We start from the raw sequence: 72,089 nt of genomic DNA on the forward strand, positions 1-72,089 counted from the left end.
CAATTAATGGTTTTTAGATACATTTTGTTTTCCTTTTTGTAAAACACAATTCTTAACACGAAATTAAATAAAATAAGCAAACAAAATTACAAAGACAAAAATAAAGTTCTTCTTTATCAGATTAAAAGCAAGTCATTAGCCAAGTACTTCAAAGTAATGCACACGGTAAGAAGTAGTCATTGAAAAGTAAGTAAGTGGTTACAATCCTTTACCAAGCATTTGTTGGGAAGTTAATCAATATTGTAAAACTATTACAAATTATCACTTTTCTACGCCATATTTTCCTCACTTTATCACTGTATGAAAATCATGAAGAATCTATATTTACCGCATTTAAAGATTTAACTTCCCTAATGACAGGTATTTTCAGAAATATACCATTTAACTTATAAATCCTTTCCCTTAAATATATATATATACATACATACTTACATACATATATAGGGGTAAAACCACAATAATTAATGAATAAATTTGAAATAAGAAAAACGTCATAACTTAATCCTAAATGTGTATAAAAACACATAAACTTTTGTCAGAAAGTGACACATCATTCGTGATAGCACAAACAAAAGGGTTTCCCTAGGGTAGCTGAGATGAGTAATTCGAAACAAACAATTAAAGAAATAAACAACGATAACTAATAAGACTGTCTTGTCGGTCATGACCGACCATGTGATAGCCTACATCAGTGTGCATGTTGAAAGTGTGAAATGTTTTAAATAATTAAAGGTATTTAAGAAGTTAGTAAGTTAGGTAGTTAAATAGATATATAGATAGATAGATAGATAGATAGATAGATAGATAGATAGATAGATAGATAGATAGATAGATAGATAGATAGATAGATAGATAGATAGATAGATAGATAGATAGATAGATAGATAGATAGATAGATAGATAGATAGATAGATAGATAGATAGATAGATAGATAGATAGATAGATAGATAGATAGATAGATAGATAGATAGATAGATAGATAGATAGATAGATAGAGAGTTAGTTAGTTAGTTAGTTAGTTCGTTAGTTAGTTAGTTACTTAGTTAGTTAGTTAGTTAGTTAGTTAGTTAGTTAGTTAGTTAGTTAGTTAGTAAGTTAGTTAGTTAATTAGTTAGTTAGTTAGTTAGTTAGTTAGTTAGTTAGTTAGTTAGTTAGTTAGTTAGTTAGTTAGTCAATCAGTCAGTCAGTTAGTTAGTTAGTTAGATAGTTAGTTAGTTAGTTAGTTAGTTAGTTAGTTAGTTAGTTAGTTAGTTAGTTAGTTAGTTAGTTAGTTAGTTAGTTAGTTAGTTACTTAGTTAGTTAGTTAGTTAGTTAGTTAGTAAGTTAGTTAGTTAGTTAGTTAGTTAGTTAGTTAGTTAGTTAGTTAGTTAGTTAGTTAGTTAGTTAGTTAGTATGTTACTTAGTTAGTTAGTTAAATCAAACATTATAACATTTCAATAGGGATCTTTCTTAACAACACATATATACCTACAAACATACTCAAACGTATATCATTGCCAACATTTCCACATTAACTTTTCCCATTTCTGATTGCTTGGTGGTACTATGTAATATGTGAGGAGCCAAATAGATAATGCGAGAAATCCAAAAAGTATGTCACGCATGTAACTCCACAAAATTTCTTTATACCAAAAAAAAGAGTTCTTTCTTTTGCTCACTCACTTATTAATCCATTTTTTTTTTGTTCATCCTCAACCATTTCTGTGTTGCTGTGTAACACATCTGCTGTAAATCGAAATTTATTCGTGCGTACACAACCAGGCTTATATTTATTACACCGTCTTTGTTTCTCTAAATTTCTTTTTCTAAGCAAAACCCCTTAAGATACTTACGTATGTGGAAGAAGGAGTGTTGATGGGTGTTTAAAAGAGTTTATCTCTAGGTTTCGTAGAAGGTGGATTGAAGTATGATGAGGTCCTTTTTTTATTAACTTCATAACATATTTTTAACCTTAATTTCTTTCATTTAGTGGTACACTGAAAGTAAAATATAAGTATGTCGAAATGTAGAAGTTCGAAAAATTCATCATTGGGAACATATTCGATATAGACTTTTTGGGAAAATCACTTTAAAAGATAATTCTTGAAATTCAAATTTAAAACTATTCTTGGATCGACAGGTCTATAATTAATGTTTTCAACACTTGTTAAGTGATATGTGTCCCAGTGTAATTTTCCTTTTTTGCGCCTTGCATAGGTAAGATTTTAGCATTTAATAAGACTTTGTCATGTTTAGTTTCCAAAGAAATTTTTATGCGAATATACATTTACATACCTAGATTTACACACATCTCTTATGATAGGTTTTATAAACATACGCATCTATACAGATATATATAGTAATATTAGGGTAGTTTTTAAAATAATTACCTTTACCTTTAATTTCTTGTTAAGTTTCAGCTCAATTATAGTTCCGATATACATATTTAGCAAAAATTTAACCATAAAATCTACCTTAATATCCTCTCACATCTGCAAATGCCTGAAGTATATACACATATACAAATTTCTACACACATACATATGTATATACAAAATTATTATATAATGCTAAAATATTTTGCAGGCACCCGTATATAGAAAATACTTCCATACTCACATTTTATTAAACTCGAGTACATGCTTAACATTTTTTGTTTATTGTCTACATATTTTTGAAACTTTTTTCGTTTTTATTTATTTATTTATTTATTTTTTTTCTAACTTTAATATTTTATTTTGACTTTTATTCAACATTTATTTATATTCATTGTATTTTGTGCAAATTTGTTATGGAGATTAACTTTATACCTTTTTTTACAGCGAATAATATTGTATTATGGAAAATAAATTATTTTCTAAAAAATTAAAAAAAAAAATATTTTTTAATAAAAATTATGCAAGTAATACTAGACATGCGTGTATTAAATACTTATGAATCAGAATTACTTTTTTAATACTTAATAACTTTCTATAAAAAAAAAAAAAAAAAAAAACAATTTAAACCCATTTGGCCTAGAAGTCATATTGTATTAATTTTTTGTTGCAGTGGCGAATAGAAGAATGACAAAATAGAATTATTCGTTATTATATGTTTTGTATGATCACGTAAAAGGTATCGTATCTATATTACTTCTGAAAATTAAGATAACTTTATTATGTCACTTGCTGTGGCAGGAAATCTAAAATAGTAAACTTTGTTCATTAAAAACTATAAAGTATATTTGACAACTTACCAACTAAAAAATAACCAGGGCAAGGATTTTCATGCACTAAAAAAATTTAAAATACGCACTTATAATATGCACTATAAAATGGGAAAATATGCACTAAAAATGTATTATAATACTACTTTAACAGAACCACGATCTCGAAAATGACAAAGAAACAACTTGAAATAGTATATATTTAAGTTCTGAAAGTGAAAAGCTTAATAGCAATTCTAATCAAATTTGGTTAATAAATGTGTTTTTGTATAAATTATATTTCTTCCGAATTTTATCGATTGGTAATGTTTTTAAGTGAATAACGGAAGTGAGAGAGATGTAAGAACAAAATTTCATCAAGTTATCTTTTTATATAGACACACAATAATTCTTAACCTGTAAATACCAAATTTGATGTAAATATATGAAATAGAGAGAAAATAAAACAATTTTTGCTTTAGAAAATTAAAAAATATGCAAAATATGCTATAAAAATTTGGAAATATGCAAAATATGCAGTTTATGCATTTATAACAAAATATGCAACAACAAATCGATGCCATTTTGTAGCAAGTTCTTTGATTCCAAAAGAAAACTAGTTAAAAGTTCTTTTGAGTTGCTGACTACAAACATGCATTTGCATAGAAATCCTTGCCCTGATAATAACTAAGTAACTAACTAACTATCTAACTAACTAACTAACTAACTAACTAACTAACTAACTAACTAACTAACTAACTAACTAACTAACTAACTAACTAACTAACTTATTAACTAACTAACTTATTACCTAACTACCTATCTAACTAACTGTTATTTCAACACAATAATATCATTGGATCCACTTCCAACAACTTCTTACAAATTACAAGAAAAGTAAGTATGAAAGTCGGGCATAGCCGACCACATAAAATACTGAACCATGAAGTATATTAAAAATTTAAATAATTAAAAAAAAATAATAATTTATTTTAACTTTTTTAACTTAATTCCTTAATTTTGACCTTCAGGTAATGTTTTGAAGGGGAGTTTTTTTGAGGGCTAGGGTCAAATGCGGTCCGATCATTACAAGAATCGGTAGTGTCACTTAAAGTTCTATAAGACTAAGTTTTAACGATTTTTGTTGACGTAATTAAACATTTAACTTAGTTATGAGCCCAAAGGCCCTATTGGGGTGGTACGGTTGTACGGTGGTTAGACATTTGTCCTGGGACCAAAAGAAGAGTACGTGCTAAGTTTCATAACATTATCATGAAAATTTTGACCTGTAGCGTGGTTTACATGAACACATAGACAGACGGATGGATGGATGAAAGGACAGACGGACATAGCTAAATCGATTCATAAAGTTTAGACAAACATTTATAATGGTGAAGGTAATAATTAGTGTAGGGTATAATTAGTCGTGTTAATCGTATAAAAAACGTATACAGCTTTATAATCAATAGAACTTGTGATCTTATTAATACTTATGAACACATTATTACTAAGACATTATTAAACTACTTCTGTGTTATCCAGACGATAAGCAGTAGTCATTAAAAAGTATGTTATTAAGTAAGTAATTACAATTAAAAGTTATTAGCTAGTTTTCTTGGGTAATTCTTGATGCCATCTGATCATATTCGTCGAATGCTCGTGATTAGTCAAAAATTATATTTCATTAAAGCCAATAAATATCGTCGGACGCAAATTGAAACAAAGAAAAATTTGGTCCCCTGGAGATTGTTATATTCACTTTTGGAGATAGCTGCTTTAATTCACTATTATTAAATGTTAAATTTTGTTAAAAATTCGATATTTTATGCGGAAAATTTTATTAAAATGAATTTGGATCAAACTTTAATGAAATATCATTTTCATATAAACAATTTGCAAAATAATAATTTAAGAATGTTTAGGTTTTTGTTCCTACAACCTATACATACTTGTAATTCCTTCCTAGTTCAGTGAAATTCGCCTCGTACGTTTTCTTATGATCATATTTCTAATTTGGCGGTAAAATAATGATTAAACTGTATACGAATTACAACAATTTGTATTTTACGTTTATTATTTCTATGATATGAAACTAAATATATCACTTTGAAATTACTTTCATTGCAACCCAATAAAACAATAAGTCACGATCTTTGATTTAAAAAAAAAATAAAACATCAAAACTAACTCTTTGTATTTTACCACCCACCGGTCATAAGTAGATATAACGAAAACCAGAAAATAATTGTAAGACTGGTTTAACCACAGGTCATAATGGTTACGAACTTCAAAAATTACAAAAACAAAAATTTTAATGTTATTTCATTTCAGCCTTAAGTCATAGAGAAAAACTGGAAAAACTAATAAACTTCAAAAAATGCAGTTGTTTTAGCTCTATAACGATCTTCTTCGTACAGAGTTTTCCCAGCAACTATTAAGACATTCAGCAAAAAGCACGTATGCACCCAAACACAATGCTAAGTGTAAGTGAGTAAGTAAGAGAGTAAGTGCATGAAAGCAAAAGTGATAGTGGTGGATTAGTAGTAAAGTCTTGGCCGGACAAGTCCACAGTCATTAACATCATCAATATTAAACATTCATCGTTCGTTTGTGTTATAAGTAAATAATGTGTTGTGTGTGTGAATTTTAAAGATCAACAGAGAGCGACTTAAAGTCGCTCTCATTCTCTCTCACTCTGGTTGGTAAACCCTAATTAAACCGGTTTTAATATTATGTCTGTAAGAGGTTTAGAGTTCCTATAATCATGTATTGGTATTTAGGTAAACAATTTTTTTTGGCCAATACAAATATATATGTATGTTTGTAATTGATGTTGTTGTTGTTGTGGTTAATCGTTGATGATGCAAATGAAAGCGAAATTATTTTGTTTTTTTTATGGCTTATTCGTGTATTGTTGTGTGTTGGTTAAGAGAAAAAAATGTGTTAAAGAGCGTTTCATAAGAAGAGTATGTGTTGATTGAGTGACTGAGTGAGTGGGATAGTTTTCCTCGTAATGATTTTTAACTTGACCATAACTAAAGCAAATGAATTTTAACAAAATGTTGTGTAAGGTTATTGCTGCTGTTGATCAAGATGATGACGATGATGATGTTGATGGTTTTGGAATTCCAAGCAATTTAATTGTGGGGAATATTGAAGAGACTTGATTAACATATATGTATGTATTTACTGTTATGTGAATAATAAAAATAGTTTAATGTAGTCCTAACATATTACTTTGTGCGATGACTGCAGAACTTGATGTAAATAATTTGGTTAATGATTTATGATGTTTAAAGTTGGAGATTTATGAGGATTTCAATCAATTATATGACAATTTCTTTAGAATTTAAACGATGAATCTGCCGGGGAATGACCGCCTATAAATTTCTGTTTGTCTGTCCCATTAAAACGAAGCAAAATAAATTAACCAAATTCACTGAACATATTTTTGGTCAAAGCTCCAATATAAGGTCCACATAAGAAAGTCACTTAATCCCAATATTATAAGAAAATATATTCGCGCGATGCTGACCATATAATACCTTACACCTGTTACAAAAAAAATGTGATTTAGTTTTCATAACAAAGCATTAAAGTTGAATTGTACCTTGACTCATCTTAATCATTTTCAATAGGGTTCGTCCCTAGGGCAATAAAATATAATGTACCAAATTTCATTGAATTATCTTCAAAATTGCGACCTGTAGTTTGATTACAAGGATTACATGGACGGACGGACGGACAGACAGACGAAGGATAAACGGACAAACAGACAGACGAACAGACAGACAGACGGACAGACAGACAGACAGACAAACGGACATAACTAAGCCGACTCAGAAAAAGATTCTTAGCCGATTGGTATATTTTAAGGTGGTTATCGTACCAATATTATAGTGCGTTATAAACATCAGCACAAACCCAATATACCGTCCCCACTGAAGAGGTGTAGGGTATAATAAAATTTGTATCTTAAGACCACGCGCTATACAATAGCTATGAAGTGGTGCAGTCAGTATAACATTTAAATAACAAATCAAAGTCCGTGGTTCGTATTCTCAATGGCTCTTTTTATACCCTACACCACTTTAGTGGGGAGGGTATATTGGGTTTGTGCTGATGTTTGTAACGCACAATAATATTGGTTCTATACCCACCTTAAAGTATACCAATCGGCTCAGAATCATTTTCTAAGACGATTTAGCTATGTCCATCCGTCCGTCTGTCCATCCGTCTGTCTGTCCGTAAACCTTGTAATCAAACTACAGGCCGCAATTTTGAAGATAATTAAATGAAATTATATTCTATTGCCCCAAGGACGAACCCTATTGAAAATGGTTAGGGCTTGTAAACATTGTAATCTAACTACAGGTTGCAATTTTGGAGATAATTTAATGAAATTTGGCACATGATCTTCTATTGTACCGTAGACGAAGTTTATTGAAAATGGTTAACATCGATTCATTATTTCACCTAGCCCCCATACAACTGAATCCCCCAATAGAGCTTATAAACTTTTTAATCAAACTACAGGACGATTTTATTAAACAATAAATGTATATCTGAGGCAAAGTGCAATTCAACTTAAATGCTTTATTTTGAAAACTAAATTACATTTTATTCGTATACAGGTGTCTTTTTAGTTTGTACGTTGATTTTGCAACCCAGAATTTCATGTTGAAAGATATAATTTTAAGAGAGAAAGATATATAAAGATGTTATGTTAAGAAATAATGCCAAATATGTCGTTATGATAATGTTGTCTCTCTCTATTATGAGCTATTGAAAACTGGCCAGACCATCACATGAGAACTGTAAAGAATGCAACTATTTTGATTGCCATCTCTCTGGGTAACGTTAAACCTTAGAATAGAGTAACCGAACTTTACTTTATATGTTTTAGATCTCAACAGCTTAGTAGATAAAGAAACTTATGTTGTCAGAAAGACGGGTAATTGAACTAAAAAGTAATAAACTTTTGGCACGAGACCAAAAAAACCTAATAAAATCTCTTTAAATATAACGGACTACATAGTAAGGATATATTTTTAAATGGAAAGGATTCCTTATATAAGAACAACAATTTTTCGATGACTATGTGCATAAATATGTTTCATCACAGTATGGAGATATTTTCTCCATACTGTGATGAAGTACATTATTAAAAGGAATTTAAGCCGAGCCGAATTTAAAAATCCCATTCGTCACCTTTATGAATCACAGCATTTAAGACCTTGATCCCTTTAGTCTAGACAATGATGACTCAAATAGGTTGACAGTGGTTCAATCAATAGATGATCATACATACTATTTAAAATACTGTTTGCAACTACTAATGATTAATGGACCCTTAACTATAATCAAGCATTAAGTGATTAAATAATCCCCAGACTACAAGTAACTAACTACTTAACATTTACAAGTAAAAGCATTGAAAATTTGCATTTTATTATAAGAAAAAAATGTGTGTCTTTTCTAAAACAACAACAAACAGGTTGTTTACATTTCAAGTGTGTGAATAACGAAATACATACATATATAGGGAGATCTGTGTTGAGCTCTTTTGCAATCGAAATTTTTTAACACTCTCTAGGGAGTGGAAGCAAGATCATGGATAGACAAACAACAACATGCAAACGTACATACCTACATACTTGGGCAGATAAGTCACTGTCAGGGCATTAAAAAAAAAACACTTTCGGTTTTATTTGCATTATTTTCATGACTCGCACTCTTTTTTTTTGTAAGTGTGTGAGTGTGCACTTACTCTCTCCTGGCCAAAAAGCTGTGAAAAAACAACCAACATCATGGTTTAAAACAACTACAACAAACAGCAACTATGTTAACCGAATTTTATGTATTACATGTGCGATCTTCCGTTAGCCAGACGAAAAATAACTGAAATATACAATTTTTTGGCTTTTTGTGGTTATAATAGTAACCGTTAACATCTTACAACCAGCATTTAATATTCACAAGTGGCAAGCAACGGGTCGTATACGAACGCCGGTTGTTTTTTTTTTGGAAAAAATTGTCGCGTCGGTTTTTTTTCCTTTAAAAAAAAACCATTTATTTATTATCTAAGAAAACGAAACTAAAGCTTGTTCAACAAGCTTTTTGCTTATTTTTTGATTGAAACGAAAAGTAACGACAAGTTAAATTAAATAAAAATAACTTTAACTAAATTATTAAAAAAAGTGAAAAAAAAACAAATTAAACTAAGAATTTTTTTGATTTAGTTTTAAAACGAAAAATCCTCGCAATTGTTTTTGTTTGAGTGTATGTATGTGTTCTACAAGTTAATAAGAAAATAAAACGACAAATAAAATTTTCAAACATTCTTATATCCGTTTCCGTTTGTTTGTTGAAATCCCGTTTTTATTCTGCTGTTTTATGTTTGAAACTTAAAACCGGAAGTTGATACGCTAAAGCATCAAGCAAAAACAAACGAATATCGTGCACAGTAGAATCCTTGTCGTTGTCATCAGCAACAGCATCATAGTCGTCGTCATTAATATTGTCATCAACATAAATCCAACCAACCAACCAACCCGACAATCAACAACTTTAAGGATTAACAGTGTTTTGTGACTTTTTTTCTCTTTGCAACCCGTAACAAATGGTAGGCATCCTCATCATTTTATATTAAACAAAAAAATAATAATAAAAACTGGAATAATTGTATTCCTTGTTGATGTTGTTTTTATTTTTGTGCTCTGTGTTTCTAAAATATTTGTTTGACAAAGAGGTTTATATAAATCTGACAGTGTTGTACCAGGCAAATAAAATGGGATTAAAGTATTGTGTCAAACTAACTATTCAAAACATAAAGGAGTTGAAAGAGAAACTAAAAGAAAAACTTAAACTAAAAATTTTAATAGAAAATTCCCAGGACTTAACAAATCGCATCCTTATGAGTGTTTTTTTTTTCTTTTTTGACTAGAATTAAAGAATACCCAGCAAAAAAACATTACTTAATTATTTGCATATCAAAAAAACAAAAAACAATGAAAAAATTTGTGAAAGAAAAAATGTTTTTGTTGGAAATTAATGTGAGCAAGATAAAGAAAATATCGTCCTTTTTTCTAAATGTATGCCTTAAGGAATAAAAAATAATTAAGTAATTTAGTAAAAGTTTAGTTAATGTGAAGGTTGTTTTTTGAGTTTTTAATGAGTTGAATTATTATTATTTTAAATAAAACTTTAATCAGTTCCCAAGGACTGCTTGATACAAAAAGTTATCTTTTCAGTACCAAATTATGACCAAACCAATGATTCAAGAACATTTATATTTGTAAAAGTTAGACTTTAGTTACTATGACACATACTTGGTAGACACAAGTGAAAAATTTTGTTACAAAATCTTTAAAATTTAAAACAATATATATTTTATCAAAAGATTCATTAATAGGCCACTTTAAAAAGTTTTATCGATTCGAAAATTGTGCTGAAATAATTCTTTTAAATATCACTTTTTGGCCACATTATCATATCCATCATAGAAAAATAAGGAAGTAAGGCATATGGTTTTTGTTATTCCATTTGTAACATATCGAAATATTCGCCTAAGACCGATAGAAATATATATATTCTTTTTTTTAGTAGATTCTTAGGCGATCTAGACATGTCCGTCCTTCCGTCCGTCTTTCCGTCCGTCCGTCCGTCCATTCGCCTATCTGTTGAAATCACGATAGTGACATATATTTTTGTTATTCCGTTTTGTCTTTCCAACCATTTTCTAAGGGGGACTTTGTTTGGGGGCTATTGGATCAAATAAATCTCGATCTTTTCGACAGTTGGCAGTATAATTTAGGCTACAAAACTAAATTTTGTCAACTTTTGGAGAGATACAATAATGTTTAACATATTTGTAAATTCAAACCTCTATTCGGCGCGTACGGCTATGCATGTACCGATTTGAATCATTTTTTTAGGCCTTGACATTTGATCAAATGAGGAGCATGTGCAAGTGTCATAAAAATATCTGTGTGCAATCTGTAGTGTGAACACAAGGTTTACATGGACACGCAGACGGACGGACGGACGGACACAGCATAGCAGAAAGTAGTTTTGAGTGGATTGGTATACTTTAAGGTTGGATACAATAAATATTTATGGATGTTACAAACATCAGCAAAACATACAATATCTTCTCCACTATAGTGTTACAAGCGAAATTGCAAATAACTCCTTATTTGTAAGTGATCGTAGAAGTACTTGCCTTCAATGATATCATCGTGTATAAATAATGAATTTAAAAGCTACTTAAGAAGTAGGGGAAAATTGATTATTTACCAATGCAAGATTTACTTGGGAATTTTGTTAAACAATTTTTAAAATTTATTGAACAATGGCTCAATTAAATGTTTCTTCGAATTATGCTAATTTCCCCTTAATTTTCACATTAAACAAAAAAATCTCTTAACAAAAAGAAAAAAAAACAAATCATTACCTCACAAACAACAGCAAAATAATAGAATTTTTTAATCCTGTTTATTTATTTAAATCATCTCTTTTTGTCTGCTTTTGTTTTGGTATTTAAAAATTGTGTTTTTTTTTTGTTGTGAGAAAAAAACCCCAACTCTACATTAATTAGATTCTTCTTTTTTTTAAGCATAAATATTCTATTGTTTGTCATTTTTTGTTGACGTTAATGTTTATTTTCTTTAGTCTTTTCGCTGTTTTTGTCTCTTTAAATCCTTTATTGTTTCAGTTAAATTTGTATTAAAAAAAAAAAATTATTTGTATTTTTATTAAGGATAACGTATTCTTTAAGGACTTTGACAAGTTTATTCTAAAACTAGTTTTTTATAAGAATTATTTTTAAAAATGAAATAGTATGCTTTCTAATAGTACCCTAAACTATTACAAATCAGATGTTTTGCTTACTAATTGGTATCTTTAAAAGTACTTTTATAACAATGCCATTCGAAATAGTTTTTTTTTTAGCAATAAAGATTTTATAAACAATTACAAACTATTTTTATTTCGAGACTTTCTTTGAAAAACATACATTAAATTTTGTAATAAAATCTTTTTATCGCTCTTTAAATCTACATTTCAAAATTATGATTTTAATTTTAGATAATCAATAGCACGTTCATATTTTATAGTTTTTTTTTAAATGTTTACGTTTTTTTTACCACTATTTCGAAAATTTCACTAAATCAAATAAAATTTAATTAGAAAAAATATTAAAAGCTAAACAATGTTAACATTTGATTTGAAAATTTAACGTAAATACTCGTTAAAATGTAAAATGTTTAGGGGTCAGTTTTTCAATGTCAGGTTTAAGATACAATTTGATGCGTGAGGTAAAACAAACGTAAGCTATATACAACTATATATTCACAGATATATCTTTACAACTATCTCTTTGATTTGGACATTTTAATACCCTACACCACTACAGTGAGGAAGGTATTATGCGTTTGTGCTGATGTTTGTAATACCTACCTAATCCTACACCAATTGGCACGAAATCACTTTCTGAGACGATTGAGCCATGTCCGTCTGTCTGTGTGTGTTTCAATGTAAACCTTGTGCTCACTCTATCGGATCCAGGTTTAAGATAAAATCTGGCTATTGATAATAGTTGAAATCGGTTCATTATCTCGTTTAGCCCTTATATAAGCGTTTCCCCCGAATAAGGTTTTTGAGCTCAAAATTACGTTAAATGTTCTATTATGTTAACAAAAATTGACAAAACATAGTTTTAAAGAACTTTTTATGACACTACCGATTTTTGTAATGATGTGGCCTAATTTGACCCTAGCCCCCATACAAACTCCCCTTCGGAAATTGACTTAAAGGTCAAAATTCACACAATTTTATTTTAAAATAATTCGCGATAGATTTTTCCAATAAACTCTTTATACAAAATTTGTGATCTGTTTTCTTTAAAAAATTTTTAAATAATTTTCTTATCAAATTTCTACTTTCTTAACAAAATTAGGAACAATTCGCGAAAATTTACCAAATATTTATTTTTATAAAGCAATTCTTGATAAATTTTTTCTTTAAAATAAATTTTAAATTAATATTTCATTTAAAAAAAAAACTTAACAGTAATTCGCGAATAATTCTAAGAAAAATATCAATAATTCGGGACAAATAGTTTCTTTTCCGAGATTTTTTTCTTGTTTATAGAAAAAGATGCTTGTTGTTAAAAAAAAAATTGGAAAAAAAAATCGCGAAAATTTATCAATTTATCAAATATTTCTCATTATAGAATCTCTGCGAACAATTTTTGATAAAATTTATCTTTAAAAGTAATTTCATTTAAAAAAAAATTCATAAAAAATTTGCTATAATATATATGTTTATGCAAAGTTTACGATTCATTCGCGATAAATCTTTAATTTACAGAAATTACGAAAAAAATATTGTAGTTCTATTTATAATTAATTTACAATTGATTTCCTTTTCAATGAAAATTTGCTATACATTTTTGATTCGCGATAAATTTTGTTTCAATAGAAAACTTGCGATCAATTCAAGATTTATCCAAAAAAATCTTCTATTTATGGAACATTTAAAATAAATTCTTCATTGAATTAATTCCCTTTTGACATAATTATATAAATTTATATTTAAAATTTTTGAAGAAGTACGTTTTTATTAAACATTTCTCATGATATCAACATATTTTCTGCAACACGCAACATGTTGCAAAACCTCCTTCAACTAATCAACAGAAATAAACGCAACATTATCTAGATGCAGCTACTAGTAAACAAATGATATGTTCATTAAGACCTGGTTCACACTGGGAAACTTTTTTTTGAGAAAATTTTGATTTTTGTGTGTGAGAGAAAGAGAAAGAAATATCAGTCATCTCCTTCTCTCACACACAAAATCAAAAGTTTCTCAATAAAAGTTTCCCAGTGTGAACCAGGTTCCCAGGTCTAAGAGTGTAAAAAAAAATCTTCAAAAGTTTTTAACATATTAGCAACATGTTTATCATAACCATTAACATATTTTAAATTACCATCAACATGTTGCTGTTATTAGCAACATGTTACATAAACATCAAAAAGCCAACTAAGCGCCTGAATAAAAAAAAGCTTCAACTATAATTTTTATAAAAAACTTTTTCAAGAAATTATTAACTAAATTAAAAAGCAATATTAAAAATTTAGTTAAAATCCCTAAAGCAATTTTAACTCATTTTAAAACTTAACTCTACCTACTACAAGGACATACTTTTTTATCCCTACTTTAATCCTTTGTTCTTAATTTATTGTTATTATTGTTTCTAATATCTCTAATAGCATTAATTAAAACAAAAATGTTTGCATACAAGAGCAAAAAAAAAATATTGTCATAAAATTTCTTTGCTTTTCTTCTAGCTTGTTTTCATAAGTTTGTTAAAAAAACTCATTCTTTTTTCAGAAAACACAAGAAAAATTTCTTAGCGTAACTTTTTTTATTTAATTTTTTTCTTCTTCTTGTTATAAGAAGAAATTATTTTTCATTTACTGCAATTAGTGCAAAAATATGTGCTGCAAAACTTTACTGTTGCAAAAGTTCAAGCACTAACAACAATAATAAAAATAAGAGAAAAAAAGAACATTGTAGCAAAAACTATAACTAAAGGTTAGTAAAGAGTTTGAGGATAAAATGAAAGGAAGTTAAGAAGGGGGAAAAGAAACCTTCTGATATGAAACAATATTTGCCGTTCTTTTTTATTGTTTTTGTTTTTTTTTCTTACTGCCTTAAGAAATAGTGCGTTTATGCCGCTATTAAAAGTCTAGTGTATATGTGTATGTGTTAAAAAAGTATCTATTTTACTAACTCATTGTAGTAGTTTACTTAACTACTTAGCACAGTATTTGCCAAGGATTACAAGGATAATGAATGTAGACGCATAATGTCTGTTTGTTATAATAAAATTATACATAAACACACACATACATATATATTCGAATGGCGTAGTCTAGATGTTGCAACAAGAAAAAGATGACCTTAATACGTATTTATAAAATAAATATCATACACAGTTATCCGCTTTTCAATAAAATTTTTTATATTGTAAAGGTTTTAGTATAAAAGTTGTTGATATTTTTAAAAGTGTCACCATTGTTTAAAAGAAAATACAGATGGAAAGAGTTTACTCTTCAAATGCTATTAGATTTAGTTTTTCCTTAATACCCTTATTAATATTATTTCAGTTCAGTTCTAGTTCAGTTCTAGTTCAGTTCTAGTTCAGTTCTAGTTCAGTTCTAGTTCAGTTCTAGTTCAGTTCTAGTTCAGTTCTAGTTCAGTTCTAGTTCAGTTCTAGTTCAGTTCTAGTTCAGTTCTAGTTCAGTTCTAGTTCAGTTCTAGTTCAGTTCTAGTTCAGTTCTAGTTCAGTTCTAGTTCAGTTCTAGTTCAGTTCTAGTTCAGTTCTATTTCAGTTTTTGTTCAGTTCAAGTTTAATTCTAGTTCTTTCTTAATTTTCTATTAATTTTTTAGCAGAGAAGTCCTAAAGCGACCTTCTCTGCCATCGTACCCTTAAAATATCAGTTTCTGCAATCAATACTCATTAACACCAAGGATTTTTCCACTCCTACTAAGTCTTTAACAACCTAAAGCATATAAAATTTTATAACAAACTGTTAAGGACTTTGAGGTTCATTAATAAAACATCAACTAATTGAAAAGGGTTTTTACTTTAATTTCTACTCGTTTTGCATTTTATTTATATTCTAAGAAGAAAACGAAAACAAAAATTAATTTGAAAGTTGATATGATATTCTCAAAAAAATGTGGCAAATAATAACACGTAGACAATTAAATAAAAGGCAAATAAAATTTTATAACAATTTAGGCAAAATTGAAAAATAGGCATTAAAAAAGTGTTAAAATAATTTATGTTTAAAAGCCAGCTAGAAAACGGCAAAAATGAAAGAATCTTAGGTGTGGAAAAAAATTCTCATAAATTGAAGTAGGTTAAAAAAGTTCATGGTAATAATAACTTTTCTAACAATCTGAACTGATAGTGATTATTGTTTTTAAAATGAAACATACGTGTTTGTCATATATGATCCCTAATGTCTCTAATTTATCCAAATTTCTTACATCAAAATATTTCATTCATTTCAATCAAACATTTTAATCCTTTTAAACCGATTGAAAACAAAAATTACTTGATTTTTGCAAAGAAATCTTAGAAAACAATCAATAAATTTTAATTTTATAGTTTTTTCCAACATCCCTAAACCAATATCCATTTATTTTATTTTAAAGTAATAAATTTTAATTTTGTGTGTGTGTTTCCAAGAAACTGTAGAATCCACAAATGACAAGAGGAAAAGAAATAAAAACAACGACAGCAAATTGTAGAAAACACAGTCTAATAAAAGAGCTATAAATTCAATTACAAATTTTACAACTTTTTTGAAGACATTTTTTTTTTTTTAGTCTTTAACACCATTTCATGACTCTGTGAAATTTATAACACATGCCAAGAAAAAAAGTGGTTTAACTAGCCGGCAGGCTAACTAACTGTCTTAAAAGCAATATTACGTGTATTGCACAATGGGCTGAATTAAATTTTTTAATAAAAAAACACTTCTAAAAAATATTAAAGGTATTTTGCGGAAACGCCCTCAAGAACTGAACCAGAACTGAAATAGAACTGAACTAGAACTGAACTAGAACTGAACTAGAACTGAACTAGAACTGAACTAGAACTGAACTAGAACTGAACTAGAACTGAACTAGAACTGAACTAGAACTGAACTAGAACTGAACTAGAACTGAACTAGAACTGAACTAGAACTGAACTAGAACTGAACTAGAACTGAACTAGAACTGAACTAGAACTGCACTAGAACTGAACTAGAACTAAACTAGAACTGATTTAAAACTGAATTAGAACTGTAGTTCTCTGAGATTTACAAGGGTCGTGGTAGTTTGTTTCAAGATAAACTTAGAGAGCTAGAGTTTATTTAAAAGGTTTAAAATAAATTAAAATAATTTACTTAGAGTTTTTGAGTCTTTCAGATCGATCGTTCACAATTTAAAGATTCTTAGTTCACAGTTGAGATATTCTTCGTTTACAATTTATTCCGTCGTCTTGAAATTTTTACGTTATTTTTAGACATGTATATCTCTAAACCATTGTGCATTTACATAGTGTAAATGGAAACGCAGTGAGTTTTTTGTTGGTCATTTCAGTTAACAAGATTTTGACATTGAATTGTAGACAAAATTGTATAAAATAAAAAATGTAATAGAAGTAAACAAGACTGACTATAAAATAAATAAAAAATGAATTTTTCATGAGTGCCACCACAAAGCCGCATAGAAACCAAGAGAAGACCAAAATGTAAATGTTGCTGGTTCATAATATCATAAGTGTGGCAAGTAAGAGCAGACAGACAGCAGCATTTAAACATGCAGCATAAGAAAACACTTATATTTAAAATGACTTAAAATAAGTTGATCTGGTTTTTATTAACACCTTTATAATTTTCTATATCAATGATATGACTGGACTTGATTGCAGTTTTTTTACTTTATACAACTTTATTGGCTTTTAACTAATAAACCTGGCCTAAAAGCATTAAAGCGTGTGTCTTACTCACAAGCTACTGTTTAATTTGTAATATAGGCGTTTGTTTTATTATAACACTTCTCTGTATTGTTGTTGTTGTTTTTTTTTTAAATAAAGATAAATTTCCATAAAATTATATAATGATGAGGAAAAATAAATTAAATGTTAAATAATTTGTAAATAAAAGAAGACATTAAATTATGAAAGCTATTTGTTGCGAGGAAAATATTACAGCATAATTACTGGAAAATTATAATTATCTCTGGCATTGGTCAGGTTTGAAGTTAATTGTGTCATAATTAAATTTTGAAAATGTAATATTTTTTAATTTCTTTTTATACATGACAGTGAAGCCGTTCCCACTAAATTATAAGCTTTACCTGGATATTTCACTCTTGTGACTCTTCCGTTGCTATTATTATGAAACTATTCGTTATGATTCGCTGCAAAAATCATCATTTCGAATATACCTCTTTTCTAGGAATATTTTTTCAAACTAGAACTGAACTAGAACTAAACTAGAACTGAACTAGAACTGAACTAGAACTGAACTAGAACTGAACTAGAACTGAACTAGAACTGAACTAGAACTGAACTAGAACTGAACTAGAACTGAACTAGAACTGAACTAGAACTGAACTAGAACTGAACTAGAACTGAACTAGAACTGAACTAGAACTGAACTAGAACTAAACTAGAACTGAACTAGAACTGAACTAGAACTGAACTAGAACTGAACTAGTTCATTTAAAAAGAAAATTTCTCTAAGAATTATAAATAAATGATTATATCAAGAATTTTATAAAAGAAAGAAATATTCGAAAAATTTTTATAAAAAAAGGATTTTTTTTCGAAAATTTTATCTTAATATGTCATGAAGATGTACATAAAGTTGAAAAACATATCAATTTTAGTTTGACGAATTGTAAAAACAAGTTCATCTTACATTCAAGAAAAAACGGTCCAAATCTCGGGAATATTTTTAAAAACAGTTATGTAAGGCTTTGATATCCATATTAGTTTACTAAAATCAGTTATTATGTCAATATATACTTGTCTGTTTAAGGAAGTTATAAGACCTGGTAAACACCAAATTGAATTGTTTTACATATTTTTTTTTTTTTTTTTTTTTTTGATCTAGTTATGTATAAGTAGTTTAATAGGTTTTTGGAAAAAATTATCAAAAACTATATTAAAAATTTTGAAGGCGGAAATATTTTCAAATAAAACCAGCATTTTGATTAGTGGCACACATTGCAACCCTACTTGTTGCTCTCTATACCAGTAGCTACTAAACATGTCAATTATTTAACATTTCCATAAGATATATTAATGAAAAAACCCACAATTTCTTATTTTAATTAAAACATTTAAAAACAAAATCTTCACAAACATTTAGCAAAAAATTCCCGCATTAAAAAAAATATATTAAAGATAAAATGTGCATGAACATGACAAAAAACAAACACTTAAAATCTAAAGCAAAATGCATAAAAATGCTAAAATAAACAAATCACACTGCAAATAAAACTAAAAGAAAAACTTTCACTCTCATCATCTTGGAAACATTGAAAAAAAAAAAATAAAACTCATCATCATGCATTCAGAGACAACACGTCACATATTTTAAGTGAAGCCTACAAAAATGTTTAATGAAAAAAACAAAAATTATGAAAAATGATATAAAAACGTGAATGCATTATCTAAGCTAACTGAATGAATGATGTGAATGAAAAGTTTATAACTATTTCAACAACAAATAACAAATACGAGTTAAAATATTAAACATGCCATGTCAAATTAAATGCGAAAATATAGCAACAACATGTTTAAAACATTTATTTGAATATTTTCAAAAAATAACATCCAATTAAATTAAAATAGAGTTTAATTAAGGAATTAATTTTTGTTTGAATATGTCCAACAACAGTTTATTTTAAAAAAATAAAAGAGGAAGTTTTGCGGAGGCTGATTACAAAATATGAGGAAAATGTTATAATATTAACAATGGTTACTTAATCGAATTTTGTTTCTGACTTTGTCTTTATATATCATTATTTCATGAATTCTATTATTAATTTAAAATTTTTCTTTTCTGCTTTCAGGTATGTTTGAAAATTAGCTATTAATATCTTATTGCTACCGTAAGTATTTTTGTATGTTTATCTACCACCATAAAGGCTCAAACAAGAAATCAAAAAATACATTCTTTAAAACCGTATTATCTGAAAAAATTTCTATGCCAAGTCAATTTTCTTGAAAATTTCTTAAAAAAAAACTATTTTATAGGAAATACTCTATAAAAAATCTTCTTTAACATAATATATAAAGAGAAAATTGTGTGATCATTTTCTTTAAAAAGTAAATTTTCTATAAAAAGATATTTTTTTTTCAAAAATTTCCATTAAAAGAGAATTTTCTCGAAATTTTTCTTTCATAACAAAGGTAAAAAATTTTCCTTCCGTTTTTTGTGGAATTATTTTGGAAAATTTTCTATAAGAAGTGAATTTCATATAAAAAGTTAATTTTCTTTAAAAATTTTATATAAAAGAAGATTTTTCTCAGAAAGAAAGACCAGCACTCGAAAGTTTTTTTATTGGACCAGCACTCAGGGGATGACCCCTACTTATGTGAAGAATTGTGTTGGAACTAGGAAAATAGGTTGTGGGAAGGAGGGTAGAGGGAGTAGTGTTTGTGTACATTTGATTTAAATCTTCTTATTTCGAAAGTGGCAGGGAATATCTCTGCAGGAAGTTTATTCCACATACAAACTGTGGGGCTGAAGAATGAATTTTCCCTGTAATGTGTTGTAACGGTCCACTGGCCAATCTACCACAAATTGGTGTGTTCTTGAAGAAAGACGTATGGAGAACAAGTTTCCTAATTTCAAAGGAACACTTTTCATTGTAGTATCGATAGAATAGTGAAATACACCCCACGTTGCGACGGTGCTACAGTGAATCAATAAGAGTTGTATTCCATTTTCGGTCGGAAAATACTAAGAAGATCAGATGGAGTAAAGTAGGTCTTACACCGTTTCAAAAAACCGAGACACACTTCTTTCGACACTTGAAAATCCTTTTAGTCCAGCGGACATCGAACTGAATTTTCATGCCCAGAACATCAGGAGTTTATGTAATACATATGAGGGTGGTGTAATATTTATTACACCACCCTCATATGCATATAGATGGAACAACAATATCTGCTAAGGGTTTATGTAATAAAAACAACATTGAGTCTTATGGGCGTTTAAATCGACTGTGTTAACATGACCCCAGTCAGAGATTTTTATCAAATCGTGATTCAGATATTCATATTGTGTCTCATTGCCCCAATCTCTAGAGAGCTTGGCCTATGATTGATTGAATAAGAATGGCAGATATTGCTGTCAAAAGAGTAGATAGAGTTGGAAGTTTGACATACAAGGTCATTTATAAAGATATAAGAAATAGGGTTGAGGAATGAACGGAGCCTTGCGGTACCTCTGAATTAATCTTGAACTCGTTTGATAAGATTCCATCTATAACAACTCGTATAGTGCGATCTCTGAGAAAGCTTGAAAAAAATCGAGAAAAGTTATTACCGACACCAAATGCAATTAGTTTTGATACAAGTGCACCATGCCATACTCTATCAAGAGCCTTTGAAATATATAGAGCCACCACTTTACTTTCGTCAAAATGGTGAATGGAATTTTCTCCGACAATTTTCTATAAAAGTAAATTTTCTAAAAAAAAGTAAATCTTCCTAAAAAATTATCTATAAAAAGAGATTTTTCTCGGAAAACTTTCTATAAAATGAGAAATTTTCTGAAAATATTTTTCAAAAAAGGATTTTTTTATAATTTTCTATAAAAGTTGAATTTTCTCGAAAAATTTTCTATAAAACGTGGATATTATATTGTTCCATAAAAAGTGAATATAATTGGAAATTTTTCTATAAAAGTGAAATTTTATAAAAAATTATCTATAAAATGAGAATTTTATCAAAAAAAGAATTTTCAGTAAAAAATTACTAAAAAGTGAATTTTTTCAGAAATTTTTCTGCAAAAAGATAATTTTCAAAAGTTATCTATAAAAAAGAGAAAGTTTTCAAAAATTATCTTTTAAAAGAGAATTTACTCAGAAAATTTTTTATAAAAAAGATTTTTTCCAAAAATTTACGATAAAAAAGAATTTGTTTGAAATTTTCTATAAAAAGAGAACTTATCCAAAAATTATCTATAAATAGAAAATTTTCTCAAAGATTGTCTATAAAAAAATAATTTTCTCGAAAATTTTATGTGAAAAAAGAATTTTGTTAAAAATTATCTATGAAAAGAGAATTTTTACGATATGAAAAAGAGAATTTTCTCAAAAATTATCTGAACAGAATTTTTCCTATAATTGTCTATATAAAGAAAAATATTACAAAAAGAATCTATAAAAAGAAATCTTCTCGAAAATAATTTATAAAAACATAATTTTCTTGGAAATTGTATCTATTGTCAATGAGAAAAGTTTTAGATATTTTTTTATATTTAAATTTTTTTAATAAAAATAAATTTTTAAAACAATTTGTTAAATATAGGAAACAAAAATGTTCTTGCAATTCTTTTTTTATTACAGCAAAGTTTATCGAAATGTCTTGAAATAGTAAAGTTAATAAAATTTTCTACGGTTTCATTAATACTATGGATTTTGACTATTTGCAGGAATGACGGATTTGATTTAATTTAAAGTTATAAAATTTTTTTTAATAATTTCACACAATTTAAACTAATGTGTCACAATTATTTTTTATTTAATTTTCTACATAGCATATGACGCTTATCAAATCCATTTAACTCCTTTTCAAAATATTTGCTTAAAGTTAATAAATTAACATTTAAATAAGCAAATTATTTAAACCAAAAAGAAAATATTTAAAATTTGTTAACAAAACATCAATTGTTTATATTATTGTTTATTTTTAGTTTATTTATTATAATATTATTACATAATTTATGGCTAAAGTAAACAAAAAATATTTTAATTTTAATTTTTTTTTAACTAAACATGAAAAAAAACAAAAGTTATTTGTTTATAAACTTTTAAAGCCACTATTTTTGTATTAAAACAAAAAAATTATTGTTGAAATATTGGCTTAATGTAAATATATTTCCGTATTTATTAGTAGTTTTATTGGATTTTTATTTTTATTCAAAAAACTGTTTTTAAATTAAATTTTAAATGAGAAATTTATGCAAGTGTGACACATACACAGCAGCAAAAAATAGGGGCGTTCATCGTGTTATGCATACCACAGTACCAGTTTAATAATGTCAAATTACTTAACACGACAGATGCAAAATATGCTTATTTTCATTTAGTATCTCAAACTCGTACTTATATACATATTTGTGCACTTGGAGAAATTATTTGTTACCAAAAACTTGTACAAAATATGGGTAATGAATATTAAGTACCCAACTTGCTCAATGCTCTCCCCTTAAACAGATTCATATTATACATACATATAGATAAATGTAGGTTTGATCTTTAATTAAATTCACAAAACTACTGGCATAATAATAAATTTGGTTAAATTCCCCCTTCAAAAACACAATACACAATTTCTTTAACAGATTTTATTTTCCCTTCAAAAGGTACTTTAATGCATACATAACTTCTTATGTTCATATATGTTTATATATGGATGTATGTATAATGGAACACATCACCTATTCCTATAAATTTTCTCAGGGTACTTGTAAAACTGAATATTTTTTAATACGGGCATATTAAAGTAAAGCCTATAAAATAACTACAACAAAAAAAAACCAAACCAAGGGGAAACAACAGTCTAAGGCACACATGCAACACCCATGTTGCATGACCTCTTCTTCTTTATTGAAAAGTACAATGAGAAATACATTCAATTGAAAATGAAATTGAAAGGTTACAAATGCAAAAAATTAGTTACTAATTAAATATAATTAATTAAATTTTAAACAAACAAAAAAAACACAAGTGAAAGTTTGATAAGTAAACCACAAAATATACGAATGTATTTTGAAATACATATGAGAGTGTAAGGTATATGCAGAGTTCAAAACAATATAAGTTTGACACACATTTATTGAAATTGTAACAAATTTGTAAAATTAAGGAAAGTATTAAATAGATAAATTAGTAGAAATTGTAGGCAAGTACATACATACTGATATGTACGTATGAAAGAAAAACCTATTTACTATATATAAATTTAATGTAAATACAATGTATGGAATTTCATTATCAAATTCAAGAGTAAGGTGATACTTTCATTTAGATTTAACAACGGAAAAAAATTCTTGATCATTTTTTATAGAAAGATAATTTCTTGAAAAGTTTTCATAGAAATAATATTTTCTAGATAATGTTCTATTGAAAACAGATTTTCACGAAAATATATAATATTCAATTAAAAGATGATTTTCCCGAACAATAAGGATTTTCTGAAAAAATTTTTTCCAAAAGGAACATTTTTTAGAGCCTGTTTCTATAAAAAGAAGATTTTCTTGAAAATTTTTTATTAAAAGAATATTTTCTACACAAACTTTCTATAAAAAGAAAATTTTCCATAAAAAGAATATTTCATCGAAAATTTTCTATAAAAAAAAGATTTTCCCGATAATTTTCTATAGAAAGAATAATTTTTCAGACCGGAACTGCACTAAAAAAAACTAGAACTACAACTTCAAACACTACAACTGAACTAAAACTGAACTACAACTGAACTAGAACTGAACTCGAACTGAACTAGAACTGAACTAGAACTGAACTAGAACTGAACTCGAACTGAACTAGAACTTAACTAGAACTGAACTAGAACTGAACTAGAACTGAACTAGAACTGAACTAGAACTGAACTAGAACTGAACTAGAACTGAACTAGAACTGAACTAGAACTGAACTAGAACTGAACTAGAACTGAACTAAAACTAGAACTGAACTAGAACTGAACTAGAACTGAACTAGAACTGAACTAGAACCGAACTAGAACTGAAATAGAACTGAACTAGAACTTTTTTTAAAATTTCCCAGAAAAAAAGATTTTCTCGGAAATTTTCTATAGAAAAGCGACTTTCTCGATAAAAGACGATTTTGTCGAAAGTTTTCTATAAAATAAATTTTTTCGAAAATTTTTTATATATAAAAATTTTCTGTATTAAAATTAAAATTTTTAGCAACTTTTACTATAAAAATAAAATTTTACGTAAAATTTTCTTTAAAAATAGAATTTTCTTGAAAATTTTTTATAAAAACAGAAATTTCTTGAAAATTTTCTATTATAATAACATTTTTGGAAATTTTTCTATAAGAAGAGAATTTTCTCAAACATTTTTTTATTTTGGAACAAAGATCAGATTATCAGATATGAACTATTTATATAAACTTTAAAAAAAATATATGTATGTACAACATTAAAAAAAGAGAGGCTAGAGTGGTGAATTAATTGGGTGTTAGTGGGGCGCATTAATTACTTACTAGTATTTAATTTTCACCTGAAAACATAAATCATTTAAAGACTTGCTAAAGTAGTCTTTACGCTTTATTATTTCCGCAGCATGCTTTTTTTAATATTTAATAAAAAAAACAAAACATGTGACAACAAAAAAATAAAAAATATTTTATATTCGACACCTTTAGCTCGTGTTACAAGATACATGTTACAATTATCGTCTACATATTTTAATTTTAAATACATACCTACTTTCTTCGTTCAGTCTCATATACATATAATTTTGGATAACATACGTTACAAGGTATCATAACATTATTTATATTTATATTCCTTATTATGTTGTTGTTGTTGCTATTGTTGTTACATTTGGCTGAGTACTTCACGTACTATTTAGAGTAGTATTTCTTTTTTTTTCGTACGATATGTGGGTGTTTGTTTATGGCACATTAAACGGAAAACGCACTGAGGGCAACTTAACATATAAACACCTAATGCTTTCAGCTTATGAGTTGAAATTTTTGTGTACACATTTTGAATTTTAATAAAGTTGTTAAAGTATCTATGAGTTATGACAAAACAACAGCGATATTGTTGTTATTGTAGTTATTGTCTTTTTAGCTGCTGTTATTGTCATTTGTTTATTGTAGTTGTTGTCTTTATAGAAACAATATTGTAGATATCTATGTATTTGCTGTTGGCTCGTATGTTTTTGTCGGTTATTATGAGAAGGGTTTGATATGAATTTTTTCGTTTCGTCTATGTGTGACGTTATGAATGGAAGTGATGTACAAAAACTTGGGCTTCTACTTGTAATGGTCTCACATGTATGTTGGTTTATTTGTCAGCTGCAGCCACTATTTGGCGTGTATCTTTGTACCTTTACATATTTTTTTTTTTTTTGGGGGGGGGGGGGGGGGGGGGGTAGTTTTTAGCTGTTTGGATTTGGTTACAAAATTGTTCTGCCAAAGCGTTAAGAGTGACGCTTGACAACTTGAAACCCCTACCGAAAAATGACGAGCAAAAAAAAAATTATATGATTAAAATTACAATACAGCAACTCAAAACCAACATGGTACAACATCAAGCCTCCCCCACAGAACAATAGCAATATACATACTTCCATCATATGTTGAACGTGAATTGGTAAAATGTTGCTTTCGGTTGTGATGAACGTTTTTCACTTTACATTCCAATATCGGAAGGCGTGTAGTCTCATAGAACACCGTCATGCTTTAAGGATATGACTAAGCAAGAAACTCTCAATGTATCGAGATACAATGGTATGCATATGTATACCCAGATCAATATGCGACTGAGATCTTTATCTATTTGTAAATTCAAAGTGGTCAGAGGTAGGTGATGTAGTATCTTAAAACTGATTCGTGATTTATCTAACTGCTCTTTATCACATTAGATTTATACAATACTGTACAGTCACTTTTCTTATGCTGGAGGTCCACACGACGCGTTCTACGCTTTTAAGTTTTCTGCGCGTCTGTCAAAAAAGTAGAAGTGATTACTTTCCTTGATTATGATCGATTAGCAATACAATAAATTGATCCTTAGCATCAGCAGTACACATATACTAATATGATAGGAGTGATCACTCTTTCAGACTGAGCAAATAGCGCTCACGGAATTTAAACCTAAATAGATGCATGATCCTTTGCGAGTTTTCAAAAGCTCTTTTAGATATCGTCTAGGGAATATAATGTTAATGATCAAATTTTTTGACGTTTGTTGAGAGCACAAATATACAAAAGATCATCCACGAACTGTGAGACAGAATATTCACTTGAATTTATGTCAATGAATTAAAATCAATGGCGGAGACATTATAATGTCGGACTTTTTCACAAATTTAAGCAAATGATCTATTCAGTGATCAAGACATGACAGTAGACGATCAGTAGCAAAAATATTGATGGACAACGGAATATTATGTAATTTTTCACTGCTCTTGACAGTTACCGATTAGTGGCACAAATATCCGAAAGATCGTGCACGGAATCCTATGACAGAATATATCTGTTTTGTGCGAAGTTGATAGAATTTGTAATGCTGCTCTGAACTATTTAGTAAGACATTCTGACAGGACTTATAAACCGAGTAGAATATCTCATTAAGTGAAAAAGATGCGATGCAAAGTACCCCGAAATGTATACGACCGATCTGTAGCGCCAAATATACAATTGATTGTAAAATAAATATAGTAAAAATGATCTATAGTTGCTACTTGTTAAGCGTAAAATTGACGAAATGGGAGAAAAGTGGAGTATACCTTTTTGCGTTCATAACTTGATCTTCGTATTAATTGTAATACTACGTTAAGTTAATAGTCATGGATCCACAGGTCGGATCTTAAAGGGAAATTAACAATTTTTTAGATAAAAGTAAACCTTAAGATTTCAGATGTACAAAGAGAAATCGCCGAATCTTACAAATAATACGATCAAATCACTATGTAACTTATATTTCCGCTAATATTCACTTTATTAAACCCGAAAAACTACCTTGTCTTCCTCAATGTCAACTGTGCCAACCATAGATGATACAAACTGATGATGCTGGCGAGATGCTGGCTTATTTGTTTAAACAAGTTGCTATACATGGTTGTTAGTTGCTGTTCCACTAAGAGGTACTAGTAATGGCATCAGTAGTTTTGGCAAGCAACAGCGTCAATGGTTACAATATGACGGTGTCTAGGAATATGCCTTCATAAAAATATCATAAGTTCTTGTTGTTATTATGAAGAAGGGATAGCGTGGTGTTAAGGTATGAAAATTGTTATAAGCCCGCAGGATTTTTACAGCAGCTTACATGTACGCTAAAGCTTTATCATATGTAAATATATTTGTTCCTCCGTAGATGTTCGTGGAGTTTATGGTATATATCAGTTTTACATTGTTTGGTTTAAATAACATGGCAAGGCAGCTTAATGATAACATGACATTTTAGAATAATATTGAACAAAAATAAAAAACAAATGTGTTTGGAATAAGTTAAATCTTAAATCTGCTGAATTTAAAGATTAAAGATTTCAAAAAGAGTTATTTAAGTCCGATTTCAGTCCCGGAATTTTGCATACAATTTACATTTTAAATTTATGAATTCATTCTACTAATGTCTATACTTAAGTCTATTAAATTGAATACTTCCCAATATTTTTCCTCTACTATCTAGTCTTTACAACTACAATTAAATTTCCACTTCCTTTTCTTTACTAATTCTTCTTACAACTCTATACTACTTTCATTTCTTTCTCCTCTAGATGTTTTTTCGCTTTACGCTGCTAACAGCGCTGTTAGCGTGCTCAACGCATGCCATACAAATCAAACCTTCTTATGGACCACCACCACAACGTCTGCCTCATCGTGAGTATGGTGTACCACAACAGATGCCATTCCGTGAATATGGACCACCAGCTTTGAAATATGGACCTCCCAAATTAAACTTTATTGGTGGTAGCGGCTCATCGTTTTCGGGATTACATGAACAAATCAAAAACCACTATGGTGCTCCCAAACCTTTTTACGGACCTCCCCATAAGCCTCAACAGCAATATGGTCCTCCTCCAACACAACAATATGGTCCACCACCACCAAAACCAAGCAATAATTATGGACCACCACCACAAAAATTGCAACATAAACCAGCTCCCTCTTATGGACCACCCAAGCCTCAGTATGGACCTCCACCACCACAAGCATTGCCTTTGTTCCAACCTGCTCCACAATTTAAGCCTCAACATCAACCAGCCACTTCCTATGGACCACCTCCCTCGGGACCTTTGAACATACCACCCAAGCAGATTTACGGTCCACCACCACCAAACTATGGTCCACCACCATTGCCCAATTTCAATCGTGTTCCTGAGACCACTATTATTCTATCAGGTTCACAAAACTCCCAAAGTCATCACCAGCAAAGCCAACATCATCAACAGCAGCAACAACAAGTGCAAATACAAATTGATGCCTCTGGTCATACTCACTCCGTAGCAGGATCTCAGGCTCCCTTCCATACCGCCTGTGATGGTTGGAAACCCATTCCTGCTCCTGTAGGATCTTATGTCGAAAACAATCATATTGATACTCAATCTGGTTACAGTCATGTTGCCCAAGGTTCTGCACATTCTTCTTCTGCTTCTTCTTTCTCTACAACTCAGTACAGCGGTGGAGCAAGTGCTGCCGGTTATGCCAGTGTTGGTGCTACTGGTGCTGGTTCTACTGTCTTAGTTAGCGGTTCTGGTTCGGGTGGTAGCAGTATTATTGATGGTTTATCCGATGAACAATTAGTAGCTGTAGCTTTGCAATCGGGCAGTTTGGATGGTGATAATGTAGTGCAACAGCAAGATGTTTTACCCTCGACTGGACCAGCAGGAGATTTTAATCAACATGGTTTGAATTCCTTAGAAGCTGAAGCTTTGCAGGTGGGTATCGAATGTTTGGTTTAGGAATTTAAGAAAGTTTGTAACTGTTTTATTTTTTGTTTCATTAGCTCTCTTTGGGTTCCATTGATGATTCCTATAACAAACCTCCTTCAGATTCTTATGCTCCTGGTTCCAAGTATGCACACAAATTCCAACAACAGTCTAATTCTCACAGCAGTTTTGGCATTAGCGGCTCTGGCGGTAACTTTGGACCTCCACCACCACCCAATGGCAAGTATGGTCCTCCACCCCCACCCAGCGGTAACTATGGTCCTCCACCACCACCTAATGGCAACTATGGTCCTCCACCACCACCTAAAGGAAACTACGGACCGCCACCACCACCCAGCGGTAACTATGGTCCTCCACCACCACCACCCAGCGGCAACTATGGTCCTCCACCACCCTCCGGTCCAGGTGCTGCTGCTTTTGTTCATCATCATGCTCAAGCCGGTTTAGGTATTCAATATGGCAAACAATCTGGCAACTTGGCTAACTTCCCTGTACATGGCGGTGCTCAACCCAGCAAACCTGTAGCCTTTAGACCTCCTGTACCTCAGGGACTTTTCGAAACTATCGGCGCCACTGTTCAACATTTAGATAAATTTGGTGTTAAGCCTCATGTACAAGCACCTACATATATTCCTCCTGCCGCCAATGAAATTCCACAAACTGGTCCTGGTAATTTGAATATTGAATATGGTGTGCCACCACAACAGCAACAACAACAAATACCTCATGATATTATTGAACAACAGTTGCCCCAACAACAGCCTCCACAAGTTTTTGTACAAATTGAACAGCAACAACAACATCATCATCAACAACAGCAACAACAACATTTCCAACAGCAGCAACAACAGTTTGGTAATGCTCATGCTGAATATGGCGTGCCTCCACCACCACCACAACCTCAATATCTACCTCCCGCACCACCAGCCGAACAATACTTGCCACCCACAGGTCCTTCACAACAACAATTCAATGGTGGTGCCACATATACATCAAGTGCCTCCGCCACTTTTGATAGTACAGCATATGCTGCCTCTCAATACAATAATGAAATTATACATGCTCAAGCTTTACCTTTGCAACAAGAACAACCACGTTTCCACGATTGCGGACATGGACCCAATTTAGTAGGAGGTGGTGCCAACTTCAACTACCAACAACAGCAGCAACAACAACAATATTCATCGGGATCCAGCACTTCCATTGCCCAAAGCATTCCTGTAGCTGAACAACATACACAATTCATCTCAGGACCCGCCTCCAGTTACAGTCCACCACCTTCCGGTGGTAACGAACTTGATCATATTGGTTATGCTTCAGAAAAGTCACAAGTTACCGCTTTGCCTGATGGCACCAATCCTGAAGGTTTACCCGGTTTAGATGGTCTTAATGTACTCTCCGCCCAAAAGTCGCAAGCCATACATTTCAGCCATCAGGAACACACCACCAACAATGGTCAAACCTATCAAGTACAGTTTGGTGGTAATGGTGAACAGTCCGCTAATCATGAGGAAATCTTATCTTCTGGTCTCTTGCAAACAATTCTCAATGCTGTCGAACAACCCCAACAACAACATCAACCTTTGCCTGCCAATCATAAGGCCGAAAGTAGATCAGATATTGATATTCATGATGAACCTATAGAGGCAGAAGATGAAAATGAACCCGGTGTAGCTCCTCAGGAATCCAAAAAGGTTGAAGTAAAAGTACGTCCCGATGATGAGAAAGAAACTCCCGCAGTTGTTAAGGAAATTGATCCCATTGTGGTAAAGGAAGAGAATGAAGCTAAACATTAATTCCCACAAAAGTGTGTTAAAGAGAAAATACATATAGGAGAGTCTAAGAAACTCTCTTCAGTCACTATTAACTTTCTCTTTTAGTTACTCTTTTTTTAAAATTTTTCGTTTCAAAACCATTATTTTTATTTATTTCATTTTAGTTTTTGCCCCTTTTAATTTAAGCTCATTACTTTAACTCAAATACTAGTAATTTTATTTATTTCTCATTATAAATATGTATGTCGTTATTATTTAAGTTAAATATTTTATTTTAGTTTCAAATTTTAAAATAAATTTTCTATTTGAAAGTTGCCATAAAGATTAAATAACTTCTAACGTAAACATCAAACGTTGAAAAAAACTTCTTGTCCCTTTTTTAAATTGTATTGTGTATAAAAATTTATTTATTTATACTTTATTAGTTGTGTAAATCTCTTGAGTTTACATATCACGTAATAATTGCTATAAATTAATAATAAATATATTAATCCTTAAGGGAATTTGTAGAATATTTATGAAATTAAAAATAAACAAATATTGTAAAAACAAAAAAGAAATTGTGAAACAACATTATTATTATTATGTTATGTTAATCATACTCATTTGTATTATAAATTAATAATTTATTATAAATAAAATGTAAATTAAAAATAAATAAAAAGTTTTATTTTGTTTAATAAATGTCATTATTTTTCTGCTTGTGTTGACACATGTTTTTTAGGAACATGCAAGGGTGTTATATTCTGATAAGCCGAACCTTGGGTATTTATAAATCGATATCTTTATTATTTGCTGACATATATCTATTTAAGAAAAAAACCTTCAATAAGAATATTAATCTACTAGTGTACCCTGGGTGCTTCACTACACAATTAATATTAAATACAAAATTTTGATCACTTTTATAGTAAAGTACTAATGTACGAAAAATCCTCCTTCCTCATTATATATGAACCGTGAGTTATTTGTTTCCTGTCCTACACCACCATAAGTGGTGATATAGGGTATATATAACTTTGTCATTCTGTATGTAACACCAAAAAATATTCATGTGGGACCTAAAAAAGTATATATATTCTGGGTCCTTATCAAATTCTTAGTCGATTTATCTTTGTCCGTCTGTCTGTGTAGAACACTTTCACAAAAAAAAAACGAAGCATTAGACTTTAACCAAATTCACCCAAAAAGTTCTTCATTTTTCTAGGTTGTTTGGTATTGAAAATGGACAAAATCGGTTCACATCGGTCAAAGTTATGAATCAAAATTTGAAACAACTTCGAAATAAATAAGCATTTTTTACACATTCTGATGTAATTTTCTCGCAAACAATTCGAGATAATTCCATTGAAATAGCAACACATTCGTTTCTACACAAGAACTTGATCTCGGCGGAAAATTGCCAGAATCGGTTTACAATTTGATATACCTCCCATACAAAAGAACATATTCCCGAAAAATTGGATATTTCCGAAATACCGATATTTCAACAAAATTTTACATATTAATATCTTATGTCAATAGAATTCATTAGAAAAAAAAATTTTTGTATTGGTCCATAATTGGACATAGCTCCCTTACAAGGTCGCCTCCTGAAAATCACTTAAACGCACATAATTCATTACTAAATTAAGATATCAATATAAAATTTGACAAAAGTATTGTTCTCATATAAAAAATATTACTATGAAGTTTTTTTCCGATCGGTCCATAATTGGTCATAGCTCCCATACAAGGTCCACTCCCGAAAATCACCTAAACGCGCATAACTCATTACTAAATTAAGATATCCATATAAAATTTGGTACAAGTATTGCTCATATGCACAAAAAAATTACTGTGAAATTTTCTTCCGATCGGTTCATAACTGATCATAGCTCCCATACAAGGTCCCTTAAAAAAAGCTCTCAAAAGCACATTACTCATTACTAAATAGTGATAGAAATATTTAGCATAAATACTATTTTTGTACACATAAATATTATTTCAAAATTTCTTTCTCGATCGGTCCATTCTTGGTTATAGCTCCCATACAAGGTCCCTTTCAGAAAATCAGGCCCAGCCCCTAAAAACGCTTTAACCGTAAGAAAACTCGTTTCTACAAATAGTTGATCAATTATAAAAGTATTAATATAAAAGTAGTTGGTGGAGGGTATTTAAAATTCGGCTCAGCCGAATATAGCACTCTAACTTGTTCTTTTTAAATATGAATAAATTATTATACACACAGAGAAAAAACATTGTTGTTGTAACCATGTTGTAAGAGCAACATATTATGGTTAAAATTATGATTATAGTCTAAAAATTGTTGATGTTTGTAACGCGCAACATTATTGGCCCTATACCCACCGTAAAGTATACCACTCGGCACAGAATTTTCTCATTCCCTCAAACTACAGGTCGCAATTTTGAAGAATAAAATTTGATATATGATCTTCTACTGTTCTATGGAAGAAGCCTATTAAAAATGGTTAAGATCGGTCCATTATTTTACCACACAACTGTACCTTCCGAATAGGGCTTTTAAGTTCATAATCATGTTTAATATACTCATATCACGTCAAAAGGCTGCAAAAACAAGCTCTAACACTAACAACAAGTGTTGTTGTTAGTATTGATGCTATTGGTTCATGTTTAATCCGATGAACAATTCGACGGTTAGACTCTTGATCATTTCAATACAATTTTCACTTAAAATGAAATGATCTTGACCAAAATACGAATGCACAACAATCTGATAAACTACACGAAGTCAAGAAGAATTCAGGAGCTCTTATTCGCGACTAAAATTAGAATGTATAAGAATCTGATATCATGTATAAGTGCTGCCCGAACCGCAACATCAGCTCTGCCTTTTGACACAAAACTATGACTACTTAAACAGATTATAAGATAAACTAGTTGGGAATTATAGAAATATATTCAGTACATCACTTTGTTTATTTCTTCCAGTTGGTCATATGTGTTGGTTTTTACTACACATATAACTTTTACTATACATAGACTTACATGGTTCACAAAAATTAAACTGGAGCCAGAATTTCGTGCGCAAATTAACGGTATCTTCATCTGCAAGAGAGGACGGATATTAGTGTTTCATGATTTCATAAGTATTTTCGGAATGTTTTTTGTACATAAAACAAAACATAAACTCTTTAATTGTAACAACTTATTTAAGTAGTTATTTGTAAGCAGACGCGAGAAGTACTGCCAATATCAATATCATGCTAAAGAATAAGTAGTGAAAATTAATTACTTTTCAATCTAAGTTTTTGCTGGGAATATTTTGAAGAAATGAGGGCGTGTTTCGTGTATATTAAAGCGTTTCCTTTTTAATGTTTCTCTATAATTACTATAGTAAAAATTTTGGCCATTTAAAATCATATAATTTTAGAATTAATTAAAATTACATTTTTTTCATGTCTTCATTAATTAATATTAATTATGTAAAGTATAAATCACATTTACAAAATACTATTCTTGCTGTGAAAGTGATTTATATAAAAATATTTATTTAAATAAAAGATTAAAGCAATAATCTATTTACTTTTTGTATATGATTAGCAAACCACAATTATTTACACTTACATACCTACATACATATATACATACATATGTATTTATTTATAATAACTATTTTACAAATGATTTAATATCTAATTACTTTTCACACTCATTATTTATGATTTAAGCAAATAAATTTGAAATATTTTAAGAATTTTTTGTTAATTGTTTAAAAATTTCCTTAAATTATTATAGTTTTATTTGAACCTTCAAAATCTGGCACAGAGGCTGTATATCAGTAAAATGATTTAACTCTTTCATGTATATGGAACACCGGTGTCATGAGATTTTTTTACATTTTTCTCAATTTCGAGTGTTGTTTTGAATTCACAGCTACAGTAAATAGTTATTTTCAAAGAAAATTACTTTTTTTAGAATTTAATGTCACTACATGCTAAAAAGGATAATATCCTGCGATATCCTTCGAAAACACTTTCTCCATTTTTCATCAAAAATGATCAATACACGTAAAAATAAAGTGTATGGTAAAGTCATTTCCATAAAAAGTGCAGCGGTTTAGTTTTCATTCAATTCCTCAGCGAATCACTTATATTTTTCACACTTAACATATGTTCGCAAATACTTAAGTAAAACATAACTTGCTCTGCCAACAAGAAACCTCTATCTAAAATTTATATAAAACTAGCTTACTTTGGGTGCTTCGCTACCTTAACTTAAATTAAATACATACAAAATTTTATTTACTTTTATAGAAAATTAAAATTGATTGAATATTTATAACCTACACCACTATAGTAAGGTGCTGATGTTTGTAACACACAAAAATATTGGCCCTACAACCACCGATCGACTCAGAATCACATTTTGAGTCGATTTAGACATGTCCGTCCGTCTGTACAGGGTACAGGCCGCAATTTTCAAGATAATTTGATGAAATTGGGACCAAGCTTGTTTTTTGGCACAGAGACAAAGCGTATTGAAAATGGTTGAAATCTGTCCATTATTTCACCTAGCCTCCATACAACCGTACCTCTCGATTTGGGCTTTTTATGCCATAATTACGTCAAATATACTATTATCTCTATAAAAATTGGCAAAAATAAGTTTTATATAAGCAGTATTATTTAACTGCAGACTTTCTTAATGATCAGACCTTATTTGACCCTAGCCCCCATACAAACCCCCCTTCAAAAAAATGTCTTAAACGTCTAAAATTGACTGTAACCATTTGTATTGCAATGAAACTTAACAAAACTAACTGTTATTTAAAATTATATACTTTTCCCAAATTTATCGAGGATCGGCCCATGTTTGACCTATACTCCTATATAATGCGACATTTTGGAAAATTTTGTTTTTATCAATAAATTGCTTAAATAGTTTGGAATTAAGGTAAAATTCAACATACAAGTCGGGCCATGCCCGACTATACATGATTAAATACGTGATTAAATACGTATTCAGTAAGAAGCTTGTATTTTTAGTTTCATTCATTTAGTTTCCACATTATAGAAAATTTCGAAAGTACTATTTAAAAAATGTACTATAAAATACCTCTAATAGATTAATCATTAATAAAAAACTGTATGTTTCTTTGTTCAATATTATATACAATTGAAAAAATATAATTTTAATGAATGAAAAAGTATCAAAAGTTCCTTTCAGTAGATTCTCATTCATTAAGGTCTCTACATTTTAAATTTTATTTTCAATATATATATATATATATATGTTCAATATCGTAAAAATATCAAAAATTACCATCGGAAAAACGAAAAAGTACAAAAATCTCTTTTAATAAATTTTTATTTAATAAGGACCGTGTGTTCCGGTTAACCATTATAAAGAATCTAAAAGGTACCATTTGAAGAATACAAAAGTCTAAATAGTTTCCACTTACAGAATATTATTCAGTCAAGACCATGTAAATTAAAATTAATATTTCTAAGTTGAATATTTTAGAAAATTAAAAAAGTACCATTTATGAGATAAAAAGTAGTAAAAAGTTCTCTCTTAAAGAACCTTATTCAATAAAAACCATGTATGTTTAATAATTATGTGTTTTTAATTCATATTAAAGAACATACAAAGAGTATCTTTAAAGAAAGAAAAAGTACCAAAAATGGAATAAATTTTACCTAAGTGGAAAGTACTAATAAAGAATAAAATTGTTTCCCCTTTTCGTTTAGAAATATACTTTTTCGAGAATTAAGTATACAAAATATTAAGTATTTAAATCTATATATCATAGATAAAACTCTAACGATTCAAATCTGCATTCATTTGTTCCAGAAAAATAATGCTTTAAAAAAGTACCAAACCATTTACTCCAATTTGGTACTATATAGGCCTTAGTACTCGAATACCAAAATAATGTACCAACAGCTTATTTAGTTTGAATAAATAAACTAAATTTTCAAATTTTAAAAATATTTGCTCAATAAGTTTGAACAAAATTAAATTTCCCGTTTTTCCCTTTTTGGTACTTTTTTTCTCAGTGAAATGCAAAAATTTTTTTACAATTACAAGTAATTTAATAGGAATAATTCAATAAACCGAAAAAGTTTTCTGAACGTGATAAAAAAGTACCATAAATACAATTTTCTCCCTTTTACACCCAAAAAAAGACTGAATTTTAAACAAGTCAAATTTCTATATTCGGCTGTGGCGAATCTTATATACCCTTCACCAAGTATGTTTTAAAAAACAGTTTTTATTTATTTCGTATCTCTGCACACATGTCACACATAACATACACACAAACAAATATAAACTGTATTACCATCCTCAAACAAATATGAGCTGTATTACCAACATATTACTGCTTTATCAGCTTGTTGTTGTTTTTATGCTTTTATTTATAATTTGTTAAGGAATTTTTCAGAGGTAGTCTCAGATTTTTACCCATATCTCAGTTATTTATAGACCGATTTTGCTGAATTTTATTAGGAAACTTCTCGAAAGCATGTCCGACAGAATTATTGAAGATTTGGATTTTGAAGATATCTGGAGTCTTCAGAAAATTGATTTCAACAGACAGACAGACAGACAGACAGACAGACAGACGGACAGACAGACAGACAAACGGAATGACAAACTTATGTATACCCTTCTCACGAAAGTGAAGGGTATAAAAAGTAACTTTGGGAGATGTTACCAAAATATTTATAAAAATTTTATTATGATAATTAATTCAAAAGTTATAAAGGGCCAAAAAAGGTTCCAAAGTCACATTTGTTACATATTTTTACCCTTTAAGAGTAGATACAGGCACATTTAAAATGATTCTTGTGTCACTAATATTGTGTAAGATAAGTAAGAAAACCTGTTTTACCCATTTTGTCCCCTCTTTACCCGTTAATGTACAAATTTCCAAAAATCCCTCCTTGGATCTACATATCCAAAAACACATCTACTGTAAAAATTTATCTAGGTTCAGCCGTTTGTGCTGTGCGATGACGAATCAATAATTCAGTAACGCTACTCTTTTATATATCTATATAAATTTTAAAAGTTATAAAAACGCACTTCAACTATTTGGCAGTTAAAGCAAGACAATTTATTTGTTTACTTCCTCCGTAACTAAACTGCAATCAATATCCCAACATTACAACTACGATTTGCAACAAAAAGTATCTGTAAAATAAACAAAAATTCACAACAATGACATCTGGTTTTCGACAGTAATACTCTTTAGGTAAATAACGAAACAACAATTACTCTGACCATTACTGTTTAGATTTTTTTTACTACATATTTGTATAAGTCTTATACAAATATTTAGTACAAGTAATCTGAAGCTGTGTTTGCCAAATTATACATTTTAGATGTCATGGCAAATGTTATATAATTTAACATTACAGCACTTAAAGTAAATTTTATGAGTAATTTTGCAAAAAAAAAGAAGATCGTAATCTATAGCTAGTTTAACCTTAGCAGGAGATCTTGAGGTGCCACCGATAAATTGATTTGATTCGGACATAAAGATATACTTTTTTAAGAAAGTAAAATCAAAAGAAAGAAAGATCTTTTGCAAAACTTAACTTAGTTTGCATTAATATTAAATTTCATAAGAAAACTTGAAAAAAAATCTCCACAAAATTGTATGCATGGATTCAGAAAATTGTTTCTTTCATTTCTAAGTTTTCTATTTCAATGCTATACTCACAAATTGACTTCTAAAGGAAAGCTTGAAATAGCGATATATATAGATTAATTAAGTTTTTAAGGAATACTTGACCTAATTATTTTTTGACTTTTAGATTAAATGAGAGAAAACTCCAGCTAGCAAAAAACTGACTTATAGACAAAAACTTCTGTTCGAACTTTCCTATTGGGAAGCTCGAACACTAGCGAAATATTGACTTTTATAGGAAAACTTGATCTTTAGAAAAGTTTTAGCTAACGAAAAATGTACTTCTATTAGATAGCTTAATCTATTCTTTAGTCTACTTATAAAAGAAAGCTTAAGCTAGAAAATTATTTTCGTTTATAGAAAATTTGAAAATTTTGGATAAACTTAAGCTAACATAAGCTATTAACAGTTTAGCTTCCGAAGAAAAACTTGAGCTAACGAGAGATCCGCTTATATAGGATAGCTTGATCTGGATAAAGATTGACTTCAGTAGAAAGTTATGAATAGAGTCAAAGTCAGTATTGTGTTAATTTTAAAGCAAATATCGTGGCCTGAGTTGTCCAACAGATATTTCTAATCATAAAAGTGGCTGGGCTGAATAGGATTTCCTACTCGTCCGTATCCCAAAATATGAATCCAATAAACAATGTAATCCGGTTTAATATCCCCCGGAAGTACTTGAATGTTCGCAGGATCCAAACGATTACATTGCTATGACCTTTAGTCTGAAAGCTGTTTTATGAGTAATTTTTCTGTCCAACAGATAGTTGGTGTATATGTGTTAATAGGATGTTGAATGACAGTTAGTTCCAGTGATGTTGTTATATAAACCTCAACGATTCCTTCTAGCGTTTTCAGTAGAAATTAAGATAGACTGATTTATCACTAGTCTTTTTAACCTATTGAACCATGTGATGCATCCTTGATAGTTATGTCCTTAGTAATCAACTTTGTCTCTACATTGTGACTTTTGTGAGTCGAAGTTGCTGTCTACCTAATTCAGTATATATCGATTATCTTAAATTCCGAAAAAATGTTAAAAATGTTGATTAAGCTGTCTATGATATATTAATCGTGAAATGAGTTCATTCGTAGTTGTGGAATGCTACATAAACATTGGACAGTTTGTGATTTGATCATTATCTTTTAAAAGTTTTTGACCATACTTCAGAAATTTCACTAAGTTCTAATTTTAGCTAAGTGAAATTATGGACAAATTTTAACCATTTTTAATAGGATTTGTCTACGGTACCATAAAATATCATGTGCCAAATTTCATTAAATAATCTCCAAAGTTTATAAGCCTTATTCGGGTTGTATGGGGACTAGGTGAAATAATGGACCGATCATAACTATTTTCAATGGGCTTCGTTCCTGGGACAATAGAAGATCATGTACCAAATTTCATTGAATTATATTAAAAATTGCGACCAGTATTACACGGACGGACAGACGGACGGACAGGCGGACAGATGGACAGGCAGACAGACAGACAGACAGATAGACAGACGGACAGACAGACAGACATAGCCAATATTATTGTGCGTTACAAACATTAGCACAAACCCAATATACCCTCCCCATTAAAGTGGTGTAGGGTATAATTACGTTTCCAATATTAATGAAAACCACCGTGTTTTTACTTTTTTTAAAAGTTGTTACAAAATATTTAAAGATAAAGTACTTTAAATATGTGATTAGTGAATGACAATTTTTTTCTAATTCTTATCATAAATAATGACGTGTGATACTATCTAAAATTATGGATAGACAGACATTGCATTATGGGTCACAGAGGGAATTTGAGATAAAGTGTATAATACTGTATAAGCATATATTAATTTCGTATTAGTGACGTAAAAGTTATGAATAATTTGTTATTAGTAAAAAAATTATTAAGATTTCAAAATTTTAGTGCAGTGGAAAAATTTTGCACTATAGCTTGAAAACATCTGATGATACGCAAAAATATTCTTTAACCAAAATGTATGAAATTTAATACTCTATAAAAATTATAACATTAAAATGCGTCCGACGCATATTATATTAAAATTTGCGACCAGTAGTTTGATTACAATGTTTACACGGACGGACAGACGGACAGGCGGACAGATGGACAGATGGACAGACAGACAGATGGACGGACAGACATAGCCAATATTATTGTGCATTACAAATATTAGCACAAACCCAATATATCCTCCCCACTAAAGTGGTGTAGGGTATAATTACGTCAGCATCCACAATGACAGGAGTCAGATATAAACTTACTAAACGAAATGCAATAATCTTGATCGTGTTGCTAAGAGTAGGTTTAGTCTGATTGTGCAGTGTGTGATAAAAAAGTTGCTTTAAGTTGGAAAAGCTCCAATGAAACACCTCCAACAATCAGCCTATTACCGTCAAAAGATTGAAAGACTTGTTTAAAAAAAACGTAAACCTGATATTGAAGAAAACTTTAGCTGGTGGCGATAGATTGTCTTTAATAAAACAACTTGACCATGACGTCACAATTTCGTCAGTAATTGTATAAAATTTTATAAGTAATAAAAAAATGCTAAATTTCAATTATTAAATACAGAAGTTTTAAAATTAGAGAAAAATTGCAAGATAAAATAAAAATGTATTACAAAATATTTTTCGTTTATTTGTAAAGCATTTTTTATCAGACTTGGTAACAAAAAAAAACGAAATTAAAACTGAAAATTGAACTGTCACACCACCTAAAGAATACATTTAGATGTTCTTCCTCATGAAAAATGATTGTGATTTCAAATATTTCAACTTAGTTTTTGTTTAGACAAAAAAAAAAACAGTACGTTGTTTTATATTTCTTTTGCCAGAAATAAGTATGGCACGGCACATATGTGCCGCATATATATTTTGTGAATTTGCAATATAGACTGCTTTATTAGCATCTTTTATCAAGCAGAACAAAACAATTGAGTTTGATACAATAACAAAAAATATAAAAAAATAAATTTTGTATATAAAGTATAAAAAAGAAAAATATCTAAATTTATATTGAAACTCGTATAGAATCTTTAGGAGATAAAAAAACTGTTCTAAAGAAAAAGTTTCAAGATACTTTTTTTTTGTGTTAAGAAGTTATTTTATTGTTGTATGCAAAAGAATATGTAGGATATTATTGTAACAGTGTGTTAAGAATGGCTAAAGTAATATAATTAATGAATTGTACTTTCAAGTTTTTTATATTCCCAACTCACTACACCAACTCACTAGACTTTAAGTCTTTCCGTTTGTTGTTGGTTTTTACATCCATTATTTTCAACTTTTGCTCCACTGTTTTTACAAACTTCTCTTACATTAAGTGCCCCATGGAGTTTGTTATTTTTAAACTTTTTTACTAATTTTATTGTACTAAAATACAATTTTTATTTAGATTACATCTTGTTTACATATCTTTGAAAATGTTATTCCTTAGTATGCTGTACTATTTAACAATTTAATTTTTATTTTATTAATAAAACATCGAATAAAAAACTTCAAATAATTGTATTTGTATTAGAGTCTCTATAGGCCTTTTTTAAATCTTTACAACAGTTTCTTCACAACAGTAACGCAACTTTTTATTAAGGATTGGGCCAATTATAGATGGATCCTCAAAAAAATTAAAAGAGAAATTTTCGTTAATACAAAACGTGTTTTTTATTGAATTTGAGCATAAAAGTCATATTCTGAATCAGACTTTATAAAGTTAGAGAGAGATTAAAGTTATTAGAGAGATTTTGACTTCTACAAAACAATTTTTAATTTTTTGGCTCAGAATCATTTTCTGGATCAATTAAGCTATGTCCGTAATCAAACTACAAGTCACAATTTTGAAGATAATTCAATTCAATTTGGTACATGATCTTCTATTGTCCCAGGGACAAAACTTATTAAAAATGGTTAAGATCTGTCGATTATTTCACCTAGCCCCCATACAACTATAACCCGGAATAGGGCTTGTAAACCTTGTAACCAAAGAACAGGTCGCAATTTTGAAGATAATTCAATGAAATTTTGGCACATAATCTTCTATGGTACCATAGACGAAGCCTATTGAAAATGATTAAGATCGGTACATTATTTTACCTAGCACCCATACAACAGAACCCCCGAGTAGGACTTTTAATTCATAATTATGTTTTATATATTCGTATGTCGAAAAAAAACTGCAAACCAAGTTATATACTAGCTTTCATGACATGTATAGCTAAATCGACTCAGAAAATTATTCTGAACCAATATAATTGTGTGTTACAATCTCTCCTCGGGGCATGTTTCCATGATGATAGATCCCAACTGAGAGTATTGAAATCGAAGGGTATAGAGATGCTACCAGTATCTGTAGTCTGCTGGGACTTAAAACTTGTGATGTCACTTCACTTCTCGACATGTATGATTTTACATGGGGTCTAACCAGTGAACCACATAATCTGGCCAGTTGAGGTTCCATCGGGATCCACGTAATGGCTGTGGTTTAAACCTAAATTCGCGGGAAGAGTAAGTGGCGTTTAAAGGACGGATGTAAGGTAAAGTCAATATTTCACGATAAGTTCGATGCTGTTGCCGAGAACAACAGATACCCCACAGAGGAATGACGGTGGGGCTAAGCGTCTCGGCTTATTTGGCGGATTCTTACTTCAGTCTACCGGATACGTTTCTAGGTGCTCAACAGAGGACATCCCATTTGCGTGGTTGTAAACGAAAGTGATGTTTTACATCTCGAAAGTTAAGCAACGGGGCAGCAATGGTCAGAAATTAAATAGTTCATGTTCTTGAGCAAAGTGCTTCTTTATGGACCGGCCCATCCATGTACAAAAATTGCGATCTGCATGTAAAATACACAAGGGGGCAGTAGTGAGTTGTTAATTATAGTTGTCCAGTGGTTGTAAAAGTACCACCATGAGATAGGGCTACGTGCCAGGTACTCACGTAAAGTACTTTGAATTCAATGTGCGTTACAAACATCAGCACAAATCCAATAAACCCTCACCACTAAAGTGGTGTAGGGTATGAAAAGACCCACAAAATGCTTTAAATGAACAAAATTTTCAAAATTATTCATGCCGAGGAAAGATTTTTTTTGTCTTCGCAGAAATTCCACATAAAGCTTTGTATTTATGATGCATTTTCATAAATTTTTTAATTGCTAACATATTTATAAATTTATTTAAATAAAATAAAAATTTCCATTTCATTAATATATATTAAAGCCTACATTGTCTTAAGGATGAAATATTTAACATGCAATTTTCATCAATTGCAAGGATACGTGGCGTATACGTATTATTTAATGTTTTGCTGAGAACAAGTTTACCATGAGATGTTAAATAAATCCTATTTAATTTTAAATTTGAAAACGACAAATTTTTTTCTGAAATTTTACAGTTATATAGAATTTCTTGCTGACAATATTAAAAATATTTGTTTTTTTTAATGATGAATCAAATCTTAGACTTACTAACATTAGTGTTTACTAATCTCAACTGAAATAAATTAAATTTCCTAACACTTAATTAAACTTGAAAAAAAACTATACAAAATTTACCAATTCAAGAATCTCTCCAACCATCTTTTTTGTAAGGTTTTATAATCTTGTAATACAAGTTGTAAGTACAACATGAATTTTGTAAAATTTGTGTTTTTCACTAGCATGAATTTAAAACTATTCAAAAAGGGCTTGCTGCATCATTATTTTAATACTACTTGAAGGAAGTTTTCAAACTTAGCTTAATTTTGTGAATTTTTAGTTTATTTTTTATTTTATTTTTTTTAGCTTTTGTTGTTATTAAAAGCTCTTGGCCAGTATGTTTTTACTGCAAGTATTTTGTAGTTCTTATAAATTTTCTTATTTTTTAAATTTTTTTGCTCCAGCATGTCAATAGAGATGCTTGTCACGTCATTGTTGCACTTAATTGTAGGAAGTTGTAAACGTTTTATAAAGTATGTATTAGTATGTTGGGGCATAAGCAAAAAACAAGTTGTTGAAGTAAATTCATTCAGTCTTCTCTAACACACTAACTCACCCACTTAATCCAATAGTTGCTACGACTGACAGACTTATTTATAGTGTGTGTGTGAGAACATTTTCTTTTCTTTTTTTTCAAGTTTATAAGAAAAGTTTTTCATCTTGTTGAATTGAATGACCACCATAAAGCGTGTTTGTTGGTAGTTGCAACTATAGTAAGTGTGGCATGTTCATAGTCTTATAGTGATGCAATGTTTTTTTTATTTTTACTTGCTTAAATTTTTCTATAGTAAATGATCAAGATTTAAAATTATAAGTTTGTTCTTATGAAGTTTTATTCAGTAAGTTCCTAAAACTAGGCTATAACAAATTATAGTTAAGATTTACAGTTATGAAAAATGGTTTATGGTATACTTTATGGGTTTCTCAAAAATACGAATTTAAATTTTGTTGTGGTTTCATAAGTAATTGTAAAGATAATAAGAAATTGTAATTTTTCATTGCATATTTTTAGGAAAATATTAATGTTTAAAAAATATAAAGGGGAAATTATTTAAAAACAAAATATTTACATTATACTAGAATACATCTTGCAAAACAGGGATGGAAAATGTTGTACTTTTTGACATAATACTATAATGAAACAAATATATGTTTGTTCTTAAATTAGTTAATAGCCTAACAAAAGTGCTCAATTGACAGTTCCTTTAAAAAGCAAAAAGACTTGTTCATAAACTGCTCCATAATAAAGACCATAACCGTACTTTTATTTGTATGTTAGTAATGTACGGGCATGACCGGTCCTCACAAATATTAGTACAAAACGTGTTTTGTCAAATTTCATTGCTATTCTCGTATTTCTCAGCCAGTAATGAGCACAAAAGTTATTCTGAAGGAGACTTTACCTATATGGGGAATAGGTTCATGGATAGATCTTCATAAAATTTAGTAAAGGGATTTATGCTCACGTAAGCCAAGTCTTTAGTTTATTTAATTGACTAGTCTATAGTATAGTTAATAGATTAGGCTATAGATAATACATAGACTAAAAGGCAATAGAGTAGTCAATAGACTACTCCATAGACTTCATATGCGAAGGACTAGTGCATATACCCAGAAGGGTATGAATGTCGAGAGTTTTAATGTGAGCACTTGCCTTGACGGCCTAATCTCACGATGGTCTTTTTCATTCACTGGGTAGACTTGAGAACGGTCTACCATCGCCCCTTTGTTCTTCAATGGAAAACTCAGGTTACAATTTCTATACATTGGCCTTGACCGGTCCATGCACAAGTACATTGCTGAAGTACTCGAGCTATCTAATCTCCGACCATTGGATGGACTCTGTTGATTCGGCAACAGCAACTAGAGACGTGGCCGGTCGATCGAAGTGCGATCTATCAATAAGCCGAAGACATTGTTATTACTCTCAGGGCCACACGTGGTAATTCTGATATGAACAGAGTATACTCTGAACACATCTGGACAAAGAAGGAAAATTCAATGGTATCATTTATATATGATACCTTTCATCCATCATCATTCAACGCAGCACAGCCGAATATAGAACTCTTACTTGTTTTTGTATGAGATGCCTCGCGTAGAGGCTCTGCTTAAAGAATCCAAAATCTGCATATTTCTTAAAAGTTGAATTTCACTTACTTGATATTATTTTACGACATAGAATATGGTTTAAAAATTAGAAATATAGAAAAATTAGGTTTTTTTCCTAAAGCTATTGGAAAGAAAATTTGTACACCACAAACGAATTTGTACACCACAAACAGAATATATGACTTCCAAAATATTTTTTATAAAGCAATAATTTAAAGATGCAATTGAGGAAGCAGTTAAGGATGCAATAGTTATATTTATTGCTTCCAAATTAAGAATATTTTTTTTCTGGGTACCAGTTAGCCAATATATTAGCCCATGGATCAGCCAATGTTGTTTAGCTTTAATATATATACTGGGGGAGTTATCGATACCCTTTACGAAATAATTAAGAACACCACAACAAAAACTTTCATTACCAGGTGATCGCATTTTAAGCTATTATTTAAACTTTGTGATGTCATTGTAGGATATTATAAAAAATAGCATATAATTAAGAAATAATTGCACCGTTTTTTTCAAAAAACTGGGTAATATTGGTAAGATGATAAATGATTAAATTTTTTAAATGCGATAAGACTTTAAGAGTAAGATTAAACTATACAATTTTTCTTCTTTACGCATGTAAAATTGTATTTGAACGAGTCAAACTGCTTAGAACTTCTAGAATTGTTTCACATTTTTATTTCCCTATCGCTGGGCCTTGGTGTCATTTTTCAAAATAGTGATCATTTTTTTATTTACTTTCTGACAAAAGCTACAATATTATCATATTACACTATTTTTATTAACAATACCAGTACGTATACGTATTAAAGATTTATTGATATTAATAATATTAAGTATACGCCTAAGTTTTTTTTTTGACATATTGATCTTAAGAATGAAGTTTGATTTAATTTGTTCATCATTTTTGATATCAATTGGATGAGATGACATTGTCAAATTGTACAGCTTTTATAAACGATACCTGTACGTATGCGTGTTAATGGTTTATTGATATTACAAATATAAAGTATACGCCTAATTTAGAAAAGCATCGGAAAGTAAAACAAATAGTCGATCATAAGATACCCTATACCAGTCAGAATGTACAAAATGTGAATTATTTCTAAATAAAAAACGTTAAATTAGTTTTTACCTTAATTTCGGGATATTATCGTGTTATTAGTGTTTATAAATAAATTTTGAACTTCAGGCAGTTTTATAAATGAAGTTTTTATAGAGGTTGGGGGTATTCTAAAAATCAGAAGTGTCGTTTAGATTTCGACTAAGTTTAGTCGATTTTTTTTTTGACAAAATACAATATTTAACATAATTATGAGGAGGTACGAGTGTATGGGGGTTAGGCAAAATAATGGACCAATTTCAACGATTTTTAATAATGTTCCTTTTAATGTCAAATGAAGAGTATGTGCCAAAATTAAAAAATTGCATCCTGTAGCGTGCTCACAAGCTTTACATGGACGCACAGACAAACTGAAGGACGGACGGACAGAATGACTTGGCAAAACCAACTATGAAAGTGATCTACCTATTTTTTTTTGTTATCGTGAATATTTTGTCACCTAATGACCACTTTATTTATACACTCTATCCCACAGTATTTTGGGTTCTAAAAAAATCGTGATAATAAATTAATCGTTATGATTTCAAAATTTAAATTTTCCATGCTTGTTGTAAAATACATTTTTGGTACACCTTAAAGCCAATTATATCCCTTCACAATCATATTTCTTTTGTTTATCTCTTTTTATTCATATTCACCTTTAAGTTATTTTACAGTGTTCCAATGACACAGATTTTTTTACTATATTGTTATTTTATTTTACTTAAACTCTTTATAGTTTGTGCAAAAAAAAATATATACAAATACAAAATATATAATCCAGTTCGAGTTGCTGGTATAAATCTTCTTGTTTTATTTCCATGACACTATTGAACAATATTGAATGCGTATGAATAAATTCCTTCTCAATACTTCTTCTTCTACTCATACAATTTGTTGCCAATAACTCTATACAACCAGAGAAATATTTTAATTTATAGTACAATATTCTTTGATTTATTTTATTTATTTTTTATTTTCATGTTCGGTTCAATATTAATAAAAATAAAATGTCTTTCATACCTTTACGAAAGTATTTTATTTTTTTTTTTATTATTATTATTATTATTTTAACTCATACATTTATGTAGACATTGTGTTATTGTATACGAGTAAAAGTGTAAGATATGTCCTTGTATATGAATTTCAGTATATACCCTACGTTGAGAAGTTTAAATCCAGTGGAGTTCTTAAAAATAAGTCTAATTTTGTGAAAACGAAAATACAGAAATCATACAGAAAATACAGAAAAATATAGAAATAGTATAAAAATTGGTCTAAAATTAAGACAAATTATTCCCTAATATCAATAAAATTGAAAAAAATCTAAAAAAGTCACCCAGAAAATTATTAGTCTTAGGTTTTATGATATTATTCTAGTTTATTTCTTACAATGAGAGAAAACTGTTAAACACTTTATATCTACTAAATATTAACACTAGCCTTTTTCTACGGCTAGAACTATTCGGCAATTTATATAAAGAATTTTAGCCTTTAAATTGCGAAGGGCACCTATAAATGTTGCTTTTACCAAAAAAAGAAATCTGAATTGTTTTATATTTGATTTCTTTATTGATACCAGTAAAATTAAATACAAATACATACGTTTATACATATACATAAACGTACGTATAAATATACAAAAACATATAAGCATATATATATTTACACACATACATACATACGTATGGATTTTCGAGTTATGTATACATTTGTAAATGAATACGTAGATTAAATTATAATTCTTTGTATATGTGTAAAACAATCATAAAGCCATAATTTAGCGGTTTTTATTATTTGAATATACAACTGTATGCCAGTTGACACACACACATTTATACACTTGTCTATATATTAAGGATATATATGAGAGCGTATGTGTTTGGCAAACCTGTACATAAGTTAATATGTGTATGTATGAATAATTTAAAAGTATGCGTAATTGAATATAACGAAAATAAATTTCTGCATTTATGTCTTCATACAATATTTTTCTTATTATTTGAGTTTATTTCAGTTTGTACGTTGTATATTTGTAAATAGGTTTGAAATGTTGTTTTTGCATTTATTATGAAAATCCCAGAAGTCTACGTAGTAGTCAATGTATCATTTTTTGGTACAAAGGATCTACAATAAAAGATCATGTACTAAATTTTATTACATTATCTTCAAAATCATAACCAGTACTTTGATTACATAGATAAATCGGCTCGACATTAATGTGGTGTATGTTATAAATATACTTAGTATGTTGTCTGAAAGACTATTTTACCAGACTAAAAATAAAGACATGTGATATCTACACCTAGACTTGATACAACAGTAAATTGCTATAAACTGATTATATCCTTCACTTTCGTAAGAAGGGTATGAATGTGGAGGGTTTTAATGTGAGCACTTGCCTTGACGGCCTTATATCACGGTGGTCTTTTTCATCCATTGGGTAGACTTGAGAATGATCTACCATCGCCCCTTTATCCTTCAATGAAGAAGACTTTACCTTACATCAGTCTTTTATCCGCCACTTACTCTGCCCGCGAATTTGGGCTTAAACCACATCCACTACGTGGATCCCGAAGGAACCTCAACCAACTGACCAGCCAGGACATAGTCCTGCGGGCAACTGGCCACCCGCCAAACAGTAGACTGTAACATATACCCCGGTATTCCAATAACACCAAGGCGGAGGCTTCACCAAGGTAACATGCTCCCGGGGACGTAAGTAGGGTATGAAAAGATTAACGTGAGCACCTGCCTTGACGGCCTTATCTCACGGTGGTCTTTTTCATTCACTGGGTAGACTAGAGACTGTCTAACATGCGCCCCTGAATTCCTCACTGAAGAACTCAAGTAGCAATTTTTGTACATGGATGTCCGGTCCATGTACAAGTACTTTGTTGAAGTACTAGAGCTATCTAATTCCTTGTCATAGCAGCCCCGTTGCTGAATGATAGGCCGCATACGATTAAATCCCCAATGTGTACCACTGATCTGAAGTCAATAGAAAGGGGTGACAAGTCTCAACAACAGGTGAAATTAATCTTCCGACAATGCGGAAGTGATGTCATGAAAGAATTGCATTATTCAAAATGCAATCTCCATCATCTAATGACCCATTCCAGTCCATTCCTTAACCTCTTAAAGCCCGCGCAAACACACTACTAAGATGGCTCTGTTGTTTTGGCAACAGCACCTAGAGACATATTTGGTAGTCCGAAATACCCAACAAAATGGATCAGGACCCCTATTTTATGAAACGATCAATGTAACAAAGGAAATAGGAATTTCCAAAGTCAATTAATTCCAATAATTGCCCCAACAAATAGTCGCGCAGCATGTATCAATATATCCTGTTGAAATGGCTATAGAACTCTTACTTGTTTTATAATTCAGATTTTTCAAAGATTTTCCGATAAAAATACTTTTTGATTTGTTAAAAAAGTGCTTTAATTACCTAAATAGAATCCATTGACGTCTCTGGATGGGCAGATATCATAAATCGAAGTAGAGATTGATTTTGGTCGAAGAAAGAGGATATAAAGTCCTGTTATAAGTTCCAAGAAAAATTAAAAAACATCGTTTTTTAATTTAGGAGAAAATATTTCAAATTCTATGTGATAAAGAAAATCGGATATCAGATTGGGAATAAATTAGTCTCAGGAATTATTTTTTATATTTACTATAAAAATTTACTATGGTAACTTTAAATGAAAATTCAACAAAACATTTGAAATTTAAAAGATAACATATACTACAACCAGATTCATTTAACTGAAATAATATGTGTATTAAAGTGAAACAAATTTTAATTTAATTCCTATTAAATTTTTCTGTTTCATTTCTAATTAAAACTACATTAGTCTTTTGCTAAAAGCACAATTTTATAAAAAGCAAAACAAAAACTACAGTTGCTCATTTGCGAAAATCAACAAAACTAAAACGGAAGACTTAAAGTAAACAACATTCAATGGCAAACAACTTGTTGTTAAAACAATACTTCAACTTTTCGTCGTTTCAGCTATTTTCCAAATACAAACACAAACGATTACTGTAAATAGGAATCTCAACAATTAAAAACCTTTCTCGGGGTCAAACATTTTAAAATGCACTTAGTTAAACAATTTCCTTCGTAAGTAGCGTTGCTATAGAGGGGAGTAAAAATCAGCCAACAAATATTGGTGGTTTAATTTCACAGAAACACTTTTAATAAAAACAAATACATATAGAGCAGAAAAAACGCATACATTTGCAATAGCAAAACATCATGATACGTAGATATAAAACACTTGCACACTTAGTAAAGCACTTAAAAATCCACCAACTAAAACTGCAGTCATTTGTTAGATACATTTCCTCAAAAAAAAAAAAAAAATAACTGTAAATGGACTGTTTTAAAAGGTTTTTAAATTTCACTGTCAATTGGTCCGTCCCTAAGTTTAGTTGCAATTAAATCTCTCTTGTGCTTTCTCTGATTACAAATGCACAACATTACTGAGTCTCAAAGATAACTTGATGCTGAGGTTAGTGGATGTGATATAGATATATAGATTTGAAATTTTTGCTAACAATATTTTCGTGAAATCAATACGCGAATAGACTACAAATAATTAGGTGAAGATGGAAATTTAATAAAATTTGAAACTAAACACGTAAGACCGACAATATGATACACTACACCTGTATTTATATCAAAAATGTTGACTATTTTTTTTTTAATTAAGTATTTGATTTAATTTTTAACTAAACTTAGATATATTTCAATTTTTTTTTTTTAAAAATAAGTTTTCCGATTTTTAAAGTGACACAAGAATACTTAACATATTTATGATCCCAAAAGCACCATTCTGAAGATACACTTGTATGAGCGCTATACGAAATAATATACCGATTTTAACCATTTTCTTCGTCCTTGGACTAATTAAGGAGCGTGCACCGAATTTCATAAAAATATATTGAAAATAGATAGATAGATAGATAGATAGATAGATAGATAGATAGATAGATAGATAGATAGATAGATAGATAGATAGATAGATAGATAGATAGATAGATAGATAGATAGATAGATAGATAGATAGATAGATAGATAGATAGATAGATAGATAGATAGATAGATAGATAGATAGATAGATAGATAGATAGATAGATAGATAGATAGATAGATAGATAGATAGATAGATAGATAGATAGATAGATAGATAGATAGATAGATAGATAGATAGATAGATAGATAGATAGATAGATAGATAGATAGATAGATAGATAGATAGATAGATAGATAGATAGATAGATAGATAGATAGATAGATAGATAGATAGATAGATAGATAGATAGATAGATAGATAGATAGATAGATAGATAGATAGATAGATAGATAGATAGATAGATAGATAGATAGATAGATAGATAGATAGATAGATATAGATAGATAGATAGATAGATAGATAGATAGATAGATAGATAGATAGATAGATAGATAGATAGATAGATAGATAGATAGATAGATAGATAGATAGATAGATAGATAGATAGATAGATAGATAGATAGATAGATAGATAGATAGATAGATAGATAGATAGATAGATAGATAGATAGATAGATAGATAGATAGATAGATAGATAGATAGATAGATAGATAGATAGATAGATAGATAGATAGATAGATAGATAGATAGATAGATGATAGATAGATAGATAGATAGATAGATAGATAGATAGATAGATAGATAGATAGATAGATAGATAGATAGATAGATAGATAGATAGATAGATAGATAGATAGATAGATAGATAGATAGATAGATAGATAGATAGATAGATAGATAGATAGATAGATAGATAGATAGATGTAGATAGATAGATAGATAGATAGATAGATAGATAGATAGATAGATATAGATAGATAGATAGATAGATAGATAGATAGATAGATAGATAGATAGATAGATAGATAGATAGATAGATAGATAGATAGATAGATAGATAGATAGATAGATAGATAGATAGATAGATAGATAGATAGATAGATAGATAGATAGATAGATAGATAGATAGATAGATAGATAGATAGATAGATAGATAGATAGATAGATAGATAGATAGATAGATAGATAGATAGATAGATAGATAGATAGATAGATAGATAGATAGATAGATAGATAGATAGATAGATAGATAGATAGATAGATAGATAGATAGATAGATAGATAGATAGATAGATAGATAGATAGATAGATAGATAGATAGATAGATAGATAGATAGATAGATAGATAGATAGATAGATAGATAGATAGATAGATAGATAGATAGATAGATAGATAGATAGATAGATAGATAGATAGATAGATAGATAGATAGATAGATAGATAGATAGATAGATAGATAGATAGATAGATAGATAGATAGATAGATAGATAGATAGATAGATAGATAGATAGATAGATAGATAGATAGATAGATAGATAGATAGATAGATAGATAGATAGATAGATAGATAGATAGATAGATAGATAGATAGATAGATAGATAGATAGATAGATAGATAGATAGATAGATAGATAGATAGATAGATAGATAGATAGATAGATAGATAGATAGATAGATAGATAGATAGATAGATAGATAGATAGATAGATAGATAGATAGATAGATAGATAGATAGATAGATAGATAGATAGATAGATAGATAGATAGATAGATAGATAGATAGATAGATAGATAGATAGATAGATAGATAGATAGATAGATAGATAGATAGATAGATAGATAGATAGATAGATAGATAGATAGATAGATAGATAGATAGATAGATAGATAGATAGATAGATAGATAGATAGATAGATAGATAGATAGATAGATAGATAGATAGATAGATAGATAGATAGATAGATAGATAGATAGATAGATAGATAGATAGATAGATAGATAGATAGATAGATAGATAGATAGATAGATAGATAGATAGATAGATAGATAGATAGATAGATAGATAGATAGATAGATAGATAGATAGATAGATAGATAGATAGATAGATAGATAGATAGATAGATAGATAGATAGATAGATAGATAGATAGATAGATAGATAGATAGATAGATAGATAGATAGATAGATAGATAGATAGATAGATAGATAGATAGATAGATAGATAGATAGATAGATAGATAGATAGATAGATAGATAGATAGATAGATAGATAGATAGATAGATAGATAGATAGATAGATAGATAGATAGATAGATAGATAGATAGATAGATAGATAGATAGATAGATAGATAGATAGATAGATAGATAGATAGATAGATAGATAGATAGATAGATAGATAGATAGATAGATAGATAGATAGATAGATAGATAGATAGATAGATAGATAGATAGATAGATAGATAGATAGATAGATAGATAGATAGATAGATAGATAGATAGATAGATAGATAGATAGATAGATAGATAGATAGATAGATAGATAGATAGATAGATAGATAGATAGATAGATAGATAGATATGATAGATATAGATAGATAGATAGATAGATAGATAGATAGATAGATAGATAGATAGATAGATAGATAGATAGATAGATAGATAGATAGATAGATAGATAGATAGATAGATAGATAGATAGATAGATAGATAGATAGATAGATAGATAGATAGATAGATAGATAGATAGATAGATAGATAGATAGATAGATAGATAGATAGATAGATAGTGTATAGATAGATAGATAGATAGATAGATAGATAGATAGATAGATAGATAGATAGATAGATAGATAGATAGATAGATAGATAGATAGATAGATAGATAGATAGATAGATAGATAGATAGATAGATAGATAGATAGATAGATAGATAGATAGATAGATAGATAGATAGATAGATAGATAGATAGATAGATAGATAGATAGATAGATAGATAGATAGATAGATAGATAGATAGATAGATAGATAGATAGATAGATAGATAGATAGATAGATAGATAGATAGATAGATAGATAGATAGATAGATAGATAGATAGATAGATAGATAGATAGATAGATAGATAGATAGATAGATAGATAGATAGATAGATAGATAGATAGTAGATAGATAGATAGATAGATAGATAGATAGATAGATAGATAGATAGATAGATAGATAGATAGATAGATAGATAGATAGATAGATAGATAGATAGATAGATAGATAGATAGATAGATAGATAGATAGATAGTAGATAGATAGATAGATAGATGATAGATAGATAGATAGATAGATAGATAGATAGATAGATAGATAGATTGATAGATAGATAGATAGATAGATAGATAGTTAGTTAGTAGTTAGTTAGTTAGTTAGTTAGTTAGTTAGTTAGTTAGGTTAGTTAGTTAGTTAGTTAGTTAGTTAGTTAGTTAGTTAGTTAGTTAGTTAGTTAGTTAGTTAGTTAGTTAGTTAGTTAGTTAGTTAGTTTGTTAGTTAGTTAGTTAGTTAGTTAGTTAGTTAGTTAGTTAGTTAGTTAGTTAGTTAGTTAGTTAGTTAGTTAGTTAGTTAGTTAGTTAGTTAGTTAGTTAGTTAGTTAGTTAGTTAGTTAGTTAGTTGTTAGTTAGTTAGTTAGTAGTTAGTTAGTAGTTAGTTAGTTAGTTAGTTAGTTAGTTAGTTAGTTAGTTAGTTTGTTAAATTTAGTTAGTAGTAGTTGTTAGTTAGTTAGTTAGTTGTTAGTTAGTTAGTTAGTTAGTTAGTTAGTTAGTTAGTTAGTTAGTTAGTTAGTTAGTTAGTTAGTTAGATAGTTAGTTAGTTAGTTAGTTAGTTAGTTAGTTAGTTTGTTAGTTTGTTAGTTTGTTAGTTTGTTAGTTTGTTAGTTTGTTAGTTTGTTAGTTTGTTAGTTTGTTAGTTTGTTAGTTAGTTAGTTAGTTAGTTAGTTAGTTAGTTAGTTAGTTAGTTAGTTAGTTAGTTAGTTAGTTGGTTAGTTAGTTAGTTAATTATTTAGTTAGTTAGTTAGTTAGTTAGTTAGTTAATTAGTTAGTTAGTTAGTTAGTTAGTTAGTTAGTTAGTTAGTTAGTTAGTTAGTTAGTTAGTTAGTTAGTCAGTTAGTTAGTTAGTTAATTAGTTAGCTATTTAGTTAGTTAGTTAGTTAGTTAGTTAGTTAGTTATGTAAGAACCAGATCCTTCTAGTATAAAACCTATTCTCTAACTAGTTTTCCTCAGAGATTAACTATAATATACAGCTTTTGAAAGAATTGAGATTTTTCCAAAATTTCGGTTTCAATTTAGAAAATTTGATGATCGTCTTAATTCCACTCCCAAAGTGCATATTTTTAGACACTTTTTTACATTTCCACAAATACTTTCGATATGACCTTCGTTTGTAAGTTTGTTGTTTTCCTAAAAAAAAGAATTAATATTTGAACATAGGATTCTTTGGGTTTTTGTGTGTACAGAACAGGTCGTCTCTTGGATGATAAATAAGTGTACAAATATGCCACAAAGGACAAAGTATTTAAATTCCCATAGTCATAGATCTTATGTACATATGCATGTGTATTCCTATGTAAATGAGTGCGTTTATATGGTTATTTATATTCATATGTATATTTGATGGCATTCAAGTTTGTTTTTCTGTTAAAGACAACAGTGACTTACTTTTAGTACAAGTTTAGATTCAAAATGCTTCATATACTCTGACTCACACTCTCATGGTTTTTATTTTTGTCCAGACTTAGTTTCCGTTAATGTTTGCTGTTTCAAATCTTCTGTACGGATATAATCTATAATTGAGAGTGTGAGTTTTGTTGGCTAGTTTTGCCAGATAATAAATCGTTAAATTTCTTCTATTTCTATAACTGATGTTGCTGCTGCTGATAATGTTTGTGTTGTTGTTAATAGTCGTATGTATCTTATTGTACAGTGACAGTTTTATTGCTCAATCTACATGCATTTGGCCACATTTTAGTTTTTTTTGTTTTTGTTATTATTGTCGTTGTTGCCATTTTGTTTTATAGCCGGTAGGAGAATACTTTAGGGGAAATACATATAAACACCTAAATACAAACACATATGTATTTGTGTGTTTGTGTACATGAGTGTAGGTAATTATAGTAAAAGTGGTTAAATCTAAAATTAAAATTGTAAAGAAAATAATGATTAAAGTAAAATGTTTGCATAAAAAAATTAGTTCATTATCAATGTTGTCTATAACAACTTGTTAAAACAATTTTATTGCTTAAATCAGTTATAGAGTTAACCACATTTGTCTTTAGTCCATATGCTATGCATCTGCTTTCAGTTGGAACGTGATGCATTTGTAGCTTCAGCTTTAGCCTTTGAACATTCATATACATCTACATACATATATTTGTACATTCATCTATCGCCTTGAAATTCTTCTCTTTTTCGCTCTATCTACTCAGGTTCTATTGTTGTGTGTCTGGAGAATTTAGAAAAATATTCTTCATTGAAAACTCGTTGTTTTGTGTTGCTATTCATTTTTTTGCAGATTTTCCCTGTTGTGTTAGATTTTCTGGCAGCAGTTAATAAATTGCCGAGGTTTACGCGTTCGACACATGTAAAACCTTTGGGGGTGTTGGTAACACAAAATACACACATAAATTCTTAGAAGCAAAAACTTTTTATGGGTACAGCAAAGAAGAAAATATGATTTTTTTTTTAAGTTTTCATGCAAAAAATCTAATCTCATCGAGGCTTACAATTGGTCAGATATCATCATGCTTTGGAATTTGAAGAAAACAATTTTCTGGAAAATAATCAGTCTATATTGCTAGCTTCGACTGTATATTAATCTATTAAATGATAATTTAAAGTTTTAATGCTGATTTAGTTTTTAATTAAAATTTATTAGTCATAGAGTCATCTATCCATTCGATAGAATATAGATTTTCATTTTATAAAGTGAATAGTTTCTAGAGAGATCTGTGCACCTTTCAATGAAGTGGTACATATCAGTCTATAGAGCGATCTTTAGAATAGTCTATAGAGTCATTTTTAGAACTGTCTTAGAGTGATCTACAGACCAGTTACATAATGACCTTTTGAATAGTCTATAGATCTTAGACAATGTTAGACCATCTTAGATCAGTCCATGGAATAATATAGACTGTAACTTATATTTATTATGTTGTTTCCACAATGTTGTCAGAGTTCTCTTTTGGTTCTATTTAAGCTGCCAGCACGCAACTAGTTTCCGACTTCTTTCTCGGTGGCAATTGGGAGTAATTTATAGACTAGGGATCTATAGACCAGTCTAGAGAGTGATCTATAGACAAGTGTAGAAAGTAATCTATAGACCTGTCTACAGAGTGATCTATGGACAAGTCTAGTAAGTGATCTATAGACAAATCACATAACATTTTGACAGTCTGTAGATCTTAGACCAGACTATAAAGTGATCTATAGACCTGTATACAGAGAGATCTATAGACCAGTATATAAAGTGATATATACATAGACCAGAATGATCTAAAGACCAGTATATAAAGTGTTATATATAGACCAGTCTCGAAAGCATATAATCTTGAATAATCTTGAGAGTGATCTATAGACATGTCTAGAATGTAATCTATAGAAATGTTTACAGTGTGATCTATGAATGTCTACAGAGTGATCTATAGACCAATCTATAGAGTGATCTATAGACCAGTCTCTAATGTGATATATATAGACCAGTCTATGGAGTGATATATATATACCAGTCTATTGAGTGATCTATGGACCAGTTTATGGAGGGAGTGATCCATAGACAAGTCTAGAGAGTGATCTGTAGAGAAGTCTAGAAAGTGATATATGAACTAGTCTTGAGAGTGATCTATAGACCAGTCTAGAGAGTGGGACCTTTTTTTTAAACAATAAATAAATTAAAGTTTTTAGTAAATATATAAAAAATGTAATACTTGAACCCCCTTTTAGACAATGTATATAGAAAAATAAATTTGCTGCTATACCACGAACCAGTAACTGCAATCAAAGAAACAGCATTAAGTATCTGCAACATTAAGCTATGAAATCTATGTTTGTTTATAAATTTCTCTATAATACAAATCTAACTATTGCACTATTTTGTTGATAAGTTGTCGAGCTTATAGGGGAATAAGCTTGAAAAACATTAACTAATTGAATGTATAATCCACCCACCGTGTAAACAAAACCTCTGCAATAGCAGTAACTATGAACTAGTTACAGTTTAAAATAGCAAAGAGATATCAAAAAAAAATCACAGTTTATGAACAACTATTTCAAAATGGTTATTTTAAGGATAAATTTACAACAAAACAAATTCTCCCGCTAACTGGTTTTGTATTATAAACAAGAGCCAAAGGTGTACACGCAGTACAACAATAAAATGACTCCAACAACAAAAGCTTAATTGTAGTGTAACGAAACTATAACTTTGCATAATTTACACTAAAGAAAAAGGATGGTAGAAAAAATATGTTTTTTAATTCCACAGTATATAGAATCATATTTTAAATTACAGGAAATGAGTTTATTATTCAAGTTTGAAATTTCTTCTTAAACATTTTCAATCTAAGACTTCTTGTCAAATTATTTCTCTATATGTATTTTCCTACAAAAACACTACTCCTAAACTATTCTTAAATATCATCAATATACAGTAGATAAATACAAGTACTATGTATGTATATATTTTGTATTGCACGAATACGATACGATTTGTGTCGTAGTAACAAATATCTTGTGGAACAAGTCACGCGTGCACGTAACACATTTTGTGGTCTTGGTGACGATAGATTCAATAGCTAAATCCAAAAAGATATTGAACCAAAGCAGTCGATAGCTCTATGCATTGCATAGTAATGGCAAATTTATTGAGGTAGAATATCAACAAAAAGGTATAAAAACAAAAAAATAAACTAAAGATAAAATTAATACTTTTGCCGTGTATTCTTTTTTTTTCTTTTTAAGGGTAATCTGGTAGTGTGTAGTTTAAGTTTTAGTTTTTGAATAATAATAGATTAAAAAAATGAAATAACAAAAGTAGATGCTTACTTAAACAAAGTAAATTATTTTAATTACACACTGATCTACCCATCACCCTATAGACTAATCAACAGATTATACTAAAGAATAGCATGTATGTATATGTACATCACTTTTTAGGCTGTTTCACTCATACGAAAAAGACAGTAATTTCCACTAATAGTTAACCACCTGGATGATTGTAGTTCGTATGTTTTGGGTAATTCGTCACGAATGTACCCTTTGTAATCGAGAATTTATACTCTTAAATAAACCCTTTGTAATAGAGAATGGAAACAGTCGTCACTTTAGTGTTCCCTTTGTAAGCGAGAGCAGAGGCAATCGTCTCTTTACTGACTCCAAGTAATCTAGAGATTATACTCTTAAAAGTTGTTTTCTTTTTATTGAACTTCCGAAAGTAGTTATTTTACCCATCTTTTGGAGAAATTATTGTTACTTTGTACTAATATGCCACCATCTGGTTGATTCAAATTTATATCTTTCGGTCAATCGTCATATTGATGTCCCATAATATTCTAGATAGTAGAAAATTTCCATTAATATCTTACCACCTGTTGGCTCCAATTTGCATGTTTTGGACAATTCATCAAAATTAAAAGTAAATCGTCACTATCCTAGAACAAGTCCATATCCTAGTTTTATAGCAAGAAAAGTAGCTCCAGTTAAATAACTAGTAATGTGACTGACATCCAAGAACCCATTTGGAGATTACCATCCTTTGACTATTTTTTGACCGTCTTTTAACTGTCAGGACAAGCACATGTTAAAATGGTTGGTCATCTGGGTAGTCAGGTGGCTAGGGGCCACCACAAGTGGTAGGTTAAGTGGTCAGTTCGGGGCTGTCCCGTCGAACTGCTGGGGCGTATCTACAGATCTGTGAATTTTTTAACATTTCTTTTAATATGCACATTTGATTTGAAATTAAAAAAAAAATTCTTCAAAAATCTTAATGAATTAAATTTTATAATCGAAATTTATTTTTCTTTTCCTTGATTTTATATTCTTGCAACACATTGCAGTGACACAACAAAAGTAGGTTTCCTCTCCTCGTATAAACAAGAAAAATTCCAAACGGAAACATTTCTAAAATATGTCTCCTTTTTGAATTTATTTGCACGCATTCGTTCATTCATTCATTTTCTACTTTCATTCTATGGCCTTGCTTTTCTTTATGTTATTTGCACTCGCAATATCACCAAATTGTCTTGGCAACATTTTAGGTTTCATCATCGTTTAATGCACATGAATAGATTTTTCCACAGAATTTAACTTTAACACACAAGGATTATTTTCTTTTTTAGTGGGAGAAAGAAATGGAAAAAAATATTCTGCAACAAAAGTGCGAAAAAAAAACGAATCCTTTAACTCTATGCACCAGTCATTTCATCTTTCATTCCAATCATTTATTTCATCCTTCCGTTCATTTAGACATAGTAGGAGACCGACAGTTAGTCAGGAAGGCATTGCGCCAGTCAGCCAGCCCATCTGTCTGTCTATCAGTTAGTAAGTTAGTTTTTGTTTTTACTCATTTAGCTGCTGAATTTCCTGTTTATTGTTTGTGTATGTGTGTGGTTCGTTTTACTTTTTTATTGCTTGTCAAAACTCGATTGCACTTTCAAGCGCTTTTTATTTACGCCATTTTATGCGTTTAATTCGAAATATTGCAAAGCACACAGTGACACAGTAAGTGTCTCCGCACGGATATACACATACTTATGTATATTAATTAGGGGTATTCGTTATTTTAGATAAATTAAAAATAATCTGTATAATGGTAAATACATAAATATGTAGTCTGGCCTATAGGTGATTTTACATACTGGTCTATATTTCTTTATAAAGTATGTCTATTGAACAATCTTATTTACCGGTTATTGGTCGGTATATGTGTCTGAAGTCCAAGTGCTTTACGTGAGTACCTTTCATGTTTCCCTATCTCACGGTGGTACCTTTTCAACTACTGTTAGAGTAAAAAGTAAACAACTCACCACTACCCCGTTGTGTATCTTACATGCAGGTTGCAATTTTTTACATGGACTACCGGTTCATGTACAAACACTTTACTCAAGTACTCGAGCTATCTAATCTCTCGTCATAGTAGACACGTTGGCAAAAGACAGGTGTCATAAGCAAGCTCAATCTATCCCAACATAATGTCGCCCAACTCTGTTGTTTCGGCAACAGCACCTAGAGGGACGTAATTGGTAGTCCGAAACATGGATTATATTAATTGACAAGACTTTATTTCAGCAGTCACAAAGACCCACTGTGATAAGTTGAGCATACACTCAATCATGTAGAAAAATCGCTAAATAAATCAAAGAGAGGGCAGTGACGACCTTGTACCACGTCCATCCTTCTATTCTTGTTAGATTAAACTTCTAACACATCATTTCGCCAACTACATCCGTCAAATTCAACAGTTACTCCATTCTCTCTATAGAATGCGAGAAGAAATCAGAAAACATCAGAAAAACTCCACCTCGTATACCCAATCTTGTCATTATTAGCTCAAATTCAGCATCTTATTAATCCACAGTCATGATCTGTAATTCGTACCGCCCCAACATTCAAGAACGATAACAGAAATGTATCATGAAAATCATATTCAAAGTGTATCAGTCTTTTAACCTAGTACCCTCTTCTCCCGATTCGGAGGACTATATGAATAGATTAGTATATGCTCTTCTTTAGATATATTTACAGATCACTATTTATTTAGCAAAGAACTATATTATTTATAAATCTATAGATTGATCTATGTATCACTCTATACATCTTTATAGACTAGTTCTATATATATGACTATAGATCCCTCTGTATAATGAAGAACATATTACCCTATATACTGAATTACAGATCTTTCTATTGATGAAAAAATGCTTTCAACTGATCACTCTATAGATCATACTTTGATTTTAAATTGTATAAGTTAATAGGTACAGTAAAAATATCTTAATTTAACAGTAGATTTAATCTACTAATCCCATGTTAGTCAAAATTAAAAAAAGGTACTTTTATAAAGTTGAGGTGTTTCAAAATGATTTGTAAATAAATAATTGAAACCCTAATATACATACAAATATACAAACATATTTACAACAGATAGTAGTAGATACAAAGAATTTTTTCAATAGCTACTTTTTGTTCATCTTACAATTGTCACTTGCTCTCTCATTGATGATGTATGAAAAAAAGCTGTAAAATTTCCAATAGTGTATACATATGTTCCAGTTTTATACCCTACCCTACACTACATTAATAAATGAAAGATTTGTTTTGTATAGAGTATTGCTAAAAGAAGAAAGATTTCGGAATTCCACAATAGTTATAATTTGCATTAAATATAATTAGATATATGTGAAAGATTTTAAAAATAAAATAAAGTCATTGAGTAAGAATATTCCTCTGCTTTTATAAATTTCAGTGAGATTTCAAAAGAAACGATTTAAATAATCATAAATAGTAGTTCCAAATAGGGTGAACTTTTTTCAACATAATAGTTGAATTACTATATGTTAAGGTCCGCTGTTTTATATTATTTGCTTTTGAAAAACATATGTATTTATATAAGAACATAAAAACTATGTGTTTATATGTGCAGTACTTATATACATATGTATACTGCATTATCACTTTCACGATTTCCACTGCATACATCAAAACATTTCATCAAACGATGTTGTTTTAATGCTTATTGATTGGTGAGTTTTTCTCAATTGATTTTGATTCCTTTTATTTATAGTTTCTAGGATTTTATTAGTTGGATTTTTTCTTTCATTTCGTTTTTGGCTATAAATTTTGAAGATTTAATACAAAACTCATATTGGGGGCGAGGTAAATCGATACAAAATTATTTTTATACATTTATTTTACAATCAAAGTTTTGAAATAACATTGTCAAATAAGTGGCTTGATATAATGATGCCGAAGATTTCATATTATTGAAATATTGTTTAAATTCAAAAACAACAAGTAAGAGTGCTATATTCGGCTGTGCCGAATCTTATATACCCTTCACCATAGTGTATTTTAAACATAATTGATCTTACAGTCTAGTTAATAAAAACGTTAAAAAAATTTGAGTCGATTTAAGCCGAATGTTTCGGCGGCGGCTCAAGCAATTTGGATTCCAAACATACAAAAAAATACACAGCTGAATAAAACCAAATACATCTACACACACACGTGTACATCTTTTTCTATGTACAGTGTTTTTGTTGCTTTTTAACAATTTTTTGATGAAATTTTCAGAGGTTGTCTCGGATTTTTGCTCATATCTCCGTTATTTACCGACCGATTTTGCTGATTTTAAATAGCGATCTTCTCGAAAGCATGTCTAATAGAATTATTGCAGATTCGGATCTCGTCGATATCTGGGGTCCTCTAAAAACTGATTTCAACTGACAGACAGACAGACAGACGGACGGACGGACAAACGGACATAGCTTAATCGACTGCGCTATCTATAAGGATCAAGAATATATATACTTTATAGGGTCAGAAAATTATATTATAGAAATTACAAACGGAATGGCAAACTTTTATATACCCTTCTCACGAAGGTGATGGGTATAAAAATAGAAAAAATAATTGATTTTATAATAAAATAGAAAAATTTTTGTGAAAAGTAATACCAAAAAAAACATCATACACAATTTACATAAATTTGTGCTAGAATTGAACAGAAACTGAATACGAACTAAAATAGAACTGAACTAGTATATATCCTAGCGACAGAAATTAGTAAAATATGTTTTCCTTTACAAAAGTAAAAACAAAAACAAAAAATATTTCTAAATACATTTAACGATAACCCTCATTAAATTTTAACTTCTTAATTTTACAAGATTCTACTAAAGCTGTCAACTCTTCTTTTAAAACGTACACAATCTCCATTTACTTACCTTATTTTTTATGTTTCCCATAAAAATCATCTATAAATATAAATATTCTCCCCTATTTTATTTTTTTAACTTTTTTTTCAATATTGCAAGAAATGAACTTTCGTAGAAGTAAAACATATTCCCCTTAGACTACACAAGCAAAACATCCATAAATTACTCTTCATCTTCTAATTCCCTCTACAAACTTATTTTAGTTTTTAAACTTAATCAATTTTCATCACAATTATTTTTCTTGTTTTAACATTTTCCGTGGGTTTAATATGCAACTGGAAAAAAATTACAAAAAAACTTTTTGCACTAACAGTTACAACCGCACATCATGTTTTTATTCGATTTTATTATTTCTTCATTACACCAATGCAAATAATAAACTATGTTTTGCAAGATAATCTTGCAAATGCCGTACAGAGCTATTTTCATATGAACGATACAATACATATGTATAGGAACATATTGAAAAATTGTATAGGTGGTAATAAATTTTTTTTGACGCTATCAACAAAACGACAACAAAAACTATACAGCCAACTTTAAACTTAATATTATATAGAGTTTTTATACGTTATGGATCTAGTTCAGTTCTAGTTCAGTTCTAGTTTAGTTCTAGTTCAGTTCTAGTTCAGTTCTAGTTCAGTTCTAGTTCAGTTCTATTTCAGTTCTAGTTCAGTTCTAGTTCAGTTCTAGTTCAGTTCTAGTTCAGTTCTAGTTCAGTTCTAGTTCAGTTCTAGTTCAGTTCTAGTTCAGTTCTAGTTCAGTTCTAGTTCAGTTCTAGTTCAGTTCTAGTTCATTTCTAGTTCAGCTCTAGATTGCTTATAGTAGTGGTGACAATAACTTACAAAAGAACAATTTATTATTTTGTTTTCGAAGCAGCTGTAAAGTGACACCAACATAAAATGACCAGTTTTTATATAAATTTGACTACTCTGATGCCATCCAAACTACATCATGTAAAATAATGATAATATATAAAAGTAAGAATGGCCTTCTGGAGCTTAGTGCTCTAGTCAAGTAGATCGGAGGTAGTGGATTCGATTCTCAACTAAAGCAATGGCTAAGGAGCGCAAAATAGGACCGATAGAGGACTTTGTGTAACGGATTTTATGTATAAACATCTTCATTTCAAATTAACTAACTAAATGAAAGGTATGAAATTTACTTTAGCAATATTTAGTAGTCATTAATAAGTAGCCAATATTTTTCAAATATAAGTCATTAATATTCAAATTCTAATCGTTCTAGTTATACATGTTTATTAAGTTTAGTTAGGAATCTAAATGAACTAATATATAAATAAATTCAACCAAAACTCATTTTTATTGAACTAATTACCAAATCATTTTCACGTTATATTATTAAACATTTTAAGGGCACTAATTTTCTCTCTCCACTTTGTTATAAAATTTTACTGTATTAACCGTTCAGCTACTGTTAATCAATTTCAAAAAGTTTCCTGTGTAGTTCAAAAAGATAAATGCAATAAAATTTGCTTTGAATTGAAAATAATACCAAAAATAAGCAAACGTAATAACATCACTCTAAAAAACTTCAAGCTTTAAAAAACTACTGCTTTTTCCAAGAGCGAAAAATTTGATTTCATTACAATAAGGTATGAACGTTTATTATCGAAGGTATGTAAAGCTATTACTAATAGTGTAAAAGGAAAAAAGTGGAAAACAAAAACATTAAACAGAAATAAGTTAATCGAAAGTGTTAATAGAGGTTAAGTTCAATTTAATTGTACTTTATCAAAAAAAGTAAAAAATAGTTTACGTCTTAAAATTAAAGTAGTCAAATCAAGTTCTAATTTACACAAACATCAATAAACGATGTTTGATTATAAGGCAGTGTATAATCAAATATCATTTAATTCAATATAATCCTACTTTTTGTTCTAAATAATAAAATTCATTTTTAATATTTGGTAGTACTTACGTACGTATGATTATTATATTGTCACTCATACGCTACGATATACTTTTGTTTCGGTTATATTTTTTTATTAGTTCAGTTTTAGTTTACTTCTATTTCATTTCTAGTTCATTTCTAGTTCAGTTCTAGTTTAGTCCTAGTTCAGTTCTAGTTCAGTTTTAGTTCAGTTCTAGTTCAGTTCTAGTTCAGTTCTAGTTCAGTTCTAGTTTAGTCCTAGTTCAGTTCTAGTTCAGTTTTAGTTCAGTTCTAGTTCAGTTCTAGTTCAGTTCTAGTTCAGTTCTAGTTCAGTTCTAGTTCAGTTCTAGTTCTGTTCTAGTTCAGTAGTTCAGTTCTAGTTCAGTTCTAGTTCAGTTCTAGTTCAGTTCTAGTTCAGTTCTAGTTCATTTCTAGTTCAGCTCTAGATTGCTTATAGTAGTGGTGACAATAACTTACAAAAGAACAATTTATTATTTTGTTTTCGAAGCAGCTGTAAAGTGACACCAACATAAAATGACCAGTTTTTATATAAATTTGACTACTCTGATGCCATCCAAACTACATCATGTAAAATAATGATAATATATAAAAGTAAGAATGGCCTTCTGGAGCTTAGTGCTCTAGTCAAGTAGATCGGAGGTAGTGGATTCGATTCTCAACTAAAGCAATGGCTAAGGAGCGCAAAATAGGACCGATAGAGGACTTTGTGTAACGGATTTTATGTATAAACATCTTCATTTCAAATTAACTAACTAAATGAAAGGTATGAAATTTACTTTAGCAATATTTAGTAGTCATTAATAAGTAGCCAATATTTTTCAAATATAAGTCATTAATATTCAAATTCTAATCGTTCTAGTTATACATGTTTATTAAGTTTAGTTAGGAATCTAAATGAACTAATATATAAATAAATTCAACCAAAACTCATTTTTATTGAACTAATTACCAAATCATTTTCACGTTATATTATTAAACATTTTAAGGGCACTAATTTTCTCTCTCCACTTTGTTATAAAATTTTACTGTATTAACCGTTCAGCTACTGTTAATCAATTTCAAAAAGTTTCCTGTGTAGTTCAAAAAGATAAATGCAATAAAATTTGCTTTGAATTGAAAATAATACCAAAAATAAGCAAACGTAATAACATCACTCTAAAAAACTTCAAGCTTTAAAAAACTACTGCTTTTTCCAAGAGCGAAAAATTTGATTTCATTACAATAAGGTATGAACGTTTATTATCGAAGGTATGTAAAGCTATTACTAATAGTGTAAAAGGAAAAAAGTGGAAAACAAAAATTAAACAGAAATAAGTTAATCGAAAGTGTTAATAGAGGTTAAGTTCAATTTAATTGTACTTTATCAAAAAAAGTAAAAAATAGTTTACGTCTTAAAATTAAAGTAGTCAAATCAAGTTCTAATTTACACAAACATCAATAAACGATGTTTGATTATAAGGCAGTGTATAATCAAATATCATTTAATTCAATATAATCCTACTTTTTGTTCTAAATAATAAAATTCATTTTTAATATTTGGTAGTACTTACGTACGTATGATTATTATATTGTCACTCATACGCTACGATATACTTTTGTTTCGGTTATATTTTTTTATTAGTTCAGTTTTAGTTTACTTCTATTTCATTTCTAGTTCATTTCTAGTTCAGTTCTAGTTTAGTCCTAGTTCAGTTCTAGTTCAGTTTTAGTTCAGTTCTAGTTCAGTTCTAGTTCAGTTCTAGTTCAGTTCTAGTTTAGTCCTAGTTCAGTTCTAGTTCAGTTTTAGTTCAGTTCTAGTTCAGTTCTAGTTCAGTTCTAGTTCAGTTCTAGTTCAGTTCTAGTTCAGTTCTAGTTCTGTTCTAGTTCAGTTCTAGTTCAGTTCTAGTTCAGTTCTAGTTCAGTTCTAGTTCAGTTTCTAGTTCAGTTCTAGTTCAGTTCTAGTTCAGTTTTTAGTTCAGTTTCTAGTTCAGTTCTAGTTCAGTTCTAGTTCAGTTCTAGTTCAGTTCTAGTTCAGTTCTAGTTCAGTTCTAGTTCAGTTCTAGTTCAGTTCTAGTTCAGTTCTTGTTCAGTTCTAGTTCAGTTCTAGTTCAGTTCTAGTTCAGTTCTAGTTCAGTTCTAGTTCAGTTCTAGTTCAGTTCTAGTTCAGTTCTAGTTCTAGTTCAGTTCTAGTTCAGTTCTAGTTCTAGTTCAGTTCTAGTTCAGTTCTAGTTCAGTTCTAGTTCAGTTCTAGTTCAGTTCTAGTTCAGTCTAGTTCAGTTCTAGTTCAGTTCTAGTTCAGTTCTAGTTCAGTTCTAGTTCAGTTCTAGTTCAGTTCTAGTTCAGTTCTAGTTCAGTTCTAGTCCAGTTCTAGTTCAGTTCTAGTTCAGTTCTAGTTCAGTTCTAGTTCAGTTCTAGTTCAGTTCTAGTTCAGTTCTAGTTCAGTTCTAGTTCAGTTCTAGTTCAGTTCTAGTTCAGTTCTAGTTCAGTTCTAGTTCAGTTCTAGTTCAGTTCTAGTTCAGTTCTAGTTCAGTTCTAGTTCAGTTCTAGTTCAGTTCTAGTTCAGTTCTAGTTCAGTTCTAGTTCAGTTCTAGTTCAGTTCTAGTTCAGTTCTAGTTCAGTTCTAGTTCAGTTCTAGTTCAGTTCTAGTTCAGTTCTAGTTCAGTTCTAGTTCAGTTCTAGTTCAGTTCTAGTTCAGTTTCTAGTTCAGTTCTAGTTCAGTTCTAGTTCAGTTCTAGTTCAGTTCTAGTTCAGTTCTAGTTCAGTTCTAGTTCAGTTCTAGTTCAGTTCTAGTTCAGTTCTAGTTCAGTTCTAGTTCAGTTCTAGTTCAGTTCTAGTTCAGTTCTAGTTCAGTTCTAGTTCAGTTCTAGTTCAGTTCTAGTTCAGTTCTAGTTCAGTTCTAGTTCAGTTCTAGTTCAGTTCTAGTTCAGTTCTAGTTCTAGTTCAGTTCTAGTTCAGTTCTAGTTCAGTTCTAGTTCAGTTCTAGTTCAGTTCTAGTTCAGTTCTAGTTCAGTTCTAGTTCAGTTCTAGTTCAGTTCTAGTTCAGTTCTAGTTCAGTTCTAGTTCAGTTCTAGTTCAGTTCTAGTTCAGTTCTAGTTCAGTTCTAGTTCAGTTCTAGTTCAGTTCTAGTTCAGTTCTAGTTCAGTTCTAGTTCAGTTCTAGTTCAGTTCTAGTTCAGTTCTAGTTCAGTTCTAGTTCAGTTCTAGTTCAGTTCTAGTTCAGTTCTAGTTCAGTTCTAGTTCAGTTCTAGTTCAGTTCTAGTTCAGTTCTAGTTCAGTTCTAGTTCAGTTCTAGTTCAGTTCTAGTTCAGTTCTAGTTCAGTTCTAGTTCAGTTCTAGTTCAGTTCTAGTTCAGTTCTAGTTCAGTTCTAGTTCAGTTCTAGTTCAGTTCTAGTTCAGTTCTAGTTCAGGTCTAGTTCAGTTCTAGTTCAGTTCTAGTTCAGTTCTAGTTCAGTTCTAGTTCAGTTCTAGTTCAGTTCTAGCTCAGTTCTAGTTCAGTTCTAGTTCAGTTCTAGTTCAGTTCTAATTCAGTTCTAGTTCAGTTCTAATTCAGTTCTAGTTCAGTTCTAGTAATAGTAAAATTTAAACACTTTTTTAATTAACTTTTTAACAAAAAGTTATAGTGTTATATTGTAGAAATTTACTTTTGTTTGTATTAAAAGATAAACGAATACATACACATGTATGAAGGTAGATACATACGTATGTTCGTGTATAAGTACGTATGGATGGAAATATATATGTATGTACGTGTGTGTATAAGTATGAGTGTATGTAAATCAACCAGTATTTTATATTCATCTAAATATTATTATCTATGTATTTCACTGGCAAAACAACAAATGAGAAAAATACGTATAGAAACTACTGCGTAAATCGTAAAAATAATAATGACAATAAAAAACAAAACTTTAAACTGCTTAATTTACTACATAAACTTTTACTTTTTTAATATTTGTTTCATACCATAATAATACGCTTAAGTTTAATATAACAAACACATACATATTTATTCGAAACCAAACAATGAAAAACAATGTAGAATATGATTTACGTCTCAGTAACATCTAACTGAGACACAAAATAGTTGTGGGAATAAAGAAGAACATATTTATGTCGTACACGATTTACCTTCACACACATAAGGATTCTTATTATCTCTATTGTTGAAATAGCATAAATAAAGACAAAGTGATGAAGTTTTAAAATAATAATTGAAATTTTAATACAGGCTAGAGAATTAAAATTAAAATATAAGTAAAAAAACTTACAAATTTAAAGTAGAAAAATGTTTAAACTTTAGTTTCAATATTTTATTTAATTTTCTTGCGAACTAGCTACAGCCAGTGTTTTTTCACTTTAGGATTTTTAAAGGTTATATATGATATTTTGTATTTACTTCATATGCATGATGCCACGCCAAATTGTATTTTAATGCGAACTATGAATAATATAATCTAATAATTTGTCAGATATTTAAATTTTCTTTTATGTAATTTTTATGGGAGGTTCTATTGGAAGTGCGCGAATTTATTACCCAAAT

At 29.6% G+C, this 72,089-nt stretch overlaps 1 protein-coding gene across 1 annotated transcript; it reads left to right on the forward strand.

Annotated features, from left to right (window-relative positions):
* Positions 1-9,127: 9,127 nt before the first annotated feature.
* On the forward strand, positions 9,128-31,685 carry LOC111677587 (trithorax group protein osa). The gene is made up of 3 exons (XM_023438738.2): positions 9,128-9,789; positions 28,451-29,611; positions 29,680-31,685. Exons 1-3 carry the CDS (start codon positions 9,787-9,789, stop codon positions 31,417-31,419), a joined length of 2,904 nt encoding a protein of 967 aa, XP_023294506.2. The 5' UTR covers positions 9,128-9,786; the 3' UTR covers positions 31,420-31,685.
* The last annotated feature ends 40,404 nt before the right edge of the window (positions 31,686-72,089 follow it).

This window comes from Lucilia cuprina, chromosome 3 (assembly GCF_022045245.1).
Source record: "Lucilia cuprina isolate Lc7/37 chromosome 3, ASM2204524v1, whole genome shotgun sequence".
Taxonomy (NCBI): domain Eukaryota; kingdom Metazoa; phylum Arthropoda; class Insecta; order Diptera; family Calliphoridae; genus Lucilia; species Lucilia cuprina.

Bases quoted from the DNA above. Each gene is read 5' to 3' on its own strand.
- LOC111677587 (XM_023438738.2), top strand. The intron at 29,612-29,679 runs GTGGGTATCGAA...TTGTTTCATTAG, and splicing joins TAGAAGCTGAAGCTTTGCAG to CTCTCTTTGGGTTCCATTGA.